Source organism: Haliotis rufescens, unplaced genomic scaffold (assembly GCF_023055435.1).
Source record: "Haliotis rufescens isolate VD_foot unplaced genomic scaffold, xgHalRufe1.0.p SCAF_2, whole genome shotgun sequence".
NCBI lineage: Eukaryota > Metazoa > Mollusca > Gastropoda > Lepetellida > Haliotidae > Haliotis > Haliotis rufescens.
The window spans coordinates 2,373,463-2,425,000 of NW_025963890.1; the positions used below are offsets into that span (position 1 = coordinate 2,373,463).

Here is a 51,538-nt window from a genome sequence, read left to right on the forward strand (position 1 = left end):
TTTGATTGTTCGTGATACAGTAAGTTGTACGTATACTTCAAAGTCGTCGAAACTCTCATATTTCAGCACATACTGAGACAGTCCTACGTATACTTTAACGTCGTCGTCGTAACTCTCACACTTCAGCACATACTGAGACAGTCCTACGCATACACTAAAGTCGACGTCGAAACTCTCACACTTCAGCACATACTGAGACAGTCCTACGTATACTTTAACGTCGTCGTCGTAACTCTCACACTTCAGCACATACTGAGACAGTCGTACGTATACTTTAACGTCGAGGTCGTAACTCTCATACTTCAGCACATACTGAGACGGTCCTACGCATACACTAACGTCGTCGTCGAAACTCTCACACTTCAGCACATACTGAGACAGTCCTACGTATACTTTAACGTCGTCGTCGTAACTCTCACACTTCAGCACATACTGAGACAGTCGTACGTATACTTTAACGTCGACATCGTCACTCTCACACTTCAGCACATACTGAGACAGTCGTACGTATACTTTAACGTCGACGTCGTAACTCTCACACTTCAGCACATACTGAGACATTCGTACGCATACTTAAACGTCGTCGTCGTAACTCTCAAACTTCAGCACATACTGAGACGGTCGTACGTATACTCTAACGTCGTCGTCGTCACTCTCACACTTCAGCACATACGGAGACAGTCGTACGTATACTTTAACGTCGACGTCGTAACTCTCACACTTCAGCACATACTGAGACATTCGTACGCATACTTAAACGTCGTCGTCGTAACTCTCAAACTTCAGCACATACTGAGACGGTCGTACGTATACTCTAACGTCGTCGTCGTCACTCTCACACTTCAGCACATACGGAGACAGTCGTACGTATACTCTAACGTCGTCGTCGTCATTCTCACACTTCAGCACATACGGAGACAGTCGTACGTATACTCTAACGTCGTCGTCGTCACTCTCAAACTTCAGCACATACTGAGACAGTCGTACGTATACTCTAACGTCGTCGTCGTCACTCTCACACTTCAGCACATACGGAGACAGTCGTACGTATACTCTAACGTCGTCGTCGTCACTCTCATACTTCAGCTCATACTGCGACAGTCGTATGGAGGGTACCTCTAGTCACTACTTCATTACTAATGCGTGTCGTAAGAACCAGCTGAGGAGGATCGGGTGGTAAGGTTCGTTGCCCCGACAGTCGTGATTCAGTGTCATGACAGCGTGAATTAGTGCCCCGACAGACCGTTGCTCATATTTCCGGGTTTTCTGGTCCTGACTCGGCTGTAGTGGTATAAGCTGGATAATTGGACTGTGGTATAAAACAACACTCACTCATTCTGATAGATACCATTGAACTAGTCAAGAAACACAGATATTGCTGCTGATGGGAGGCGACCTTCACCAGTTCCCCCTCGCTTCCACCTTAACGACCATCTGTATTCTTCCCACTGCTTCATCCATCCATTGCCTTGTGTGTTCATCTAATAGTGATACTATCAGCACCATCCCGGAAGTCATAACAGCACCCATTGAGGGACAATAGAATATTTACCCATCAAAGAAGAGCTAAATTATCGGGATTTTGTCCATTGAGCTGACGAAATATGCCAGTAACGGTCTTATTTTTATGCGTACTGACAAATTGTCTGGAATCACAACTACAGCTTATTACGAACTGTTCTTTGGCCGCCCCGGCCATTTGCCATATATATTATGTAACTTTTTTTGTGAAAAACCTTAATCGGCTGAATGTATCTAATTCCACAACAGTGATGCAGAGACATGTTTGAGGGGATGCTTGTTACAACAGACATGAACGTGGTCCAAATAGCACTACCCTACAAACACCGGCTCCAACCTAATACCATAAAATATATACATCGTGACAGAGGGGCATTCGATAGATATTACATACCGTTCGCACAAACTGTACTTACTAACATAGGTTAACATTTCCCCCTGTATATATGGAGATGGGAATACACCGCCACCTGGAGTCTGACGTGGAAATATTCAACCCAGATCAATCACTGACGCAATGCGGGACGACGGGTGATTATACAAACGGTCATCTTCACTGGGCACCTGATGCAACCCCCCACCCCCACCCCGGGGGTGGTCGTGACATAACAACGTGTATGTTAATAACTGACATCACTGTAACCTTGACTGTCTTCCTTGATCCCAGCCCAGGACAGTGTGACGTCATCGACAAGGTATGCTACTTCCTAGTGGTGGTTATAATATATTATCCCACTTTCTCACCGGGGATATCGTCTGTTAGTCACATTCATTGTACATCATTTGCGACGGTTGTATTTGCCAAGAAAAATAAAAATGAACTTATTCATTATTCCTACTTAACACGTTTATAGAATAACACAGGGAGTATGCAATCTACCATATACACATGGAGCCCGGATGTACTGACGTGCCGCCCTTGTGTACACTATACCATGCAGGTGTCGGAGTGAAGACGATGTGCTACATTCCTTTAACAAAAGTGCACTTTACAATAGATATATGGTGACTCAAGTGAACACACCAGGGGAAACATGTATGTTATTGTGACGATTTAATGTTGGTTGCATTAAAACATTTTTCAATTGCCCGAAAACTCAGCTTTTACAGTAAACCTCTCCAGAACAATCACGTTAAAATTATCAATGTGAACACGATAACGTCATGTTAAATCGCACCATAACATTACATTTCTAAATGACATGAAACATGTTCATTAAAAACAAAATGAATTCGAGATTCGTAGATGAATATGCATCAGGAAACACTTTAACTGGCCTGATCATCAAACGTATATTTTTATATTTTTTTAGCTGTGGGTCACGTGACCCCGGCCTACACTGGGCCGTGTTGGTGTAAACTACAGGGGGTCACACACACACACACACACACACACACACACACACACATATATATATATATATATATATATATATATATATATATATATATATATATATCACGTACAAACAGTCGAAGCACCATGTGCACCATAGCGATAATGTAGATGAATTAATGTAGCTGGTGTATATCAATTATAGCACTCAATACCTCCGACTCAGCGTGGCGCTCTGGTAGCTGTATACTGTATACGTGCTGACGTGTAATCACGAACTCGGTCAGTTTTGCAAGTCTGGTCAGTTATGGCCTTAATGTTGCCTCGAGTGAAAGTAAACATCAAATAACAATAATGGTGATCTTTAATTCCATTCCAACCAAACCTTATTAAATATCAATAACTGTTTGGAAATGGCACATACAATTAAATATAGGCTACATGATTATTTTTACGAATGTATTGAAATCTAAGCATTCAAATTCGACAGAATATACAAGTCTGTCCTGGTAATTGTGCTTTGTGATATTGTTGGAAAGGACAATAGGTATTGTTTCCAAACGAAGGTCATCTTTTGTAGACAAATATCGCCCATATTAAGCGAAACGTTCAGTCCACTGCAACATCAGTTTAAATACATGTGAACATAGAATTAAGTGATCACATGCTTCTTGAATACAATTCGGTGTATAATGCAGTTTTTATGCCACATCTATGGACCAACCCAGCCTTGTGTGACTCTATTGTCTTTCCCGGTCCTCGGTGACAGATGGCACATGTTGCCATGGAAACGTGCAATCGATAATCACAGGTATTAAAACCGCGTCTAAAATAATTGGGGCTTTTTAGTATCAAGTCAACATCTTCTGTCATGAAACACTGTCGTAAGGAGATATATTTATGAAATTAGTAATTCAAAACAAACTTTATTACCATGTCAGTCTTAAACTGTTGAAGTTAAATGTCCTTCACATACATTATCTAAATATTAGTTTTCAAACTAACGAGGGTCCAATCCTTAGATATATTTGCAAAGTGCGCACTTTCGACCTCATCGCCTGTCGCGCCCTGTGTTAATGTTGTGTGACTCATGAAATCGATTGCCGACGCAGTAATTCGGAGATCGATATTACAACTCTTGTCTCGGCTCTCAACACACATATTTTCTGCTAATGATAAACATTGTAAGAAGAATGCATTCACTGCGCCAGTTCCCATATTTGGTGGAGGTTAAAACGTGGATTCCACGCTCCAAGGAACACGTATTAATGCTTGCTGTAGTCGGCCTGCCCTTCGTCGCTTACAGCATGGGCCACTCAATCACAATGGGCGAGCGTCATTGTAGCGTAGATTGCCATATATGGTGACATGAAACTTCCTTATATGGCAATCTCAACCGCTCTTTCCGAGAACCCATGGTCGGGCGGTATAAATAGACAGGCTACCAAGCGAAGGTATTCACTCAAGACCGGCTTTCAGTCAGGAGCATATCACTTCTTGTCAACCTTAAACTTAAACACTAACCATGGATGATGATGTTGCTGCATTGGTTATTGACAACGGCTCCGGCATGTGCAAAGCCGGTTTCGCCGGTGACGACGCTCCTAGGGCTGTTTTCCCCTCCATCGTCGGTCGTCCAAGACATCAGGTAACTTTCATGAATTGATATTTTTGTATTTTAGAAATGATCATACGCCACTTTACTTTATTAATGTAGGTGCACTATGTTTTCTTGCACAGAGATATATTAACATACCGATACGATTATACGTCGTGGTCAATTACTGGCCCACATTCTTTTTAATTCCGATTGCAGGTTTTCGTACATGAAAGTTTTAAATCTTATGATTGGTTGTGTGAAACATGCATGCGTCTTTGTGCAATGTTGAAATCGTCACTGGAAAAGTCGTAAAAGTTATTTAAGAAGACAGGTAAAATGCAGCACCACTTCTAATGATTTCCTGCCCTTCGTTTGTAAATTTCATGTGTCTGCATAACTCGAGTTTCCAAATTTAATGTCGCGAGGCTACACTGCACGGGAGACACGTTGTCACACAAGCCGTCCTACCGGCGACTTGACACACTTAACGACGCCGGTTTAGGTCACGTGACCGTCTTGGGTCAGGTGTGGCGTGATCTGGGTAGTGGGCGCCATGCCCCGAACCGGTATTGCGTACATTATGTACCTTTAGCCCCAGGAGACTTGTTACCCACATAAAACACGATTGTAAATCAAAATGAAGGAACTAGTTAGTAATTCAGTCTTGAGATTCATAGTGATCGAATAAAGGTTTATATTGGTTTCTATTATGCCTGTCCACTGATGGTCGTACAATGAGTTTAGTGTTAGTGGCCTTTTACGATTATGCTTGTCGTATAAGGCGACTTACGTGATTGGTTGGTCAGGCTCGCTGACTTGGTTGAAGCATGTCATCGATCCAAATTGCATGGATCGATGCTCATGATATCAATCACTGGATTGTCTGGTCCAGACTCGATTTTTTTACAGACCGCCGTCATATAGCTGGAATATTGCTGAGTGCGGCGTAAACCAACAAACCAACCAACCTTAACTTTTCTTAAAAGCATTCAGCGATACTTATATTGTTTTTTTTATTTCTAGGGCGTGATGGTCGGTATGGGTCAGAAAGACAGCTATGTCGGTGACGAGGCTCAGTCCAAGAGAGGTATCCTCACCCTCAAGTACCCCATTGAACACGGTATTGTCACCAACTGGGACGACATGGAGAAGATCTGGCATCACACCTTCTACAACGAGCTCCGCGTTGCACCAGAGGAGCACCCCGTCCTCCTGACAGAGGCTCCCCTCAACCCCAAGGCCAACCGTGAAAAGATGACCCAGATCATGTTCGAGACCTTCAACTCTCCAGCTATGTATGTGGCCATCCAGGCTGTTCTGTCCCTATACGCTTCTGGTCGTACCACGGGTATTGTTTTGGACTCTGGTGATGGTGTCACCCACACTGTCCCCATCTATGAAGGTTACGCCCTTCCCCACGCTATTCTCAGGTTGGACCTGGCTGGTCGTGATCTCACAGACTACATGATGAAGATCCTCACTGAGCGTGGTTACTCTTTCACCACCACTGCCGAGAGAGAAATCGTTAGAGACATTAAGGAGAAACTCAGTTACGTTGCCCTTGACTTTGAACAGGAAATGCAGACCGCTGCTTCTTCCTCCTCCCTGGAGAAGAGCTACGAGTTGCCCGACGGCCAAGTCATCACCATTGGTAACGAGAGGTTCCGTTGTCCAGAGGCCCTCTTCCAGCCATCCTTCTTGGGAATGGAATCTGCTGGTATCCACGAAACAACATACAACTCCATTATGAAATGTGATGTTGATATTCGTAAAGACTTGTACGCCAACACTGTTCTCTCAGGAGGTACCACCATGTTCCCTGGTATCGCCGACAGAATGCAGAAAGAGATCACAGCTCTTGCCCCAAGCACAATGAAGATCAAGATTATCGCACCCCCAGAGAGGAAATACTCCGTCTGGATCGGTGGCTCCATCCTTGCCTCTCTGTCCACCTTCCAGCAGATGTGGATCAGCAAACAGGAGTACGATGAGTCCGGCCCATCCATTGTGCACAGGAAGTGTTTCTAAACTTTTGGCTGCATTGATATAAAACGTGATCTGCTCCTTCTGTATTACGGGCGGGGGGAGCTCTGTGGGGGGGGGGGGGGGACCACTTCCGAGGGACGCCCGGCTGAGTTCCCCACGTCTGTTGGACATAATGAACGGCAATTTATTTTATTGTTTCAGCAACTTTTGTTACATTTTTTAAAAGAAAAAAAAAAAACAAATAAAAAAAAATACCCTTTCAATTATGTTACTGTTATCAATCATCAAAGGTTATTGTTAGTTCTCAGGAACACCTATGTGTTCACAACAAGTGAGACCTCTATGTGTAGAAGTTTTGTTTGTTTGTTCCTTAACGCCGCACTCAGCAATATTCTAGCTTGACGTTAACTTTGAGTGAGTGAGTGGGGTTTTACGCCGCTTTTAGCAATATTCCAGGCATATCGCGGCGTCATCTTAATGTGGGAGGAAAGACCGAAGTGATGCAGGTCTCCGACGTTTACCACTTCGGTGAAACCCACGAGCACAGGTATGGTGCTGACAAACATAGAAACATAATTGGGGTGAACCGGGATTCGAACACAATCATAGGTTTCTGACGTACCTAAGGGACGCAACTCTGCACAAAGGAATACTATACCCATTACTCGCGCCCGCGCACACACTCGCGAAATTAAATGGCAAATTGTTTAATATCGGGGATGATGCTAGCGAAACAAGCACAGGGTAAAACTTGGGTATCTTTTCAATGTCGAAAGAGGCGACTAACGGCATCGGGTGGTCAGTCTGGCTTGGTTGATGTATGTCAGTTTCCCAATTGCGTTGATCGATGCTCATGATATCAATCACTGGATTGTCTAGTCAGACTCGATTATTGACAGATCGCCGTGATATAGCTGGGATATTGCTGAGTGCGGCGTTAAGCAATAAACAAACAACAATCAGATCGCCCGACACGGCGACTTCATGCGTAACATCGTACCCCAACAACGTCGACCGTCGCTCATGCTGTCAGTGACTGGTTTCTCTGACATCACCCAGTTTACTAACACTGTGATATAGCGAGACTAGTGCTCTCTGCGGCGTTGTGCAACATGCTCGCGCATATCCATGCTGCAAGAATTCCCACTTGTAGTACATTGCCCCACGGGTTCTCACCCTCCTCCCTTGTTACCCGAATTGCACAGAGAGGCCTATGATCGTGCTGAAATCCATATATCGTGGGTCTGGAAGAACCACCCACTTCAAATATGATGCTTGCCGTAACGGGCGACTATGCTCGTCGTAAGAGGCCACTAACGGGATCGGGTGGTCAGGCTCGCTGATTTGGTTGATGCATGTCGACGTATCCCATTTGCGTAGATTGATGATCATGATATCAATCACTGAAATGTCTGGTCCAGACTCGATTACTTACAGACCCAAAGACCCGAGCTTAATTCATGTTAATGAATCTCTATACGCACACATTCACATACGTGCGCACACACACACACACACGATACAACAGTGCACGCATCATTCGCTCACTGGATTGTGTATATATATTTACATGTACAGTAAAATACGTTTATAACGAAAACGCTTTTAACGAACTGACGGATATAACGAACATATATTTGGTCCTGGACATTTGCATACATGCGAATAACGAACTACGGTTATACTGAACTCAAATCAGTGGTCCCTTGTGTTCGTTATAACCTCCGTTGACTGTATTCACCCATTATAGTTTGGAATATTACGTTTCAAGATTCGTTATCTTGTGTATCGTGTTTAACTAAATGCGTGCATGAATGTTTGGTTTTTATCACATGAATAGAACTGAGGAGACCGAATGACCAATGTGCTTTGTGGGAGAACTGGTAGACAAGAGGCCAATTTGCTGGGCATGGAACGCTGACACAGTTATCTCCCTTGAGGCCTCTTCCCATGCCCGACCAGACCAGTATTCTATCCGGATAGGGACTGATGTAAACGTCATGTATTAGGACAGGTGAGGTGGGTGAAATGGGATTTAACGTCGCGTCTAAATTATTGCACTTATATAGCGACGTGCATGCACGTGTGTTTATGTGTGCGTGTGCGTGTGCGTGTGCGTGTGTGTGTGTGTGTGGCTGCTTGTTCTAGTCCGGACTGATGCCGATTTATAGTAATAGCTCACTGAGATATTATGCCGCAGTTTAACATGAATACCCCACTCGGACACAGTATACTGACTCCGAGCCGACCAGTCCTTGTTTTAGCCCCTTAATGCCGAGCGCCAGACAGGGTAACAACAAGTACCATCTTTGAACGTCTTTTGGTATCACGCGGCCTGTGATCGAACCCCGGACCTCTAGCACTGGACCACGGAAGCGGTCCCGCTCCCACGAATAACCCGTACAGAAGAGTGAGTGAGCATGGTTATACGCCGCTATATATAACGATCTCCCCGCAATATCACGACAGGGGACACAAGAAATGAGCTTCACGCATTATACCCATGTGAGGAATCGAACCCAGGCCTTCGGCGTGATGACTGATTGCTTTAACCACTAGGCTAACCCACCGCCCGAGTAGATGTATATTCTCATGAATCACGGTGGTGACATGTAGTAGTTGACAAGCAGAACAAATATACACAATCATGGTTAACAATTAGTGGTGCATACCCTGTCCATATTTAATAACTGAGCTGTTCTTAAGAGTTTCACAAAGGAAATATATTTACCACAATTGGATGGATGATATGTATTTCGTAAATGATCCAATTCACGACATTCTAAAATAAAATTATATTCACCCACGATAACTTTTACAAACTGAGCAAAACCAAAGTATCTTCCTTATTGATAAATAGAGAATCTCACCCGAGTGTCTTTTGATATCAAATATATAACACGAGTTGATAAAAGTGGAAAAATTCCGAGGCTTGCCGAGGAATTTTTACCACTTTTATCAACGAGTGTTGATATATTTACTATCAAAAGACACGAGGGTGAGATTTTATTTATCATCCAACATCATTCTTTCAACTTTTTCAATTTGTAGACAGTAATTAGCAGTGTCTTCAGTGTAAAAAGTACTGCAAACAGCTTCAGTAGCAGAGCCATTAGTGATGTCATTTGATTGTGACGTCATGGTAACCAGTGACGTCACAATGGTCTGCAAAGCATTGTGATGTAATTTCATTGCAGCGATATCTACAGTGTAGATATCTCTTGATCTCATCCCAGCGATATCTCCTGTGGGAGCCAGTTTTGGATGATAAACCATTGTTATACCATCTACCTGTTTCACCTGGCAGTCGGTGGGTGGAGTTCTAACTTTAGTAAGTCAATTGCGTGGTACAGGGTCAGAGACAATCGACCAGTTGTGTCCAGTCAAACAGAAAGATATCCTCTTTGTATGGAGTCTAAATAGACATATAGGCAGGCGACCCAAATTAAACACACGAAGGGATTATAAATAGACTTATATAGACAGGCGTCACAAGGTTAAACACGTGTAGGGAGTTTAGAGAGACTTATCTTGATTAATGTGGGTGAGTACTAATTGCAGGCATAGATTAATGCATCCGGGTGATGAGTTCGATGGAAGATGTTTCAATCTCTTATATTAGTTTATGGATCCGCCGGAACTAAAGTTTTATTTTTTAAAAGCTGAGTCCATTAGTTCCGTTTGAGTGAAGAAAAATACTTTGATAATAGTTTATTTGTAAAACCAAGTGATTCTATTCCTTGTGCACTCGTTGTGGTAAAGTAATTTGTTGAAGGAGTACCGGTTGTATACAGCACAAAAGAAGTTAAAGAAGACCCGATTCTTTCATAGTACTCCTGACAACCAGACAATGTACCTGGTTGTTCTCTTACATTGACAAGTTATATATACCTGCTGTTGTCCCAGATCACCCGAGAAGATGGCACATTCCATTCGTGAAAACATAACCAACTGCATTTCAGTGATGTGGTTGTGTGAAAGAAACCAAAATGTATAAAACATATTTATGTAAGTATTGTGTTTTCAATGAAGAATAAGGTAACCTGCAGATATTAACGACGCTAAATTAAATTTCAAACATAAAGGATGTAAGGGATGGACCAAAACGCAGCGATGAAGCTTGATGGTGATCTGAATCTGTCACTTTACGTTTGGAGGCGCACCTGGCGGTCATCGCGGTCTGTTGCGGTCTTTTCTTCTTTGCAGGTGTGGATGCAGGTACGACTTTCACATTGCCCATGACACCCACGAGCGCAGGTATGGTGCAGACAAACCAAGACTCAACCCATGATCAGCGGGTCCTGGGACTATTAAGGAGTGAAACTCTGCACAGACGCACTAGACAGGAGCTCACCTTTTCCTAGTATCAGCCAACACTGGATGCAATGGGTTTTCGCTGTTGATTTTCAGTTCGCCTAACATTTTGTGACACCATTTTTTAATGACCTCATGGTTTGTTGTTGAAAAATGACGTCTGAGTCTGATTTTACGAATAATTAACCTTGACGTGGTCATTCTTGAGGTGGTCCTACTGGACCTCGCGTCCTTGTTTTCGCATAATGACCCCGTGAAGAGTAATCAATTGTTTTGTTATACCGAAACTCATGTATAAGTGATTATTTTCAGTTTTATTTTATTTGCTGTCTTCTTGTTTCTTGCAATTACAATTCAGGAGAGGTTTCCCCCAGGAAGATCGGTGAACCGTGTAATACCACGCGGAGATGCTACGTTGTTTTCTAGCAGACGAGGTCAATATCGATCACGTGACAGGTCAATAGTGATCAAGTGATTAGTCGATATTCGAGGTTAGTGTCTGTCACGTAATTTGATCAAACATTTCAGGTCCACTTTACTTTGGTTATGCCTGTATTGACAATTCTTATTTCGCATCGAGTTGAAATAGAAAGATTCTAGGTTAAGTTGTAACAATACCTTGATATCTATGAATTATCTACGTCGTCTGAGATGTTGACCTCGCCGTCTCAGATGCTGGTCTCGTCATCTCTCAGATGTTGACCCCGTCGTCTCAGACGTTGACACCGTCGTCTCAGATGTTGGCCGCGTTGCCTTCGTCTCCGATATTGGTCCCGCAGTCTCAGAGGTTGTCTTCATTTGTTGGTCGCGCATCTCAGATGTAATTTTATCAGTGTCTATTCTTCTGGTTATTATTGTCTTTGTTGAATATGCCTTGTCCGTGAATTGCAGAGGGAAAAATATTATTACAAATGACAATACCGTGACATCACAGACAGTAGAATATGTCCTGTCCTCCACGGATGGACAATACCGTGACACACCAGACAGTAGAATATGTCCTGTCCTCCCCGGATGGACAATACCGTGACACACCAGACAGTAGAATATGTCCTGTCCTCCGCGGATGGACAATACCGTGACACAACAGACAGTAGAATATGTCCTGTCCTCCGCGGATGGACAATACCGTGACACACCAGACAGTAGAATATGTCCTGTCCTCCACGGATGGACAATACCCTGATAACAGAGACAGTAGAATATATCCTTTCCTCCGCGGATGGACAATACCCTGACATCACAGACAGTAGAATATGTCCTGTCCTCCGCGGATGGACAATACCCTGACATCACAGACAGTAGAATATGTCCTGTCCTCCACGGATGGACAATACCCTGACATCACAGACAGTAGAATATGTCCTGTCCTCCGCGGATGGACAATACCCTGACACACCAGACAGTAGAATATGTCCTGTCCTCCCCGGATGGACAATACCGTGACACACCAGACAGTAGAATATGTCCTGTCCTCCGCGGATGGACAATACCCTGACATCACAGACAGTAGAATATGTCCTGTCCTCCCCGGATGGACAATACCGTGACACACCAGACAGTAGAATATGTCCTGTCCTCCACGGATGGACAATACCGTGACACACCAGACAGTAGAATATGTCCTGTCCTCCACGGATGGACAATACCGTGACACACCAGACAGTAGAATATGTCCTGTCCTCCGCGGATGGACAATACCGTGACACACCAGACAGTAGAATATGTCCTGTCCTCCGCGGATGGACAATACCCTGACATCACAGACAGTAGAATATGTCCTGTCCTCCGCGGATGGACAATACCGTGACACACCAGACAGTAGAATATGTCCTGTCCTCCGCGGATGGACAATACCGTGACACACCAGACAGTAGAATATGTCCTGTCCTCCGCGGATGGACAATACCGTGACACACCAGACAGTAGAATATGTCCTGTCCTCCGCGGATGGACAATACCGTGACACACCAGACAGTAGAATATGTCCTGTCCTCCGCGGATGGACAATACCGTGACACACCAGACAGTAGAATATGTCCTGTCCTCCGCGGATGGACAATACCGTGACACACCAGACAGTAAAATATGTCCTGTCCTCCACGGATGGACAATACCCTGATAACAGAGACAGTAGAATATATCCTCTCCTCTCGTTGTGCAGGGTGGTCGGATCTTGTTTATCAAACATTGTATTGTTTTTTACAATTATAAAAACTGTTTCAGGCAGTCAAAGAAATGGCAACATCCATGTGGCTCCTTCAGGTGAAGACCGCCTCAATGGTTTAGTGGTAAAGCGTCCGCCAGGAGAGCGGAAGGTCCGGGGTTCGATCCCGATCATACCAAAAGACGTTAAAAGATGGTACTTGTTGTTACCCTGTCTGGCGCTCGACATTAAGGGGCTAAAACAAGGAGTGGTCGGCTCGGCGTCAGTATACTGTGTCTGAGTGGGGTATTCATGTTAAACTGCGACATGGTATCTCAGTGAGCTAGCACTATAAATCGGCATCAGTCCGGACTAGTACAAGCAGCCACACACACACGTGCATGCACGTCGCTATATAAGTGCAATAATCTTGGACGCGACGTTAAACACAATTTCACCTCACCTCACCTCACCTCACCTCACCTTGAGGTGAATGTGCTCAGCTCCAGTGAACACAAACACAGGAATCCCCCAAGCCTCGTTCTGGCATGACCGAAATCTCACCAACCACGTTCCAGCATGACATTGGGGTTTCCCAAGCCTCGTTTTGGCATGACACATTTTTAACTTGCCACATTTGCAGCACCAGCGCTGATCTCGACATTGAACCAAGCATTGAGGTTGTGGCATGTTATCTCCATATAAGGCCCTGCTGATCTGGAAGCACGTGTTTATATTGATTCTAGATATGGTACCCAAAACACAAAGCTTTGTTTCCATTTTCGGGCAGAGGAAATGTCGTCAACATCGTCCGGAGTTTCTGAAAAGTGAATTGTTCGAGACAGTCCATAAACGTAATACTGACACTTTTCTTTGTATATCAGGTAACTTAGTAGGTAATATATTTAACGTGTAGACCTCTAGATACCGGCCGAAAACTATGGATACACAATGTCATTTGAAAGTTGTCAAATGTAACAAATGTTATATTTGGGATAACATTTTCTTAGAAAAGTACAGATTCTCGTTCTCGTGCAGGGAGGGCATAACCATGGATTTTACGCCGCTTCATAAGCTAATTCACTGACGTGAAGGCATTGCAGCTGTCTATTTCAGCCCTGGAATCTATGTTGTGCATCGAATCCAGGTCAGCTGTGTGATGTTGACAGCCTTGTCTGTGGGCTACACTACACATCATGTAGAGTATGCGAATGGGACATCGCCTGCAACATGGCGGACATTGGTTATTTGACTGACACATAGTTTGCTTACATAATTTTGAAATAAATAATTTGAATAAAGACAAAAGAGAAGATGGCGCAGATCATGTATGAGAAGTTCAAGGTCGCAGTTACGGCCCGTACGACTGGTTCCGTCAAAATTATCGCCTATCTCTCGCTTCCGTGGGATAAACATTTGAACGAAGGAGGCGTTGCACAGTACGTGGGAAACACTGCTATACAATCTCAACCATATATTAGACATTCCGGAATGTTCGTTTGTTCAGTATTCAAAATTTTAATCGAGAACTGTGTCAACTTATTTTTCAAGCGTAAAACTCGAGAAAGCTGCTTTCTAATTGGCTGATGTCGACGTCTTGTAAGTCATATCAGTGGTCGGTCAAAGTTCGCGAAAGGTCGTTCTGACATGACCCGTAATGGGATGTCCTCAGATCTTTGTTTAGCGACAGCGAGAACTCAGGTCTGATTTTAATGAGATTGTGTCATGTCGTAATATTTATCAACACCGCCCCTTGCAGGTCCATCCGCTTGTGTCATAGTGATTCTGTTTTGTGGAAGGCCACTCCCCTCCAAATGCTTGGTCCTCGTTAAATCTGTGACTATGAAGTGGTTCTTTTTTCAAATTTGAAAACAGGTAGTCAAATGGGGCAGATCTGGTGGAGGGGATGGGTGGGGTAGAAGGCCGTACCTACATTCCTGTGCTGTAACTTGAGCATGGTGAATTGTTTTATAGGCATTACTTAGAAGTTGCCGGATGACAAGGTAGACACAATTTAATGGATAACAACTTCTTTAATACTGTAAAAAGCGACGTTTCGGTATAGATCCTTACACCGTTGTCAAGCAGACACGGTATAAGGATTGCTTGACAACGGTATAAGGATCTATACCAAAACGTCGCTTTTTACAGTATTAAAGAAGTTGTTATCCATAACCTTGTGTCTCCCTTGTTGTGCATGGTGCTTGTGGTGGGCTACAACACCTCGATGGCGCCACGCTTCTCATTGATAGACTCTTGCAATCTCCTCAATTAGTTGTCATAGTATGTCCCATTGTTCCACGTTGTAAATAACCGACGTGCATTATGACATTGCTGTCCCAAAACATGGTGACCATAGTGAATTTGGTGGCTATAAACCTGTTATCGAAACAAATAAACTATCCTAGAAAATGCTTGAAATTTTTTATTAAGCTTCAGGCCTTTGAAAAAGAAGTAGAAATTGTCTCTCACCAAAAATACGTTAAAAAAATTCGGCGCATAGTTTAAATTAATCAGTATCTGGTTTTGCAGCTGTAGCTGAATAGGCGAGTCTCCATACACTATCCCAAGTTGTGTGGTATAGAAATGTTTTGTCGGACGTGCACAGAGAGGGAAATATAATGATTCATTGTTAAGGAAAACACTGAACCCTACATTCACAGAGACCTGTACGGCCCGACTGAAACAGGCCCAACCATACTCAGTGAGGGAGGGTGTTTACTTCCAGGAATATATGGTGGCCGAGAAGGAACAACGCTTCCTCGCGGCCGTAATTGAAGGCGAGAAAGCGATGTCCCTTCTCGGTCACCATATATATTCCTGCGGTAGCACGAGACGGGAAAGCGATAGAGCGATATGAGAAAGCGAGAACGCGATAGAACGAGGCGAGAGAGCGGTAGGGGGATACGAGAAATCGATAAAGCGTTTATGCCTAACACCTGTTCAAGCACGAATAGTCCTAGTTATGTAACAACACACAGAGGGGGGATGGGGAGACATACATACATACATACATACATACATATACATACATACATACATACATACATACATATACATACATATGTGATTTTGCTTGAATATTGCAAAAAGCAGCGTTAATCCACACTCACTCACCCACTCACAGCGGTGTTTATCAAATTACGATATGCATGTACATATATACACGTACTTGTAGATTTGTACAAGAAAAGAGACACAATACAAGTTGATCATAAATCAAATGTCAAAAAGAATATTTACGGACAACAGTATTATGGCAGTCACACTGTAAAAACTACTCAAAACAAGAACATCCACAATTGTAATACTGTGTTTTGCAATACAATCAGCCATGACTGATTAACCGTAGGATACCGTCATGGTCATAGGTCATTATCAAAGCACCATAAATATTCTAAATAGGGCTATAAATCAATCAATTACTATTTACGCAGAAATACATATATTGATTCAACATCACCTCCGTCTGTAGAGTTCTTATGTTCAAATGAATGGTATGAACATTTCAACATTCCCTCCATAATTTGAAGGTGACTGAAAATATCTCAGCTTACTTTATTGAATTGAAGAAAACAACAATTTGACCCCGTCGGCCACCACAGGAATACTGTGGAAGAACAACGGCCTGGGATCACGAAGAGTGTGGCCAACCAGTGGCTAAAGGGGGGCAACTCTATCCACCTTGCACTGAAGCCAATATGGAATCAAATCACACAACACAAGCAAAATAACGTGACGGGATCTTCTAAATATATCGTCATGTGTCTATTACCTTTCAGCGTATGTTGAAGTGGTTGCTTATTTAATAATACACATGACAAGCATAATCTATTAATAACTCTGACCAATAGTCATATCTACATGAACAGTGTCAGTCCGTATTAGGGAATGCAGCCCCGGCGGACGTGCGATTATAATATTTATACACTCATAACACTTTCTGTCACACTGGTGTCAAGCAACGCATCACCACAAGGAGTAGGCAGTTTTCGGTTAATCTTTTCTCTTTAGCATTTAAATTTCAATATATATTAGTAAGATATAAATATATAATAATTTTATATTACCACTTGACATATAAGAAAGTTTACGTGCGCTGTCTATTACCACCACATCCTAGTATCGCCTAGGAGTGATGTTGCGTGACGTTACAAGCACATACGTGACATTCGTAGCTTTGTAGTCCAGTTAACGACCTTGAATATTCACTCAGAAATGAAACTTTAATCTATTGTGCTTAAAGCAAACCCTTCCACTGAACCTCCATTCTCCGAAAGGTTTGCACTGTATGAAATTATCATGACACAGGACAGTTATGCTGGTTCAGGGCTCCTATGTATAGTTTCTCAGCCCTGACTGATTTCCTTTTGACCCTCACTGGGTGATACAGGCGGTTTGTAGGTCGGGTGATATACAGCACCGGCACAACGCACTTATCTGGTCCCTCGCAGTCTCTCCCTCCACGCCAACAGCTATACATGGATATACCAATGTTGATTCAAGGACTTATAGGGAATATAGACTCATATTGTTACCATATATGGACATTGAGAGTGAAGACAAGGTGCTTGGTGGCCTATTTAAGACACCCTGTGACTCCTATTTAAGACCCACGGTGACTACTTGTTTCAGTGCAGTGGCGTACGACAGGGGAGTAACATATCACCAGCCTTTTTTATTTGATTTTCATATCACTACTTAACACTAACCATGGATGATGATGTTGCTGCATTGGTTATTGACAACGGCTCCGGCATGTGCAAAGCCGGTTTCGCCGGTGACGATGCTCCCAGAGCTGTCTTCCCCTCAATCGTCGGCCGTCCTCGACATCAGGTAAAATTGCATCGTCGTGATGAGTGATGACAATGGATGATAACATTAATGTTATATTTCTGCAACATGATTTAGGATAGATTCGCTGACTTTTGTTTGCACATAAGTTTTTATTTAGCAATACTATGTATAAATTGGCGTGTATTTTTCTTCCTTGAACCATATAACAAGTAATAAATGCCTCTTCGCAAGAGGACATGCAATCTCATCTAACCTAAATCTAATGTTAAAGCTCAAAAAGTACCAGGTAATACACATATGGCATCACCGGCAATGACGCACATGTTTGTTTCGTAATTGGTCCAGAGGATGTGCCCAGTCTCATACCGTTGTCGTTTGCTAGCAACTAAGGACAGTAGAGACGAGTCAAGGTGATGGAGAGCAGCAACTGAAATATGTTACGGTAGACGTTTGATCGCGTGAGACCCTTCAACCCAGCTTCTACAGGAGTTTCCTACGTTTTGAGGCTTGGCAATTTGGGGTTTAATTAACGAGATCCATATACAAATATGCATAAATTGACATTTTCTTTTCTGCAATATTTGATTGATATCTTTTGTTTGTCAGGGTGTGATGGTCGGTATGGGTCAGAAAGACAGCTACGTCGGTGACGAGGCTCAGTCTAAGAGAGGCATACTCACCCTCAAGTACCCCATTGAGCACGGCATTGTAAATAATTGGGACGACATGGAGAAGATCTGGCATCACACCTTCTACAACGAGCTCCGAGTGGCTCCGGAGGAGCACCCCGTCCTCCTGACAGAGGCTCCCCTCAACCCCAAGGCCAACCGTGAAAAAATGACCCAGATTATGTTCGAGACCTTCAACTCTCCAGCCATGTATGTGTCTATACAAGCTGTTCTCTCGTTATATGCTTCTGGTCGTACCACGGGAATTGTTATGGACTCTGGTGATGGTGTCTCGCACTGTGTCCCCATCTATGAAGGTTACGCCCTTCCCCACGCCATCATGAGATTGGACCTGGCTGGTCGTGATCTCACAGACTACATGATGAAGATCCTCACTGAGCGTGGTTACTCTTTCACCACCACTGCCGAGAGAGAAATTGTCCGAGACGTGAAGGAGAAATTGTCCTACATCGCCCTTGACTTCGAGCAAGAGATGACGACTGCTGCCTCTTCGTCCTCCCTGGAGAAGAGCTATGAGCTGCCTGATGGTCAAGTCATCACCATTGGTAACGAGAGGTTCCGCTGTCCAGAGGCCTTGTTTCAACCAGCGTTCCTCGGAATGGAGTCTACCGGCATCCATGAGACAACATACAACTCCATCATGAAGTGCGATGTTGATATCCGTAAGGACTTGTACGCCAACACTGTTCTCTCAGGGGGTTCTACAATGTTCCCTGGTATCGCGGACAGAATGCAAAAGGAGATCACAGCTCTTGCCCCAAGCACAATGAAGATCAAGATCATAGCTCCCCCCGAGAGGAAATACTCCGTCTGGATCGGTGGCTCCATCCTTGCCTCTCTGTCCACCTTCCAGCAGATGTGGATCAGCAAGCAGGAGTACGATGAGTCCGGCCCATCCATTGTGCACAGGAAGTGCTTCTAAACTTTGACTATTTGAATCAATGGACTATTTATGTGACGTATTGTAACCAGACTGTCTCAATTTGCTATTCCAGGGCAAAAGTTGGCTGCTCATGACAAGGACATGAATGAACAAAATGTCGTCGTCCAATATATGACGTCATGAAATTGCGAGCTCATATTCGAATCTCCAGAAATGACGTCATGATAGACGGTGTTTTATCGTGAAATAAACCACGCTTTATTCATCATTGCTTTATGCTATTCATCGCTTAGCTATGTTATATATGGTAATAACCGGGGCTACAAGTGGCCCTCTGGTTACGAGTTAGGTTCTGTTAGTTCCATACCCTTGGCCAGTCAACACCAGACCAGTCAGCAAAGTAGAAAACATCTACTGCCCGCGTAGATCGACGTTAAAGAACTCTCTCAATTATTCCCTTGAGTACCCATCTCAACATTCTTTATGACCCTTAGGTCCCCACACCAAAAGTGGCTTTTGATTTTTTTAAACACGAGCAAACTGAATATCAACCTAGAAATACTGAACATTAACATGATGATGCATGGTATTAAACATGCATTGAAAGATCACACTTTCGTCTTCGACATTGGCATAACAATTCCAAAGAATTTGATGTTATGATTTAGTAATGGTTGTTACATTTGACAAACTATCAGTTATTGTCATGACAAGATTGCAAGAGAATATTAATATCATAACAAAACTGGTTTCCTCAGGAAATATGGCCTGGGTGAGTTCCAACAATATCACATTGGAGATATCGCTACATGGAAATTGCATCACAGTGCTTTGGACGTCATTGTGACGTCATCAGACATTATCAAAACACATTACATTTACTACATACTTCAGTGTGAAAGACTGAGTTTTCTGAAGTTGAGAAAAGTGATATTTTCATTGCAGTGAACATAACACTTTAACGGAACTATTGTCATACAAGAGTTACTTCCCCTTTAATTGTCTTCCTTTATCGTATGTGTCTAGCCCGTACAAAAAATGTTGACGTTCTTTTTACGTTAGTTCTACATTGACAAGGCAAAATCATGACGGATAGTCATTTATGGAGTTAATATCGCTTTTGCCATTCATTCTTCTCTCGAAAATGTTTTGTTATAAACTTTATATCTCTCATTTAACTCGTCAATCGAGACTGTTCGTTTCGCAAAGCGCCTTTTTTGATTACTTGACCGGCGTGTATTCTTTCGCTTCTCTCAGCGGTCTCCTAGTTGTCAGGAATATTTTTTGTTGAAGTTGATTTTGTATATAATCATATCGAAATGTATGATAAAGAATTATCGTGACCCTAAATATTTTTGGATACTTATGTTCATATTTTTTAAGATTGTGCAAACACTTCTTTTTAAGTCGCAAATACAAAGGGTGGTGAACCGTCCCTGTGTGTTTGGTAGGGAGAATTTACGTTTCAAGGTTTGACATTTGTAATGCAATAGTTTAATTTTCCGCCACTCGTGAAAATATCTCCTTTCCCCCTGTCACTCGATGAGAGAAACATGATATTTCACTCGACACATGAAATATCCTCTATATCTCTGACACTGAAGCTGGTAACTTGTACATTTTTCATTTACTGGTTACTGGTTAACACTGGTTATTACTGTTTACAGACTACAAAAGTTGGAAGAATGGATGATAAATAAAATCTCATCCTCGTATCTTTTGATATCAAATATATCAACACTCGTTGATATAAGTTCAAAACTTTTGTTGATATATTTGATATGTAAAGACACTCTGGTGAGATTCTCAATTTGTTACTTGGTTTTGTTTTGTGGCGTTGCCTGTTTTCTGCTTGAAGGGGTCATATCATAATGGGGAGGTACGGTTGTCCGGGTGTATAATCCCGTCAATATAGAATATAGTGTTGTAAAACCATACTCAATCACAACGTTTATTTAACGGGTGCGTATATGATATCCAGGAGTATATATTAAGTATACATAAGGTAATTACAACCGATAAAGACCGCCTCCGTGGTCTAGTGGCAGGGCGTCCGCCTGGAGAGCGGAAGGTCCAGAGTTCGATCCCCGGCCGTGTCATACCAAAAGACGTTTAAAGATGGTACTTGTTGTTACCCAGGCTGGCGCTCGGCATTAAGGGGCTAAAACAAGGACTGGTTGGCTCGGAGTCAGTATACTGTGTCAGAGTGGGATATTCATGCGGCATGGAATCTCAGTGAGATATATATCGGCATCGGTACTATAAATCGGCATCATCCAGGACTAGTACAAGCAGCCACACACACACACACAAGTACATGCACGTCACGTCGATATATAAGTGGAATAATCTTGGACACGACGTTAAACCCAATTTCACCCAACCTCACATTCAACAGATAAACAGGATCTGATGCATTTTTCTGTTGATATGTTGCAATCATATCTGATACAGACAGCTGTCATTATGTGATACCCATTGTCTAGTGGGTAGAGGTCTGCCCGGAGGGCAAAGGGTCGATGGTTCGATCCCCTGGTCACTTCATACTAAAAGATGTTAAAAGACACTTGTTGTTACCATGCCTGGCGGTCGGGGATAAAACTTGAAAGCAACGTTAAACCCCTTTTATCCTCGCCTTACGTCAAATATGAAAGAAATATAGGTCATTACCAAACATACATATCCTTACGCCCATTACACACTGTGCATGCTTTGAATAGATGTTATACGAAGTCGCGTACTGGGTTTGTGGAATATTAAATACAGGATCTGACTTAACATTGGGCAGTATAGGCATTGTCTGACTTCACATTGCGCAGTGTCTGACTTCACATCGAGTAGTGTCTGACTTCACATCGAGTAGTGTCTGACTTCACATTGCGCAGTGTCTGACTTCACATCGAGCAGTGTCTTACTTCACATCGAGTAGTGTCTGACTTCACATCGAGCAGTGTTTGACTTCACATCGAGTAGTGTCTGACTTCACATCGAGCAGTGTTTGACTTCACATCGAGTAGTGTCTGACTTCACATCGAGCAGTGTTTGACTTCACATATCGAGTAGTGTCTGGGGGATTACTGTGTCTGAGTGAGGTACTAAATTGCGGCATGGTATCCCAGTAGTTAAGCACTATAAAATCGCAATGGTCCCGACCTAGTACAAGCAGCCATACACAGACAGACACACGCACACACGACATTGAATTGTGCAAAGTCATGGGACATGCTTGTCACACTGTTGTACACGTAGCTTCGCGTTGTACTCTATAAATAGATCCACAAGCCAGCGTGGAGACATATATACCTGCACACATTCATACATACCGTCACTGTGCAGACCAGTACTAGTGCGGTTTGTACCTTGACCTGACGCCAAGTTAGGGCATAAGTACAGTGGAGTATTTATAACCTGTCATACATGCTTGTATTTGGCTCATGCTACCTTTTATGGTATATAGTATGCAGTCGATTAGGGGGCGTGGCTATCGATCTACACTGGTCGATGATTCGACCGAAACAACATGACAGTGTGTAGCGCTATAATCCTATGAGGAATAGACGACGCACGCTTCAGGCACTTACAGGGATTTAGGTGAAGAATAGTACGACTCTGAGGTTATGGTAGAGGAAGACCGATTTAACTTGATTAAATGATCTGCGAACAAAAAAAACCCAAAACAAACTGGCAGCTTATAAATATATTACAAAAACTTACTTCCTCAGCTGGTGCCCTAGATTCACAAGGTACAGTGGATCAGAGTATGACATGGTGTTGTATGTTACAGCTAGGACGCCCCAATTATGTTTCTAGGTTTGTCGGCACCATACCCGTGCTCGTGGGTTTCACCGAAGTGGTAAACGTCTGAGACCTGCATCACTTCAGGCTTTCCTCCCACATTAAGCTGACACACCGTGATATAACTGGAATAATGTTAAAAGCGGCGTTAAACCCAACTCACTCACTCACTACAGCTAGGATTCTAAGAATGATGAAAACGTTAAAAAAACGCTTACTGTTTTGAAAACGACGCCTTGGCTTCAGGATTTTTTTTTATCACAATCTTATCAACTATATTCAGCACATATGGAGAATCTCTCTCGAGTGACTGTTGATATCAAATATAAAAGTGTAAAAACCAGAGGAGTTTTAACATTATCCTCGATGCCACCGGGTGTTCGCGAAAAGGATACGCATGTCCTGCCCTCCTGTTAGCCCAAAGTGATGTGTATTACTTTTGTGAATACCACAAGCACGAGTAAGGTTCGTGCATTCGGATCTCTGATCATATGATCCTGGTACGACTAAGGGGCGCAACTCTGGTCAGCGAATCACGTAGCCTCTAACGCCCTGGCCAACCTACACGTAGATCAATGTCAATGTAACGAACACTTAACGTCAAAGACGACCAAAAGTCTCAGCGCAGTGCAATTTCTACATTTTCTTTTTCTGCATTTTCGGCTACAAACTTTTATAAAAGCAAATATGTTTGATAAGCTGGATTATTGCTGGAATACTGCTGTTGGATTATTCTTTGAATAGTGATGCTGGAATACTGCTGATGGAACATTGAAGCTGGAATGCTGCTGCTGAAATGCTGTTCCAGGGATACTGCTGGACTACTGTTGCTGGAATATTGCTGCTGGAATACTGCTTATGGAATATTGCTGCTGGACTACTGTTGCTGGAATATTGCTGCTGGACTACTGTTGCTGGAATATTACTGCTGGAATACTGCTCATGGAATATTGCTGCTGGACAACTGTTGCTGGAATATTGCTGCTTGAATACTGCTCATGGAATATTACTGCTGGAATACTGCTTATGGAATATTGCTGGAATACAGCTGCTGGAATACAACTGCTAGAATACTACTGCTAGAATATTACTGCTGGAATACTGCTGCTGGAATATTGCTGCTGGAATACTGCTGCTGGAATATTGCTGGAATACTAATGCTGAAATATTGCTGGAATACTGCTGCTGGAATATTGCAGGAATACAGCTGCTGGAATATTGCAGGAATACAGCTGCTGGAAAACTACTGCTGGAATACTGCTGCTAGAATACTATTGCTGGAATATTGCTGCTGGAATACTGCTGCTGGAATATTGCTAGAAGTTGGTACACAAGCTGCTCGGATAGGGAGATCTGTTGTTCCTGTCCTAAATCAGGCCATTATTTGTGGCTGTCACACACAGGTGTTTTTTCGTACTGTCTGCACAATGTATTGTTTATCGTGTAATAATGAACTGTCGGCGCTTCACTAACGCCATCATCCACGTTGGAATGCGACATCACCGGATGAATGTACTGAAGCGGGATTCCTCTTGTACCAGCCACACCACACAATGGTGAACAAAGATCACGTCACAACTACTTTCCTGACAACTCTTCCAGAAACGATGTAGTGCAAGTTATCAACTAAACCCGTGTTAAGTAGTAGTCCTTTCCAATGGTATTTCAACGTGTTTTCACACGACCGCCAAGAGCTCAAGGATACATTTGATGTGCATCATGGCCTACACGTGCGGTTTCTTAAAGCCTAGATTTGCCATGTGTTTAGTCCTACATTTTCCCATGTGTTCAAACAATATTGAGTAAGATATCCCTCAATGGGGCTTCAGACTGTTGAATAAAAGATATCTGGTGTTGTGGCTGTTGCTGGAATAATCTTGATACAAATACCACCATGTGGGATGAGTGGGTGTATTTTATTTGGAGATGTTTTTAAACTTTTGTGGCTGACAATTTGTTTTCAACGATCTGAATCATAATTATTATTTTTTCAAGCTTTCACGAAGGATCAAGTCATCCTTTGTATAACATAGTGCCTTTAGTGAGTGAGTAAGTGAGTAAGTGAGTGGGTGGGTGGGTTGGTGGGTGGGTGAGTGAGTGAGTGAGTGAGTGAGTGAGTGAGTGAGTGAGTGAGTGAGTGAGTGAGTGAGTGAGTGAGTGAGTGAGTGAGTGAGTGAGTGAGTGAGTGAGTATGGTTTTACGCCCCTTTTAGCAATATTCCAGCAATATCTGGGCGGGGGACACCAGAAATGGGCTTCACACATAGTACTCATGTAGGGAGTCGAACCCGGGTCATCAGCGTGACGAGCGAACGCTTTAACCACCAGGCTACCCTCCCCCCACCCCCCTTCTCCCCTCATCCATTCAAACAATATATAGTAAGGTACAGTACCTCAAACAATACTTAGTGAGATATATTACCTCAAACCGTACATAGTTAATCAAACATAATCCCTCAAACAATCTTTCGAGAGATATAATCCCTCAAAAGTAGTTGTTAGTACATAGTCCAGAAGGAACGGGTATTTTTATTTTAATATACGTTAAGATGCAGACGCGGGTACATATCATAGAATATCTGTATAGACAGACATACATTGGGGACACACACATTGGGTCAATTCACTTTAAATTATCCATGAAAGGGGAATAAATAATTTACATGTTCCATGACGTGACTGCAAACAATAACCAACATGCCGTGCATATCTTGAACATTGAGCCATTTATTAACCCAAACTATACACATAAACATTAACACAGCGAGACAAAACAACGAGACAAACAGCGTTCATTGTGGTTCACTTTCATGAACTTCTTAAATATGTTCACATACTTCAACATATCGCTTACACTTTTAAAATTAATATGTACAAAATATTTGTATGAAAATAGCCCTTGACAAAATCTCTTGAAACATAACATAACTTGCACTGCACTTCAATTTTAGAAAGAAGCCTTTCATTGTCACTTTGGATCAAGTTTGTGTTCAGTCAGCGTGGGATGTCCCATTAGACATAACAGAGGAAACCTATTTCAGTCTGTTGCACTGATTCTGCTGTGTGTAAAGCACACGAATCACGACGTACTGGTCAATCATCTCAAGATGTACCGGTCAATCATCTCAAGATGTTCTGGTCAATCATCTCAAGATGTACTGGTCAATCATCTCAAGATGTACTGGTCAATCATCTCAAGATGTACTGGTCAATCACCTCCCGACCAGTTCTGTTCACTTGCATTTGTCGTGGATGACTCCGGCTCCCTTCTGTTTGTACTCGGCCGCCGTGACCCACATGGACTGGAAGTCGTCCAGAGCGGCCAGGGTGCTGCCTCCAATAAAGGCTGCGTGTTCTCGGTGTTCCGAAGCAACAACGTTGGCATAGGCAGCCCTAGTCTTCACCTCCTTCTTCATCCGTTCCACGAACCCAGTGGCGAGAGTAGGGCCTCCCGCAAGGACGATGTTGCCATACATGACCTTCTGTTGTTCAGCAGTGCACTTTTCAATGGCCTCATTCAAGAGGGCGACGACCCCAGAAGTTGACAGACCTCCAACTGAAGGAGTAAAGAGGATCTCTGACGTCTTGACCATCTCGCTACCAAGGGTGACGACCTTCCCGTCTGGGAGCTTGAATGTCTTCTGGAAGGATGTATCTGATGCTTTGGCCATCTCCAGATCATAGCTTTTAGCCACATAGCACAAACTCTCTTTGATCTCCCGTACTGCTTCTGGATTATCGGACAAATTGTAGCCCTTCTCAGAGAGCTGTTTGCAGAGGAACTCGCTCTGTCCACTGCCACCAAACGCCCACCGTGTGACAGCCTTGGGCAGCGCGAAGCCCTCATGCACAGGGACGGCATGGATGACGCCGTCTCCTGCCTCCAACACCACACCCGCCAGCCTCCCCGCGGCGTACAGACTGAGAACACCACTATTGGCAACAAACAGACCAGCGACCTGGAACTTCTCAAACATGATCTGCGCCATCTTCTCTTTGGCCTGGGGGTCCAGGGACGGCGAGGCAATGAGCAGCACGTTGCGGTCCTGTGTCTCAACGCCCAGCTTGTCCACCAGGACATCCCTCAAGATGGCCTCCACATCGTCCCAGTCTCGGATCTCTCCCTCGCGGACGGGTTGACTCAGCACTATGCCCTCACGGCTGGCCCTGGCTGCTGAACCCACATAGGTCACGTTCTTGTTCTGTAATGACAATAGCAATACTTTCAATACCAAAACAGTCCGTGGTAACCATTTGTAACACAGAATATTCGGTTGAGATAAAAACACACGTGCACACATGCGTGTATATATATGTATATCAACATAAAAACAAACACAGATCTACCCTGTCCAGTTCTGGTAGTTCCGGAGTTTAATTTGTAAGAAATAAAGCCTAGTTTATTTTAATTTAAACGGCAATGCAATGACATCTGTTTTAGTGTCCATATATTTTAACAGTTATGGGGAGACAACCCCGAATGTCATATTGCTGATAATGCTGTAAGCGGTATTTGTTTTTTTATTGCTGCAAGGGAAACGTCACAATCGCCAAACGTAACATGCAAACTACATGTTGTTCAGAAATTTGTTGATTTTTTTCTCAGTCTGTTTGATCTGAAGTTTTATGTTTTCGATTAAAAAATTGTCATTATTAAACGACCTTTGCCCCCAAGAGGAATCGTTTGTTTTCTTTATCCAGCCCATATGACACTGGCGTTGGATATCTTGTTGGTTGTCATTTAGTCCGTGTACTACTAGCATATCAACCAAGGATCGAATGATGGAGTTTAACTTAAAAAAACACCCAACTTTGTCCAAATTATGTATTTCATAATTATGAACACGAATTATGTGTCAGTCAAATAACCAATGTCCGCCATGTTGCAGGCGATGTCCCATTCGCATACTCTACATGCTGTGTAGTGTAGCCCTGAGACAAGGCTGTCAACATCACACAGCTGACCTGGATTCGATGCACAACATAGATTCCAGGGCTGAAATAGACACCTGCAATGCCTTTACGTCAGTGAATTAGTTTATGAAGCGGCGTAAAATCCATGGTTATGCCCTCTCTGCAGAGAGAACAAGGAAGTGTTCTGTAAATTGTTTTGTCAATGTTGGACATCATGACATGTAACACATGTGATATATAGCAGTCACGTGAAAAACACATGTACAGAGGAGACAACAACGAGTGTCGCCTTAATTCATACATAATTTCCTAATACAAGGAAAAAGTCATTATTTCATACCGTTTGTAGTGCTAAAGCTCAACAAAGACTGTTGACATTTATTATTCAAAAATTATCTTTTCTGCAGCTCCTACAAAAGCTGGCGTTACGTGATGTAGCTGTAGCCGAAGTCGACTGGACACCCTGTCGGACACGGGAAGTGGACTATGACTCATAATGGAGAAATATTACATGAACAATTAAACTAAACCATGAACGTAGGGGATGTCGATCTGTCGCCCTTTGTCCTATATGGCGCAGCGCGGCAGTGAGAGGGAGAGGGAGAGGGGGAGGGGGAGGGGTGTGGTGGGGGTGGCTAAACGCTAAGTCCTCATCGGAATGTCTGTCACGGCAGAACTGATTCCCAGCTGTTCGCGGTATTCCCCGAGGGGAACAAAGACCGACGCTTCTCCCCCTACCCCCTCCCATCTCATTGCGCTCCACCCCCGTCTCACTGAAGTTCACCCCCGTCTCACTGAAGTTCACCCCCGTCTCACTGAAGTTCAACCCCGTCTCACTGAAGTTCAACCCCGTCTCACTGAAGTTCACCCCAAGCCTCACTGAGCTCAGACCCCAATAAACGCGAGGAATGACACCAGTAGGTTTCACAGAGCGTCTGTCGTGTGCATGTTGCACGTGGGTATTACTGGAATATATCCATTGTACATGCACGGAATGGCCAATGAAACTATCTCTACACATGTGACATAGTGACCGGGGGGTGGGGGTGTTTGATGGGTATCAGGAGCAGCCCCGCCCTCCCCCCCGAAACGTACAGACGTCACCCTCTACACACGAATACACAATGTAGCAATAAGGATTGCATGCGTGTGTCAAAGAGAATTCCTTGTCTCCAGGAGTTAATCACCTAAGCATGTTACCAAAGATAACAATTATCCAGCTTGATCATGACCTCCAGATGTAACAATTCATTGATGTTGAAAAGGTCCTAGACAACATATTTCCTCACTAAAACAATTTACCCTGAATGTATTTAGTCTATATTTTCATTTTAATATAAAGAACATACGGTATTTACTCAAATAACATGTTTTTTTCCTGCTTGAATGATAAGCCTACGACATGCTGCCATGTCAGACGCGCATTCCTTCAACTGGGTCAGATTTCGATTTCAAAGATCGTTATCCATCAACGGTTGTAATCATTTAAACCGACCCACGACTAGTCCTAATATAGGATTGCGCATCCGCTTTGGTAACTTAACAGTATAGACACGTGCACACAGAGCCTAGTCTACCTCTCAGCTGCGCTGGCCTAACTAGGGGGAGGGAAGGGGGGTCATGTGGGCGACGCCTGTAACGCTAGCCGACACGGAGCCGGGGGAGAGAAGGGATGGGTTGCTGCACATGGGACGCGCGCGTGCACGTTGGATACAGCCTTCTCACGCTGCCGGGTTATATTTAGCATCACCGACCCCACCTCCCTTCTTCTATCCGACCAAACCAGGAAGTGAGGAGATCTCGAGCGCTCTCGGCAGTGCGGGGTAGCGGGAGGCGCAAGACAAGCCATTCACTGGTTCGGGGCCTCTCGACGAGGTGGAGAGATGGACTGTCGATACCTTAGGAGCTACACGCGATAGAATGCGCGTTGCTTCATCATGTGCGAGCTGTATCCCTCCACCGTTTCCCTTATACCCCGGAGATACACGTCAGATTTATCATAGATCCGCGGTATCTTGAGGTCCACACGTTAAATATACTACCTACTAAGTTATCTGATAGACAAAGAAAAGTGTCAGTATTACCTCTCCCACCCCTCGTCCCACAAGGGTCGGCTGGACGACACGGGGGGCTGAGTCGTTAGCTAGACCGGCTCGGGTCTGGTAGGTGCCGATATCAATGATCACATGAGCTCCCGACGCCTTCGACATGTTGATATATTCTTCAGGTGTGGACTGTCACGAAAAAATTCACCTGTACAGAAACTCCGGACGATGTTGACCTTATATACTCTGCCTGAAAATGGAAATAGGACCATATCTGGAAACAATATAAACACGTGCTTCCAGATCACCATAAATGGACACGCACTGCCTTATATGGAGATAAACATATGCCCCAACCTCTATGCTTGGGTTCGATATCAGCGCCGGTGCTGCATGTGTCGCAAGTTATAAGTGTATATTACTCATGCTCTTCGAACTCTGACCCGGTCTGTCTCGCTCTACTTCTTCTCGATACCTATCCCACCCAAACACTGTTGTATACTTAATCCCGTAGTACTGCGTTCAGGCGACACCTTCGCGGTGTTCACACCCGCCTACCCTCATCCGGGCACTACAATAGGTCGGAAAAGGGGACGTTGCTCGTCCCGCTACTAACACGTTTTTCATCCCGTTACAAGTCATGTGCTCTGAAAAATGCATAAATCTAACCGTCATTCAGTGTGTATTCCGACACGACAGGTGAGGTCTAGTGAGAATGTCAGTGCTGATACTGTCAACAAATACCGATTTGACGGAGGAAAACAAACATGAGTCAGCTATTTTAAAGTGAAAGAAGGGAAATCCCTGAGTCATGCCAAAACGAGGCTTGGGAAATCCCCGTGTCGTGCTAGAACGAGGCTTGGGAGATCCCGATGTTTATGTTCTAGAGCTGAGCACATTCACCTCAAGGAACTAATGGATGTTGACATTTGTTTGACTGCTTCAAACAGCTTTTATAATTGAATATATATATTGCATTCTTTAAATGATACGTTTTATTTAAGTTTCATTTTATAAAATCGTTGGGACGAAGTGAATGATGGTTCGCTATTCCGAGTTTGCGTTTATTTCACTATTTCTACATTCTGTCACGCCATGTTGGTCAAAGCCGTGCAAATATGCAACAGGTTGCGATGAAATTATACGTATATCTATGGAGGGTTATTTCACCAATTCATTTTGTAAAGCTTTGTATTTAATGACCATTAGTTTAAACGAGTCAAGAATTAAAGTAAATAATTTTGCACTTGAGAAATATTTATTACATTTATTGCATCCTGTTCCATGAAAGCTGACATGTACACAAATGTATTATATACGTTCTGAAAGACTACCGTTATTAAAGCGTCCTGAGGATTCAAAATGCTCGGTTCCACATTACGGTAAGAGAAAAGGCGACTTCGAATATCACACAGTAGGGTTATCTCCTAAATATATATTCCATCGCGGTGTTTCCTATAGCCGTCTTTACGTAAGATACGACTCATCTGCTGGCGTCATGGAATGCTCTTTTAGATTTGTTTGTTTGTTGTAACGCCGCACTCAGCAATATTCCAGCTATATGACGACGGTCTGTAAATAATCGAGTCTGGACTAGACAATCCAGTGATTGAAATCTATGCATCGACCCACGCAATTGGGATGCGATGACATGCATCAACCAAGTCAGCAAGCCTGACCACCCGATCCCGTTAGTCGCCTCTTACGACAAACATAGTCGTCTTTTACGGCAAGCATGGGTACTCTTTTTGAGGCAGGCAGGTTGGCTGAGAGAAGGCAGGGAGGTTGGCTGAGAGAAGGCAGGCAGGTTGGCTGAGAGGAGGCAGGCAGGGTGGCCGAGAGAAGGCAGGCAGGTTGGCGGAGAGAAGGCAGACAGGTTGGCTGAGAGAAGACAGGACTGTTGGCGGAGAGAAGGCAGGCAGGTTGGCGGAGAGAAGGCAGGCAGGGTGGCTGAGAGGAGGCAGGCAGGGTGGCGGAGAGGAGGCAGGCAGGGTGGCGGAGAGAAGGCAGGCAGGGTGGCGGAGAGGAGGCAGGCAGGGTGGCGGAGAGAAGGCAGGCGGGTTGGCGGAGAGAAGGCAGGCAGGTTGGCGGAGAAAAGGCAGGCAGGGTGGCTGAGAGAAGGCAGGCAGGTTGGCTGAGAGAAGGCAGGCAGGTTGGCGGAGAGAAGGCAGGCAGGGTGGCGGAGAGGAGGCAGGCAGGGTGGCGGAGTGGAGGCAGGCAGGGTGGCGGAGAGAAGGCAGGCAGGGTGGCGGAGAGGAGGCGGACAGGGTGGCGGAGAGGAGGCAGGCAGGGTGGCGGAGAGGAGGCAGGCAGGGTGGCGGAGAGGAGGCGGACAGGGTGGCGGAGAGGAGGCAGGCAGGGTGGCGGAGAGGAGGCAGGCAGGGTGGCGGAGAGAAGGCAGGCAGGGTGGCGGAGAGAAGGCAGGCAGGATGGCGAAGAGGAGGCAGGCAGGGTGGCTGAGAGAAGGCAGGCAGGATGGCGGAGAGGAGGCAGGCAGGGTGGCGGAGAGAAGGCAGGCAGGGTGGCGGAGAGGAGGCAGGCAGGGTGGCTGAGAGAAGGCAGGCAGGGTGGCGGAGAGAAGGCAGGCAGGGTGGCGGAGAGGAGGCAGGCAGGGTGGCGGAGAGAAGGCAGGCAGGGTGGCGGAGAGAAGGCAGGCAGGGTGGCGGAGAGGAGGCAGGCAGGGTGGCTGAGAGAAGGCAGGCAGGATGGCGGAGAGGAGGCAGGCAGGGTGGCTGAGAGAAGGCAGGCGGGATGGCGGAGAGAAGGCAGGCAGGGCGGCGGAGAGAAGGCAGGCAGGGTGGCGGAGAGGAGGTGTATAAGCAACAACAACACCAAGGCGGGATGAATCACAATGCATGTTAATGAACGCCGTTTTGTCTGATATTCCAGTCACGACCATATCATCGTCATTAACTAATTAATAATCCAATACATAATTCAAAATATCAACTCATAATTCTTAAAAAATAATAAAATACATACTCTTCACATATTTAACGTACTCAAAAAACCTTCTTTCTTATGGGATCGCCAACGTAGCTAGTCGGTAGAACGTCTGCGGAAAGTCGAGGTTCAATCTTGAATGTGGCGTTAAACCCAATTTCACCTCACCTCATCCTCCTTCCTGATGAGGACATGGGCGATAGGGTTCGATTCCCCACATAGGCACAATGTGTGAAGCTCATTTCTGGTGCCCCCCGCCGTGATATTGCAGGATATTGGTAAAACCATACTCACTCACTCACTTTTGAGGACAAGTACATTTCAACTATTGAACTAATTCAAGTACAAAGTCTTTTCTACAACACATTAATCTTTTTATTTATTTCTTATATGGCCTAGTGTCAAAATTTACATCCATGTTGTCATGGTTACCAGCACCATTTTTCAAGAACAGGGAAAACGCCCCAGCCATAAAGTAAAACTAAATCAGCACATGACGGACCTAACTGCATGACGGACCTAACTGCATGACGGACCTAACTGCATGACGGACCTAACTGCATAGCCTGTCCTCAACGGCAGCAGCTGCCGCCCGACTCATTGGCTGTCGTGCCCGAGTGCCCCACATTGACTAGCTAGATGACGAAAATATCTCCCATGTCTGTGGCTCTGAGATTGTCTATATATGGGCATATTCCACAAACTAAATTCCTGCCACGACCATATATGGAGTTTTATTTCACAGGAGTATATAGGCAGGTCGACCAGATGCGTTGTCAGAGTATTGAGTTGCACTGCTTCCCAAGATTCAACAGTCCAAATCTCACCTCTCTGAACACGTACTACACCTCAACAGCCATGGATGATGATGTTGCTGCCTTGGTTGTTGACAACGGGTCCGGTATGTGCAAGGCCGGTTTCGCTGGTGACGACGCTTCGAGGTCGGTCTTCCCCTCCATCGTCGGACGTCCAAGACATCAGGTAACACATACATGTATTCTGTTGACGGATAAATCGTGTAATGACTTTAGTCAACAGTTCAGGGAAGTAGGGGAGATAGAATCCCACCGTACAACATTATGATTACTAAACTGCCAGGCAAAAGAAAGTACACACTGGAAATTATTAAAAATATTATAAACATTGTCAAAGCGTTACTAGGCTGAAAACAGTCCACCGAAACACTGCAAACTTAAGGTTCAAAACACAAAAGCTGGTTTGGACGATGCGCATGCAGCAGTGAAACATCGCCAAAACCATGTTTTGACCCATGAACATCAACGTCAAAGACGTCACTGAGCAAAGCTTGCAGATCCTTGACGAAAGCAGATTCTCCTTATTCCATAATGATGGTCGTGTTGAGGTTTATAGTCGGAGGGGGAACGATTGGCGCCAGGATGCATCCAAGTGCGTCCATATGTTGGCGGAGGGGGGTGGTGTCGGAAGGAATTTTGGCAGAAGGGACTTGTCATTTTCCTGGCAATCTCAGGGGTCAGATCTACAGGAAGACGTTCTTCAACATGGAACGCGTTAACAGCACGACAACGCTAGCCCGCAAGCTGCAAAGGTCGTCCAGGACTGCGCACAACGTCACACTTAGCCCCATTGGACACTTGTGGGATGATTTGGATCGTCAGATGAGGAGGCGTCCTTATCCACCACCGAACCGCAAACATCCGGAAGATATGAGTGGCAACGGATTCGAAATGACGCCATCTGGCGGCTGACGATGAGACGGAGGCTAGGCGTGCATTGTGTTCGTGGTGAGAATGTCTGGTATTTGTGAACCAACTCAAACTGACCATGACAGTACCTGCTTCACTCTGCTCAAGACCGCCTCTGTGGCCTAGTGGTAGAGCGTCCGCCTTGAGGGCGGAAGGTCAGGGATCGAACCCCCGCCGCTTCATACTAAAAGACGTTAAAAGATGGTACTTGTTGTGACCCTGCCTGGCGTTCGACATTAAGGGGTTTAAACAAGAACTGGTCGGCTCGGAGTATTCTGTGTCTGAGTTTGGTATTCACGTTAAACTGAGACCATGGTATCTCAGTGGGCTAGCATCATAAAACCGGCATCAGTCCAGACCAGTACAAGCAGCCACACACGCACGAGCATGCACGTCTTGGACTCGACGTTAAACCCTATTTCACCTCACCTTCAGCCTGCTCATGACTATGTACTGTGAAACTGCGTCCCCAATGTTCCTTGAGACGTCATGTGCACGTCATCCGTTGTGTGATACTCATTAATATGATACCTGTAATATCGCCAATGATACCCGTATCAAATACATCATCATCGAGTAACCATATTCAGCCACTATCAAATATTGGTGTATATTTTCTTTTTGTCGGCAGTTTAGGATCAGGCTTACGTCTTATTGGTGGTGCATACCCTCGAGTATCTTTATATGAGAAACTTATACACCTCAAACTATAAGACGCGGTGAAGTATTGGGATATCACTTGAACTAAATCTGTACCAAGTGATTTACCTTCGAACATATAGGGGTGCCAGTTAACTTCTGTTTCTGACATGTTTCTGAATATGCTATGTTTGATTTGTACAAAATCAAAGTTGTGTAAATGTCACACAAAAGATAATATCAGGCATAATGATATTTCACGTTTCAGGGTGTGATGGTCGGTATGGGTAAGAAAGACAGCTACGTCGGTGACGAAGCTCAGTCCAAGAGAGGTATTCTCACCCTCAAATACCCCATTAAGCACGGAATCATCACCAACTGGGACGACATGGAGAAGATCTGGCATCACACCTTCTACAACGAGCTCCGCGTTGCACCAGAGGAGCACCGCGTCCTCCTGACAGAGGCTCCCCTCAACCCCAAGGCCAACCGTGAAAAGATGACCCAGATCATGTTCGAGACCTTCAACTCTCCAGCTATGTATGTGGCCATCCAGGCTGTTCTGTCCCTGTACGCTTCTGGTCGTACCACGGGTATTGTTTTGGACTCTGGTGATGGTGTCACCCACACTGTCCCCATCTATGAAGGTTATGCTCTTCCCCACGCCATCATGAGATTGGATCTTGCTGGCCGTGACCTGACTGATTACCTCATGAAGATCCTCACTGAGCGTGGTTACTCCTTTGTCACCACTGCTGAGAGGGAAATCGTCAGAGACTATCAAAGATAAATTGGCCTACATCGCCCTTGACTTCGAACAGGAAATGGTTACTGCTGCCTCTTCCTCGTCCCTGGAGAAGAGCTACGAGTTGCCCGACGGTCAAATCATCACCATTGGTAACGAGAGGTTCCGTTGTCCAGAGGCCCTCTTCCAGCCATCCTTCTTGGGAATGGAATCTGCTGGTATCCACGAAAACACATTCAACTGCATCATGAAGTGTGACATTGACATTCGTAATAACTTGTACGCCAACATTGTTCTCTCAGGAGGTACCACCATGTTCCCTGGTATCGCCGACAGAATGCAGAAGGAGATCACATCCCTTGCCCCAAGCACAATGAAGATCAAGATCATCGCTCCCCCAGAGAGGAAATACTCCGTCTGGATCGGTGGCTCCATCATTGCCTCTCTGTCCACCTTCCAGCAGATGTGGATCAGCAAGCAGGAGTACAATGAGGCTGGCCCATCCATTGTGCACAGGAAGTGCTTCTAATATTTGACTTTTTGAATCAATCTTCTATTAATGTCACGTATTTTAATCAGACTGATTCAATATTTTATTCCAGAGCAATAGTTGGAATTTCAAACATCACGTCAATGCTTGCTTATTCAATTACATAAAACCGTTATATGTGTATGCCTTCTTGGTGGTGCCATGACATGTTGTGCAAAAATATTATCTTGTTATTGATATATTTTATATTAAAAGCGTCGAGTCTGGCCCATCCATTATGCGCAGGAAGTGTTGTTTAACGCCACTCTCAGCAACATTACCGCTACATGACAGCGGTCTGTAAATAATAGAGTCTGGACCAGACAATCCAGTGATTGATATTATGGACATCACTCCACGCAACTGGGATACGATGACATGCATCAACCAAGTCAGCTAGCCTGACCACCCGATTACATTTGTCGCCTCTTATGACAAGCATAGTCGCCTCTTATCATAAGCTTGGGTTGCTTAAAAAACCTATACTAACCCTGATCTTCACAGGTATGACACTGGAAATGATATTGTGACAGCAATAGATATGACAATGGTGATGACAATGGTGATGACAATAGTAATGATGGTTGACTCTACAATGGTTCCACAAGAACAATGAAGATCAAGATCATCGCTCCCCCAGAGAGGAAATACTCCGTCTGGATCGGTGGCTCCATCATTGCCTCTCTGTCCACCTTCCAGCAGATGTGGATCAGCAAGCAGGAGTACGACGAGTCCGGCCCATCCATTGTGCACAGAAAGTGTTTCTAAGCATGTGTGTCAACCTCACCCAATAACAGACAGGAATCTCAAAACCTGGACGGCCCTGTATGGCAATGAAAACGATGTGATGACAATGAAGATGACACTGATGATGACAATGTTGATTACAACAGTGATGATGGCAGACACGGCTCAGTTGATCCGATCAAAGGACAACTGGTTTGTACATATCTTCTGTGACGAACTGAAACGCCATTGTGTGCAAGGAGTGCAATATCTGACAACCCGACACACATGTGTCAACTCTGAGTATATAACCATAATATTGTCTGCTGTAAAGTTTGATTAATTGATTGTGTGTTAAATAAACTCAACTAATTGTCAGTTTGTGGTTTGAAATGTTGATTTATGTCGATATTCTGATATTCTTTCGTACTAATAAACATACGTATACATGTATGTATTTCTGATATTATGTATATCTCGACATAAAAAAATAAAACAAAGCCCATTATTAGGTTTTATTAAAACTAGTTGTGTTTGTTTGTTGTTTTACGCCGCACTCAACAATATTCCAGTCATCTGACGACAGTCTTTAAATAATCGCGTCTGGACTAGACAATCCAGTGATTGACATTCTGAGCATCGATCTACACAAGTTGGATACGGTTACATGCTTTTAGTCGATCCCGTTGATCGCCTCTTTCGACCGGCATGGGTTGCTCAAGCCCACTTCTAACCTCCATCTTCTTTGGGTCATTATCGTATACAGTTCACAAACAATCTATAAAACTGCATGTTTGGGTATATACCTTTAAAAATGCAAATCAAAAGCAATTTCCGAACTATTTATTTATCAATGTACGTCTTTCTCAGGGGCACACCCTGAAACTGAAACACCCTAGCCTTTTCCAACGTCATACACGTCATCTGTGTAGTAGAGTACAGCCTTGCGGGTATATATCTATAAGGGAGGGGAGTCTACTTTCACGGGCGGTCGGGTAGCCTATAGTGGTTAAAGCGTTCGCTCGTCACGCCGAAGACCAGGGTTCGATTTTGGGTATAATGTATGAAGCCCATTTTCTGTGTCCCCCGCTGTGATATTGCTGGAATATTGCTAAAAGCGGCGTAAATCCATACTCACTCACTCACTCTCCATACTTTCGACTTACCATCAACCAGTGGGTCGGCGTGGAAGGAAGGTAAATGCTCACACAAGTCTTAAGTTAAATGACATTCAGTACAGAAATATGGTGGTGTCCACAAATGTCCATATGTGAGTTACACTTGCCTCATCTGTAGACAAGTCACAAGTCTGAATTTGTTCACCTTTGCGCTCAGCGTACAACATAATACCGACGCCTTTGTGAACTTGAATTGTGGTAATTCGTGTTCAATATAAATGATGCATAAACTGAGAGAGGTATATACTTTGTACACTATGAATGGTGATGTTGATGCTGCCGCTGTGGATGATGATGTTGGAGATGATGTTGCCATGCTTTGCAGCTGACTGTCATGAGTTCGAATCTCAGAATCGCCACTAAATATGATCCTTGGTTAGTCAGTACATTATCCGTACTATTGTAAATAATTTGACAAAACCCATTACGTATTCATAAGAAATCTATGGTTAAAGCAGAATCCATTATAGGATTCCGTTTATATCACGATCATGTGTTTGTGAACCACTATCAAATAGTGATGATACCAGGTATTCTAACACGAGTCTATGCTGTCCCCCCGGTGACACCCGTCACAAACACAGGCAAAAGCAAGTTAATTGTTCCCCCGAAACGTCACGGGAAGATATGGTACAAGTCAAAATAGGGAATTGCATCGGACATCTTTCTACCACTGATGCGTCAAGTTTGGAAATTGCCTTAACATGTCTACCATAAAACAACGTTTTGAAAGTTTCCCTGAGGCCTTGAATGTCGAAACCATGATCAAACAGCTTTTGAGCAAGAGTCGTATGACGCTCTTCAAAATCTTCACGAAAAGAGCATGCTTCATTGTACCTCAGTAGTTGTGAAACGTAGACACCACTGGCTGCAGATGCTGGACACTGCTCCACACAAATAAAGGGCATGCTAACTATTGGAGTGTCTTTCACCAAACATCCAGGTTACACGTCACTTTCTTTGGGGCTTCGTTTCAGCTTAAGCTTCACACAGGGGAGTTTCATTCTCCACACAGGTGCACTGTTTGTTAGGTCTCTCACTCACTCATTAAATTAACGTCGTCATTTGACGATACTATTTATTTTTACCATGAATATTTATTTTCTAAAAGGCAAAGGTCTCGGACAAGTGAAAACCTTTCGTGATATCTCCACTGTACACCTATCCGCTCTCCATACGATGGTATAGACTAAAGTTTAGTCCGAGCAATAAAGTTATCTTATTTAAAAATATGTATCTACAAAACAAAACTTAAAATAGAAAATGGAGCCCAGAACAATGGTTAAGAACTGCGGCATTCTAGACTTGCCAAATGATTTAGTCTTAAGTTGGTTCAATTTTAATTTATTCTGTAGAGACAGACAAACTAGAGGTTAGAGGCTAGACAACCAGGAGGTATACACAGACAAGGCACATGATTTACATGTATATGCATCAATGTTATAAATAACGTTAGATATTATTTTACTAGGTCAGCAACGACACCCGAGCTGATGACGTAAGTCCTCCCGCGGCGTGTGCAGGAAGCTAATAGCTCAGGTGGCAGATGGTGTATAGCCAGCCTTTAATTGTAAATAGTCGATTAACTAATATGTTTAACTTTTTTCTCTCTTGTATGCATTGAAACTGTGATATGTTCTCAACGTTTCAAGTTTCCTTCATTGAGAGGTTTGTGCCATGTTATATGCTGCCCTCGTTTCTATACTGATTATACACTGGTGATGGGAAGCTAAATACTCACTCACTCGCTGAAATAAAATCATGTACACGATTAATGACTTCAGAGCAGACACTTTCGCTTTCCTCCAAGACAGTACTGAGTTATTGATATTTCGTAATATTTTATCAATGACAATAACAGTATGGTATCAAAATCAGAACAGTCACCGGAAACAGTTACAAAGATGACAAGAACAAGGACGATCATCAGGGAATATTTCAGTGAGTCTCCATTCAATGCCCCGTGCATCTGTGCCTTGTTCTTGTGTGATATATATTTTTATACCCATGTCATGGAGTAGGGTACTCGGAACGCTGGCTTTTGCATCACCTCTTGGAATAAAACTTTTTCTTAGTTATTCTTTCTTGATCCGAAGTTTAAAGTTGTCGGTTTGAAAGGCTGACGACGGGTGTGCCACACATTGGGACCTGTATGTTTACCCTGTAATAAGTCATGCAGGTTTGATATTGGAATTTGGAACTAATTAAGACACGTTTCATTGGAACGCTCAAAGTTGTATGTTGAAGATAAGTGTAAGTTTATTTCATAAACGTCTTTCAGTTAGAGGGATCCAGTCTGTTTCCTAATTTAGAAAAAAACCTTTGAGACACTCACTCACTCACTCACTCACTCACTCACTCACTCACTCACTCACTCACTCACTCACTCACTCACCACCCCCACACACCAACTCCCAACTGGTATATTATACCCTGACACCACAGGAGAGAGTACAATAAGTCCTACCCTCTTATCGTACCCCTCCACCCCCCTCCCCTCCAACCCCCCACACCCGTTCCCCCACACCCCCTACACCCCCCACACCCACACCCAGGTGGAGTCGTAGTGCGTGTAGGAGCAAGTTGATTAACATGGGCCTGTGATAACATGCTGTAAGTATTTTCATAAACGATGTCAGCTGATAACACTGCCGAGAGGACCATATGGCAATAAGATCATGTAAAGTTACGCAAATGATCCGAAGGAACATACGTTTCGAAATATATCATCTGATTATGAATAAACGTGATTGAAATACTGAATGTTTTTAATATATTTTCAATCATGGTATTTCATATGAACGTCTTTCACAAGATTCAGCTGCTGGCATCGTGGAATCAACTGATAGAATGCAGGCAGATGATGGGCACAGATAACTCCGAGAGGAGTCGTGTGCTGAATTATAATGCGTGTTAATGCACGCCGTTGTCTCTGGTATTCTAGTCACGATCATATTATCTTAATGTTCTCCTTGAAGATGTTTCACGAGTGTTAGATATAATACCGCTGGAGCCAGAAAAGAAAAAAAGTAATCGACATTTAATACATAAGTCGAAATTCCTAATTTGTCCACAGTAAAATGCATATAAAAAGTAACGCATATAGTGTGCACAAAAGCCTTTTTCCGCATAAGAACAAGTGTATAAATCGATTATTGAACTGACTTATTAATACATTTATGTCATTTATACAACACAGCAATCCATGACTTTATATGGCCTAGTGTCAAAATCTATATCCGCGTTATCATGTTTACTTATACAATCATTCAAGAACAGAGAACGCCACAGCCATAAATAAATAAAAATATCAGCTCATGACCGACCTAACTGCGACAGTCTGTCCTGCGCAGTAGCGGCTTGCGCCCCGCTGACTAAGGACAGAGCCCGGGTGCCCCCCAGTGACTACAGAGCTATGCTGCCTGTAGGTGGCTCAGGGCCAGGCACGGTGTGGTAATGCCTATATATGGGCATGTCCAACAAACAGACGACTAACACCAAGCTGTGTTACGACCATATACGGAGTTTTATACCACAGGAGATAACGGGGCGAGTATATAGGCAGGTCGAGTTGAGACGGTTGTCACAGTAGCACTACTTCTCTAGACTGAACAGTTCAAATCTCACCTCTCTGTACACTACACCTCAACAGCCATGGATGATGATGTTGCTGCATTGGTTATTGACAACGGCTCCGGCATGTGCAAAGCCGGTTTCGCCGGTGACGATGCTCCTAGAGCTGTCTTCCCCTCCATCGTCGGACGTCCAAGACATCAGGTAACAGATACATGTACTCTGTTGACGGAGAAACAGTGAATTGATTTTAGTCAGCACTTCAGCCAGAGCGGTGGGCAGAAAGAATACCGCCTTGATTGTGGGTCCAGGACAGCATATTCGTATTATTGGGGGTGCTCGGGTATTAGCCTTGCTCCAAGGATGTACTGAAATACAAGTCCATGGATGTGTAGTAATTCTATCCTCTAATAGGCAGGTCTAGATATGAGGGAAGTTCTAAGGATTCAAGTCTCTTAGAGGGACAACTTGTTCTTATTATAATCTAGAAATTATGATTTAAAGTAATAATTTGTATTGCCTTAGAGACTTGTGCAAGTCTACTCGGGTATATGTGTGTAGGAAACGCAGACACCTCCAACAATAAGGATAGTCCGGATCCTGTTAATCCTCATCTTCAGGACAATCTTGTTGGGAACGGTTACATGACTTGTATACAAAGAAACATCAGTACAAAGGATTCATTAATACGGACATTTGTTAATCCGGACGGAATCCTTCGTATACTACCGTCCGCATTAACGGGGTTGCGCTGTTATGAGATATTACTGAAAGCTTTCTCGCCCACATCAAAGTGAACGAAAACCATTCCAACTGATTCAGTAAAAAAACATACAGATGATGGTTATCTAGTTCTGTTTCTGTGATGTCTATTGATATGGTTGATTTGTATTGTTCTAGAACGACAACACATACATTTTGTGCAAATGTCAAACGAAACATGATATCATTCATAATGACATAATCGATTTCATGTTTCAGGGCGTGATGGTCGGTATGGGTCAGAAAGACAGCTATGTCGGTGACGAGGCTCAGTCCAAGAGAGGCATCCTCACCCTCAAGTACCCCATCGAGCATGGGATCGTCACCAACTGGGACGACATGGAGAAGATCTGGCATCACACCTTCTACAACGAGCTCCGAGTGGCCCCAGAGGAGCACCCCGTCCTCCTGACAGAGGCTCCCCTCAACCCCAAGGCCAACCGTGAAAAGATGACCCAGATCATGTTCGAGACCTTCAACTCTCCAGCTATGTATGTGGCCATTCAGGCTGTTCTGTCCCTGTACGCTTCTGGTCGTACCACGGGTATTGTTTTGGACTCTGGTGATGGTGTCACCCACACTGTCCCCATCTATGAAGGTTATGCCCTTCCCCACGCTATCATGAGATTGGATCTTGCCGGTCGTGACCTGACTGATTACCTCATGAAGATCCTCACTGAGCGCGGCTACTCCTTCACCACCACTGCTGAGAGAGAAATCGTCAGAGACATCAAGGAGAAGTTGGCCTACATTGCCCTTGACTTCGAACAGGAAATGGCAACTGCTGCCTCTTCCTCGTCCCTGGAGAAGAGCTACGAGTTGCCCGACGGTCAAGTCATCACCATTGGTAACGAGAGGTTCCGTTGTCCAGAGGCCCTCTTCCAGCCATCCTTCTTGGGTATGGAATCTGCTGGTATTCACGAAACAACATACAACTCCATCATGAAGTGCGATGTTGATATCCGTAAGGACTTGTACGCCAACACTGTTCTCTCAGGGGGTTCTACAATGTTCCCTGGTATCGCCGACAGAATGCAGAAGGAGATCACATCCCTTGCCCCAAGCACAATGAAGATCAAGATCATCGCTCCCCCAGAGAGGAAATACTCCGTCTGGATCGGTGGCTCCATCCTTGCCTCTCTGTCCACCTTCCAGCAGATGTGGATCAGCAAGCAGGAGTACGATGAGTCCGGCCCATCCATTGTGCACAGGAAATGCTTCTAAGCATGTGTGTCAACCTCACCCAATAACAGACAGGAATCTCAAAACCTGGACGGCCCTGTATGGCAATGAAAACGATGTGATGACAATGAAGATGACACTGGTGATGACAATGTTGATTACAACAGTGATGATGGCAGACACGGCTCAGTTGATCCGATCAAAGGACAACTGGTTTGTACATATCTTCTGTGACGAACTGAAACGCCATTGTGTGCAAGGAGTGCAATATGTCAGTTCCGATACATCCGTCTCTATCCTCTGACAACCCGACAAACATGTGTCAACACTGAGGATGTAACCATAGTATTGTATGTAGTAAATTGAATTATGAATTAATTATGTATTAAATATAACTCAACTGATTGTCAGATTGTGGTTTGAAATGTTGATTTTTGTCGATATTCTGATATTCGTTATGTTCGAATAAACATATTTATACGTATATTTGTTTTCATTTATATTAACAAAGCCATTACTAGTTTTGTATTTAAATTACTTTTGTTTTTTTGGTTTTTTTAACGCCGCACTCAGCAATATTCCAGCTATATGACGGCACTCTGTAAATAATTGAGTCTGGACCAGATGATCCAGTGACTGACATCATGAGCATCGGTCCTCAAATTTGGGATACGATGACATGCATTTAGTCGATTCTGTTAGACAATCCAGTGATCACGAGCATGGGTCCTCAATGGGCAATTAGTGGCATTGTTACAATCGATAGGTAGTCAGCATATGACAGTCCTGAATTCGAATCTAAGAATCACCACTTAATATGATCTTTGGTGTGTCAGTGAACATAACACTTAATATTTCACTGCAGTGAATATAACACTTAATATTAAACTGCAGTGAATATAACACTTGATATTTCACTGTGCCGGAACTATTGTCATACAAGAGATACCTCCCTGCAAATTGTCTCCCTTTATCGTAAATGTCTGGCTCGTACTCAAACTGCTGACTTCTTTTTTATTTTAGTTTCACACTGACAAGGCAAAATGGTCATTTATGGAGTTAGCATCACTTCTTGCCGTTTGTTATTCTCTTAATGTATCGTTATAAACTGTAAATTTCTCATTGAACTCGCCAATCATATTTCATATTTGAAAATATCGCCTTTTCCTCGTCACGAGATGAGAGAAACATGATATAACACTCAACACATAATATTCTCCATTACTCTGTTTGGGATTTCCTCTAACGTAAAGCTTGTGTGTTGCCTGGTTTTGACTCACATGAATTGCATGAGATGGTACAGACTACATGTATTGCATGAGATGGTATAGACTAACATGTATTGCATGAGATGGTATAGACTCACATGTATTGCATGAGATGGTATAGACTACATGTATTGCATGAGATGGTATAGACTAACATGTATTGCATGAGATGGTATAGACTACACGTATTGCATGAGATGGTATAGACTACACGTATTGCATGAGATGGTATAGACTACATGTATTGCATGAGATGGTATAGACTACACGTATTGCATGAGATGGTATAGACTACATGTATTGCATGAGATGGTATAGACTAAATGTATTGCATGAGATGGTATAGACTACATGTATTGCATGAGATTGTATAGACTACATGTATTGCATGAGATTGTATACACAAACATGTATTGCATGAGATGGTATAGACTACACGTATTGCGTGAGATTGTATAGACTACATGTATTGCATGAGATGGTATAGACTACATGTATTGCATGAGATGGTATAGACTACATGTATTGCATGAGATTGTATACACAAACATGTATTGCATGAGATGGTATAGACTAACATGTATTGCATGAGATGGTATAGGCTACATGTATTGCATGAGATGGTATAGACTAACATGTATTGCATGAGATGGTATAGACTACACGTATTGCATGAGATCGTATAGACTACATGTATTGCATGAGATGGTATAGACTACACGTATTGCATGAGATGGTATAGACTACATGTATTGCATGAGATGGTATAGACTAACATGTATTGCATGAGATGGTATAGACTACACGTATTGCATGAGATGGTATAGACTACACGTATTGCATGAGATAGTATAGACTAACATGTATTGCATGAGATGGTATAGACTACATGTATTGCATGAGATGGTATAGACTACACGTATTGCATGAGATGGTATAGACTAACATGTATTGCATGAGATGGTATAGACTAACATGTATTGCATGAGATGGTATATACTACATGTATTGCATGGGATTGTATAGACTAACATGTATTGCATGAGATGGTATAGACTACATGTATTGCATGAGATAGTACAGACTACATGTATTGCATGAGATGGTATGGACTACATGTATTGCATGAGATGGTATAGACTACACGTATTGCATGAGATGGTATAGACTAACATGTATTGCATGAGATGGTATAGACTACACGTATTGCATGAGATGGTATAGACTAACATGTATTGCATGAGATGGTATAGACTACATGTATTGCATGAGATGGTATTATAGAATAACATGTATTGCATGAGATGGTATAGACTACACGTATTGCATGAGATGGTATAGACTACATGTATTGCATGAGATGGTATAGACTAAATGTATTGCATGAGATGGTATAGAATAACATGTATTGCATGAGATGGTATAGACTAACATGTATTGCATGAGATGGTATAGACTAACATGTATTGCATGAGATGGTATAGACTACACGTATTGCATGAGATGGTATAGACTACATGTATTGCATGAGATGGTATAGACTACACGTATTGCATGAGATGGTATAGACTAACATGTATTGCACGAGATGGTATAGACTAACATGTATTGCATGAGATGGTATAGACTAACATGTATTGCAACACGTATTGAATGAGATGGTATAGACTAACATGTTTTCAATGATTTGATATATACAGTCACACGTCCTTGTGCAGAAGATGACGGGACCTTCCTTAACTAATTGAGTTTCGACACAACCGAAAATGATAAATAGGAAGGAAAACGCAGGGACCAAGCTTTTACTTCGAGATAACCGTAAGTTCGACACATCGAAGTTCGACACAACGCTATTTGATTGTATCTACAAAATAAAAAGTAAAATAATAATGCATAGGACAATACTTAAGAGCTGAAATCTAGACTTACCAAATGATGTTGGACTAAAGGTGGTTTCAATTTTCTAATTTATTCTCAGGGTCTGGGAGACTTCAACTTTCCAAAAGTCAAATTTCCCTTTATGCCGAGCAATATTTTAACAGCTCCAGCCTTTGATGTTTACATTTCGCAACTTTTGAGGTACAATCGAGCATGCTCTTTTCATGAAGATTTCAAACAGCGCCACATGACTCTTGCTGTAAAGCTGTTTGATCAAGGTTAGAACATTCAAGGCCGCAGTGAAACTTTCAAAACGTTTTATGGTGGACATTTCCAAATTTGAAACATCAGTGACAAAAATGATGTCCGATGCTTTTCCCTATTTTGACCATATGTACCCGTGTTGTATAGGTGAACAATTGACTTGCCCTTGCGTGCATTTGTGACGGGTGGGTTGCGCTCGTGATCACTGTTTGATGATGATTCATAAACACATGCTCATGATCGGAATCGTACACTCGACTCTGCTTTTGGCGGGGTGTTCTCCCTTTGCCAGCAGCTATTGTTCTAGTTTAAAAATCAGTAGCCCGTGATAATCCCTACACACTACAGACTGTTTCACTTTCACAGACTGACTATAGCCAGACTACAGCCTGTCTAGGTAGATATAACTCGAAAAATGTATGTAGTAGTATAGGTTTTTATTAATTATTAATTAAAGATTATATTTATGTACAGATGTACAAATTTTCAAGACAATATAATACAGTAGTTTGTATTGATGCAAAAAAAATGTATGTAGTAGTTTAGTTTTTTTTATTAATTATTAATTAAAATTCCATTTATGTTCAGATGTACAAATTTTCAAGACAATCTAATACAATACAGCTTGCAAAATTTATGTCTGGCTACAGCAAAATCACTTAGAGTCCGACAAGGTGAGATACAGCATCACCATGCACGATGGGCGATTTAACACCAGCTGCGAGCAGTCTCTCCTCTCTGTCTAGTTTGTCTTCAGGCTGGCGGTACTTCTTCTTCCTTGGTCTCAGTGTGCCACCGTTATGTAACTGCATGATGTTCACTCCTGTAAGTTTTGTTCATTCTTGATCATGTTGATGAACTTGAATACGTTCGGGTGGCAGGCAGCGAGCTTCGACATCTTGGAATGCCATCCCTCGACGTGGTTAGTTGTTCTAGGGCCGATGATCAGGAGCTTGTTGTCATCTTCTGCATGGAGGAGGAAGTTCTGGCCTCTGGGTGTCTGTTGGTAGATGTCAGGCAGGTTGATGTTGTGACGCTGCTTGGGTAAAGGTGGTAAAGTCTTAGCTCTGGCACGGTAGAGACTGGCGCTGACACTGTGCAGGGTTGGTACAGTCTGAAGTACCTCATCGACCTCGGAACATCTCAGCTCTAAAAATATAAGTATTTAATTAATAATTGATTTAATGGAAGCTACAACACAAACAAAATACAAAGATATCACCATATGGTTACAGTAGAAACTGAAAATTACTGAAAATGTCATTTGTTACACTTACTGTTCAGCTCTTCTTGATATATACTAGGCACCGGCCTAGGGTCAACTTGAACTGTATCTATCATGGAGGCAAGGAAGACGTCGACTTTCAACTTGGCTTCATCGGGAAGATGGTTATGGATGTTCCTGTAGGCGGTGATGAGATTGTTGGCAGTGTTGATGGTTGCAGGACATCCAGCCTTACAACACCTCCAGTGTACTGTGCCTCGTCTTCTTGACTTGACTCTGAACTTATGTCCACCATACACTAAACTCCGTACACCTCGCGAATTAGGGATGAACTTAACGTTTACCTGTGCATTTGCCATTTTGCAATTAAATTCTCAAATGGCACCTCCATATATATACAGTGTATATACCCGTTATTTTAAACTCACTCAATTTGTCTGTTTGGAAAAGTATAGTAATCAGTGATTTATGTTTACATCAAATAATTTAGCCATATCTGTTAAGCTGAACACAGTTCACTTCACTAGTTAAGTTTGGGTCACAGTGGGTCACAGCTAAGTCATCAAGGAGCTCAGATAATCAGAACAGGCTATAGCTGGCAAGTCACTGGACCGTACAAGTTAATCTCCCCAGCCTGCTGGCAAAGTGAGAGTAAACCCTTTTGGCAGAGATTCTTACGCGTGTGGAGAGGGTTTTGTTGCTTTTATTTATATATTGCTCCCGTTTCTCCATTGATTATTAACTAATGATGGCAAATTAGATATTAACACATTCGCCCACTCGCTGAAATAACATCTTGTGCACATCAATTCCTAAAAGAAGCACTGCGGTATTGTTATGTTTTACAATAATCGTATGGTATGATAGAGAAAATAGAATGTTCCGTAATGGTTGTCTTCAATAAGGTCGTTTCTTCCTTATGCTACGGATGGAATGCAACGCTACGATTATGCAATCGACAAGGGGTCCTGTATAAGTTCCGTGCCAGGCTGATGTTTCTTCACGGAGTGCGTGCATCGGGCAGGTGTTGAGTGAGTGAGTGAGTTTGGTTTAACACTGCTTTTAACATTATTCCAGTTATATCATGGCGTTTCAGCTTAATATGGGAGGAAAGCCCGAAGTGATGCAGGTCTCAGACGTTTACCACTTCGGTGAAACCTACGAGCACGGGTATGGTGGCAACAAACCTAGAAATATAATCGGGGCGAACCGGGATTCGAACCCACAATCATAGATTTCTGGCGTGCCCAAGAGACGAAACTCGTGGCGCCTTAGACGACTGGGCCACCCGTGTCCCCGCGCATAAACATATCTGTACTTGTCATTCATGTCTTCTTGAAGATATGGGTTAGAATAGGTCTTTAGCAACCCATGCGTGTCTCCCCCGTGAAGATCTGGGTTTGAATTGGTCTTCAACAACCCATGCTTGTCTCCCCCTCGAAGATCTGGGTCAGTATTGGTCTTCAGCAACCAATGGTTGTCGTCAGAGGTGACTAACGGGTCCAGGTAGTCAGGCTCTCTGACTTGGTTGATACATGTCATCCTATCCCAATTGCGGAGATCGATGCCCAAGATCTCAATCACCTGATTGGTTACAGAATCGGCTTTAAACGAGAAACAAACAATCAAACATACGGTTGTAATACAAAACACACAAACACAAAATACACAATGACAATTTCATTTGTTTTATTACATTGCATACCTAGGTGCATGTCTACAATACTAGTACATCCATGCCTATGCTCATTTACAAAATATTTCTACCAAATGCCTGCACTAGGTTTTATACATGCCTATGTAGTACTTGCATATCTGACTATCTTGTCTCGGATCTCATCACTGACTTCCACCTACATCTACAGTACCTGGTGGGTGTGTCGCTCCTACTACCTGAACTACTACCTGTCTGGGGTTGAAGGCACTTGCACGTTTGCCGCGAGTTATCGGTGTATAGTTTTTCAGCGGTGGCGAGACAGTTGAAATGCAGCGGTATTTATCCATGCTGAATGCTGAGCAAGTGACGGTGATAAGATAAATGTTTCATGTCAAGAAGCATTGCAACACCACCATCTCGTATCTCAAGGCTAAACACCCACCAGCAGGGCATACAATACAACAGTCAATGTTCCTTGCTCAAATGTGTTGTTTGAGTTATACTGACGGCTAAAAGAAACTTTACCAAAGTTTTAAATCGCTGTAGTTTGAAAACCACAAAAGATAGATGCATGAAGTAAAGTGTATTGAAAAGATCAAAATCTTAACGAAATCAACATCAAAATGACAGTTAAACAGAATCCGATATTGACATGACAGTTGTCCGAATTTAGGTAGGGTAGCAAATGTAAGATTTCAACGTAATGGACAAATTGCACACATATCTAAAATCGCTCAAATTCAATGATACGTCACATTAATAGCGTGTATGCTCATCCCCTGCTATACATGACACGCTAAACTCTCCGGCGCACAGACAATGTCAGCCGTCTGATGGCCCGTCCAGGGCCTGGGTCAGCTCTTGTCGGTTGGCTGGAGGTCGATGTCGACCACGACGATCCGTCTTTATCACAGCCAGGGCCCGCTCGCGTTGTTCGGGTGTCAGTCTTAGCATTTCTCCGGTGTTTGTTTATTGGTGTGAGTGTCGGACATGCTGTCTGTATCATATATATGCTCTTATTTCACGTATAGTATCGGCTGGTCATCGTGTATCGTGTTTTTCACTTTTTCGCATTTTCTACAAACAACGTGTCGTGATTTAGTTTGAACTTTAAATTTTTGCAGTTTCATTTTTAAAGTGGTAAAGTTTCTGTTTGCCGTCAGTTAATTAATCTGTAACATAGTTCCTTCATTAAATTATCAACGGATAAGGGGTATATG

General features: G+C 43.4%; 3 protein-coding genes and 1 pseudogene across 4 annotated transcripts; 2 read left to right on the forward strand and 2 right to left on the reverse strand.

The window, feature by feature from the left end:
- Positions 1 to 4,298: 4,298 nt before the first annotated feature.
- LOC124114126 (actin, cytoplasmic-like) lies at positions 4,299 to 20,622 on the forward strand. Its single transcript, XM_046474690.2, has 3 exons — positions 4,299 to 4,505; positions 5,481 to 6,225; positions 18,575 to 20,622. The coding sequence occupies exons 1-3, from the start codon at positions 4,383 to 4,385 to the stop codon at positions 19,309 to 19,311; spliced, it is 1,605 nt and encodes a 534-aa protein (XP_046330646.2). The 5' UTR covers positions 4,299 to 4,382; the 3' UTR covers positions 19,312 to 20,622.
- A 5,151-nt stretch (positions 20,623 to 25,773) lies between these two features.
- Positions 25,774 to 30,790, reverse strand: LOC124114129 (actin-3, muscle-specific-like). 2 transcript variants are annotated; one of them, XM_046474693.2, is made up of 3 exons: positions 30,695 to 30,790; positions 30,065 to 30,275; positions 25,774 to 27,268 (listed from the first exon to the last, which is right to left on the reverse strand). In XM_046474693.2, exons 2-3 carry the CDS (start codon positions 30,188 to 30,190, stop codon positions 26,300 to 26,302), a joined length of 1,095 nt encoding a protein of 364 aa, XP_046330649.2. In that variant the 5' UTR covers positions 30,191 to 30,275; positions 30,695 to 30,790; the 3' UTR covers positions 25,774 to 26,299. The 2 variants fall into 2 exon arrangements, with proteins under 2 accessions (XP_046330649.2, XP_046330648.2); XM_046474692.2 differs by lacking the exon at positions 30,695 to 30,790 and adding an exon at positions 30,383 to 30,537.
- A 44-nt stretch (positions 30,791 to 30,834) lies between these two features.
- LOC124114119 (proline-rich extensin-like protein EPR1) lies at positions 30,835 to 32,882 on the reverse strand. The gene is made up of 2 exons (XM_048399178.1): positions 31,769 to 32,882; positions 30,835 to 30,914 (listed from the first exon to the last, which is right to left on the reverse strand). Exons 1-2 carry the CDS (start codon positions 32,880 to 32,882, stop codon positions 30,835 to 30,837), a joined length of 1,194 nt encoding a protein of 397 aa, XP_048255135.1.
- A 944-nt stretch (positions 32,883 to 33,826) lies between these two features.
- LOC124114134 lies at positions 33,827 to 44,203 on the forward strand (annotated as a pseudogene).
- The last annotated feature ends 7,335 nt before the right edge of the window (positions 44,204 to 51,538 follow it).

Bases quoted from the DNA above. Each gene is read 5' to 3' on its own strand.
- LOC124114126 (XM_046474690.2), top strand. From the start codon at position 4,383: ATGGATGATGATGTTGCTGCATTGGTTATTGACAACGGCTCCGGCATG. The intron at 4,506-5,480 runs GTAACTTTCATG...TTTTATTTCTAG, and splicing joins TCGGTCGTCCAAGACATCAG to GGCGTGATGGTCGGTATGGG. The intron at 6,226-18,574 runs GTAAAGACTTGT...TCAACTCTCCAG, and splicing joins GAAATGTGATGTTGATATTC to CCATGTATGTGTCTATACAA.
- LOC124114129 (XM_046474693.2), bottom strand. From the start codon at position 30,190: ATGTCGAAGGCGTCGGGAGCTCATGTGATCATTGATATCGGCACCTAC. The intron at 27,269-30,064 runs GTAATACTGACA...TTGTCATTACAG, and splicing joins TGGGACGAGGGGTGGGAGAG to AACAAGAACGTGACCTATGT.
- LOC124114119 (XM_048399178.1), bottom strand. From the start codon at position 32,882: ATGCATTGTGATTCATCCCGCCTTGGTGTTGTTGTTGCTTATACACCT. The intron at 30,915-31,768 runs GTACCCATGCTT...GAATGTGCTCAG, and splicing joins ACCTGCCTGCCTCAAAAAGA to CTCTAGAACATAAACATCGG.